The sequence below is a fragment of the Lissotriton helveticus genome, chromosome 1_1 (assembly GCF_964261635.1).
Source record: "Lissotriton helveticus chromosome 1_1, aLisHel1.1, whole genome shotgun sequence".
NCBI classification, from domain to species: domain Eukaryota; kingdom Metazoa; phylum Chordata; class Amphibia; order Caudata; family Salamandridae; genus Lissotriton; species Lissotriton helveticus.
In genome coordinates, this window is record NC_136057.1 from 2,004,699,122 (window position 1) to 2,004,771,210 (window position 72,089).

Sequence of the window (72,089 nt, forward strand, 5' to 3'; positions counted from 1 at the left end):
CTGACCCCAGTGCAACCTGAGGGTTTAGATCCTAGGTTGGGAGAGTAGGAAACTTCCAGGTCAAGAGGAATCTCTCAAAAACACAATAGGAGCACAGAGGGAAGATAGGGCAGGGTCACCCTCCACTCAAACCTAGAACAACAACAAAAGACCCTGTCCAGTGGGCGTCTACTGGTGTCAGCAACTACGGAGATAGAACAGTCTGTATGTACTGCTAACTACTCCAAATCCCTACAGTTATGTAAGGACCATTCACTGCACTCCGCCCTGATTAACGTTTTAAAAGAAGGGAAAACCCTTTATTCCTTGACAGCAACAAAAAACAATGAAAAGTCTAAACCATCTAGGTCAAAGACAGGAATCCGCACCCACAGTGTTGGACCAAGTCCTACTTAGGAAAAAATGTGCGAGACACAAGTGACCCCTCATGGAAACACCACCAACGGGGTAACTGGTATGTAATTTCCAGACAAGCCCCTGTCTCATCATCGGTAGTCACTTGGTTCTCAAAGAAAAAAGAAAAGACAGTGTCCAAAACAAACAAAAAAGTGTAGCGTACAGTGGAAAGCAGAGAACATCTGCTAGTGACAAACACAACACAACATAAATAAGTGCATAAAACACAGCATCCAATCCCCTTAACCAACTTTATTCTTAGGGAAATGTATGTATGATGTACCAATAAAAAGGCAGGTAGCTATTCATGCATACCTTGACCTAATGCCAGTGCCAACATGTTTCACTGCCACAAGCCTGTAGGCAGTTTCATCAGGGCTGCACTCTATGCTGCCACTCCACTTATGGACACTTGTTCAAGAGGAATCTCTGCCAAAGTAGATCAGCTGAAGAGACTGAGGAGGCTGCCCTTGCTGTGCGTTCTGGGGCCCACCTGCAGTCTGTTGTTTCTAGTAAGGTGGAGGAAAGGGGATTTTGCTGTGTGCTGTGTCCCTCGACCTGCTTGAAGAGGGACTGTGCTGTGTGCTTTGTACCTCAGGAGTGAAATGGTTTCCAGATGGTAGACCAGTGATGGAGTGAGGTCCTGAACTGGTAGGAGAGTTGGGTTCTGGTGAGTGCTTCCCTGTGAGGGTGCGCAACCCCAGAAGTAGAGGTAGGGTGGGGCATTCTTGCCCGTGACCTCTGGTCAGCCTGAGGGTGTGGTCCCTAGGTTGAAGGATCAGTGGTAGTTGTAGATACACTGAGAGGGAGAGTGGAGATTGGCTATTGTGTGCCAGGGGTTACTGCCGCCCACTTTGTGGTTTGGACAGGTCCTGTGATGTTTGGATGGCCTAGGGCCTGGTCCTGGCTGTGGACGACTAGTGTGTACCAGTGGGGTACCCTAGTTGGGTCATAGAGTTCTGGTTTGGAGGTAACCAGGTGGGTTCAGAGTGGCGTAGAACCGGAAGGTGTCCCTGCCGTGCGGGCCCGTGTCCGTGTTTTGTCTCCCAAAGCAAGGAAGCCCATCAGTGGAGTGATTGGTCTACCCTGCGTTTTGGCTGGAAGGGGGTTGTGTTGGACCTGGCCCTTTTGGCAGGTTCACCCCGAGCCTTTTTGCTTTTTCCTAGCCTGTTTCTGTGACCTGGTGTTGGTGATTTTAGGCCTCAGCGCACATTTTCACTGTGGTACAGTGTAAAGTGCGTGAGCTCTCTGTGTATGTGTGGTGAGTGACCTGCCCTCCCGTAGGAATGAATGGGGAATATGTGTGCCCATGGTAGTTCTGATGTGTGGGGAGTGCAGGGTCGAGTTTGATATGTGCGAACTCGTGAGATGGAATGCTGCGTAATGGTGTATGCGGCATGATTGTGTCAAGTGTAGAAGTGCCACTTTTAGAAGTTGGCATATTTGTGTAATTTGTGCCTGGCGTGTGATTGGCTGGTGAGCCTGGCCCAGGAGTGCCTGGGCCTGCTTGTGGATTGACTGTCTGGTTTGAGGGTGGCAGGGGCTGGGGAGCCCCAGGAGGTTGTCTGAGTCAGCCCGTGGATGAAAGGCAGCATCTGCTGCCAGGGAAGTGGGAGGAGATAGCACCTGATAGTGAATAGGGCTGTGCCTGCCTGACCACAATGTTGGCTCCACCTCCCTGCTGGGCGACTGTCACCTCTGTCCCTGATACTGAGAGGAAGAAGGAAGCCAGGAAAGCCCCAGTGCTCCAGCAACACCCAGAACTGGTTTAGACCGGGATCAGGGCCCACTTGCACAAAGACTTCAAAGGACTTCAAAGACTTTTAGGGGTATAAGAGAAGGACCCCTGACAACAGAAGTATAGATTCTACAATCAAGAGGAACCTCTGCTGGAAGAAGGACTGCTGGAGAACTGAAGGAAGATTGCCTTGCTGTGTGCTCTAAGGGCTGACCTGTTCTGCTGTTCAACTAAAAGCTGAGAAGAAGAAAGGGACTTTGCTGTGTGCTGTGACCCTGCTTACTTGATCACCAAGAGACTTTGCTGTGTGCTGTGTCTCCTAAACTAAATCTCCAAGGGCCTGGGAAGAGTTGGCCTCCTGTTTGGTAACTCAGGAACAGAAAGGTTACCGAAGACAACAAAACCCTGCTGTGTGCTGCAGAGATCGTGCGCTGTTTACTTAAACTGTCGATCGTCTGCCCGTGTGGAGCGCTGGCTGCCCTCTGTCTGGATTGAGAGCGCCGCGCTGTGTATTTCCTGCCCATCCACTGCTGTGCCGGGATATCGACGTGCTCATCGGCACGAGGGAAGTGGTTGTAGTGCACCCGAAAGCATTTCCAGGACGAAGGAATCCTTGTGGGGGACTTGCGATCCTCAGATCGCCCTTCTGTCCTTGGGCGCATTAAATTCATTTGCCTTCAATTCACCGCTGCGGCCCGGGGGCCTGAACCTGATGCGAGTGGTTCCCGGAGCTGAAGAAACAAACGGGAAGAGGCCACGACCTGATTGGCCGAGCCCCGAGGAGAGCCGCGCTCTGATTGGCCCTTTGCAGTAGGCCTGCCCCGAGAGCCGCGCTCCGATTGGCCGAGTCGTCCTGCCAGTGCCCCGCGTCATAGGGGCCTGTTCCAGGAGCCGCGCTGCGAGTGGCTGACTCCTGAAAGCTGCGTGACGTCATCAGGAGGCTCGTCTGTGGAGCCGCGACAGGATTGGCTGGCGGGACCGAGACCTTCAGGAAGCAGCCGCGAGCCGTGAGAGAAGGGCCGAAGCCGGGAAGACCGACCCGACCTTGCCGAGGGATCCCCTGTGTGTGATCCCTGCCCCCCTGGCCTGCGTCCCTGCGCTGGAGCGCCGAGTCAGCTCCCCGCCGCTCCCCGAGGACCTGAGAGCGGGCGGAGGGCTGCTGGGAACGGCCGGGGCAGAGAGAAAGTCTGCACTGCTGGCGCAAAGATCAACGGTGATGCGCGCTGAGAGTGCCTGGGGCTAATCAGGTTGAGGGACTGTCCCTTGAGGGAGATCACAAGCTGATACTATTTCACAAAGCATATTAAGGGCATTTGTTCAAGTAAATCAGTAGCATTATAATTTTACCACTGATTTTTAGAGACTTGAGACTGATTCGTATGTAAGAACTTCCTATTTACAAGAGCAACCAATTAAGATTAAGTGCAACATATTCCTGAAGAAGTGATTATCATGTATTGTTGATCTTTACTGCTGCAACTAGATAAAGTTATATTTTTTATATATACTTACCTGTGTGGTCTCAGTTTGTGGTGGATGGGGGATTATTGTTGTGTTAAGTGAATTTATTATACACATTGTCTTAGGGATAAGCCTGTCTGCTCGTGCCAAGCTACCTAGAGGGTGAGCAGGGGTTATCTACTGTGTGTAATTCTTCACCCTGACTAGAAGCAAGGGTCCCTACTTGGTCTAAGGTACTTACCTCTGCCAATTAGAGACCCCCAGATCTAACAACGACCGCATGGGTAACTTCGCGGGGTGAACAACCTTTACAACGAAACTTTTACAACGCACTACCATTACAACGCGGTCATTACAACGCAAACTATTACAACGCATTGCTCTGGGGGGCGCTCTAGGATAGGGAATAGGTTAATTTACTATCCAATAACCTTCCCTAGTGTCCACGGGGACTGGAGTTGGAATAGTAAATTAAACTATTCACTATCCAGCACCCCAAAGCGCTATGCGTTGTAATGGACTGCGATGTAAAAACCGCGTTGTAAAGGCAGGCGTTGTAATAGCCTGCGTTGTAACGTCATACATCCACTTCACGGTTGCCGTGGTGAAAAAAATAAATCTCGCGAACTCGCAAAAATAAAAACTCCGCAATCTCACGAAAGTTCGCGTATTTTGCATACCGCGAATTCGCAAAATTCGCCCATACTTAGTCCCAAATGTGTTAGGGGCCACTCTGGGACAGCATACAGAGGCGGGAAAGGACATACTGGTGCGGTAGTCTTAGTACCTCCAGGTACCTCTTTTCTACAAAGTCCCGGAGCAAAACAGGGTCCTCTCCCATAGTGCCCCTCCTGCGCAACCTGTCTAGTTCCGTTTGAATGTCTCTAGGTTGGGTAAAAAGGAAAAGGACTGTGGGGTTGGTCTCATACCTGGTGATGTTTGTAGGAGAGTAGGATCTGCTTCTTATAGTTACCCCCACTTTTTGCTGTATATCACTTAGTCCGGCTGGGATCCTGCTATCCAGGACCCCAGACTAGCTGCTTTCTCTTCTAAAGTGATTGCAGGTACTTTAGGTACACTCCAGATTGGATACTGGGGTACCCTTATCAGTCCCTAGTATATGGTACACCATGTACCCAGGGCATAGGCACCACAGAGGCCTCCCAGGGACTGCAGCATGTAAAATGCCACCCCCGAGAAGCCATTCAAACTGGCACCACAGGTCTGCTACTGCAGCCTGTGTAAGGCTGGGCATGCATCCCTTACTTAGATATAGGTTACCTATATCTATTCTAATCACTGCACATATACAAGTATCAGTCACCCCATATCAATCCTGGGTTTTGTGTGAGAGGGTGCCCCTGCATGAGCAGAGCCACTCTGCAGCCTTTGGATTCTATTCCCCGGGGTTGTCTGTGATGCAGCCAAACCATATATACTTAAGTGCATTATAACCTCGCGGTCAATGCTAACTTTAAAACGGCTGCTTAGAACATGTTGTGTTTGATGTCAAACACCTTGGAATCCTACCTCCACACCAGTAATTGGTGTGGGAGGTATGAGTCTTCCCTTGCAGAACCACAAATGTGAGGCACCGGTCTACCCGGTGCCAGCTTTCTCGAGCTGGCAGCACAAAATGGATGCTGCCAGCCACAGACACGAGTCTGCCTTCCTGCTGCTGAGCTGAGCTCGAGCAGGGGAAGGTTGGACAATAGATTTCCTGTCACAGGGAGGTGTGACCACCTCCAAGTTCAAGTTCAAGTTATAAATTTGTATAGCGCGCTACTCACCCAGAGGGTCTCAAGGCGCTTAAGGGAGAGGGGTTCGCTACTGATCGAATAGCCAGGTTTTGAGTTTCTTTCTGAAGGAGAGGTGGTTCTGTGTAAGGCGAAGGTGGGTGGGCAGGGAGTTCCAGGTCTTGGCCGCTAAGTAGGAGAAGCATCTTCCTCCCATGGTGGCTCTTCGGATGCGTGGGATCGCGGCGAGGGATTGGTTGGACGATCGTAGTTGGCGGGTGGGGGTGTAGAAGGTCAGGCGAGTGTTGAGGTATTTGGGTCCTAGGTCGTGGAGGGCTTTGTGTGCGTGGGTTAGGAGACGGAACGTGATTCTTTTGTTGACGGGGAGCCAGTGCAGGTCTCTTAGGTGACCAGATATGTGGTTGTGGCGAGGTATATCTAGGATGAGCCGAGCGGAGGCGTTCTGAATGCGTTGAAGTCTTTTCTGCAGTTTGGCTGTGGTTCCGCCATAGAGGGTGTTTCCGTAGTCTAGTCAGCTGGTGACGAGTGCTTGGGTGACCTACTTCCTTGTTTCGGTGGGGATCCATCGGAAGATCTTAAGGAGCATGCACAGGATGTTGAAACATGATGAAGAGATGGCGTTGACCTGTCTGGTCATTGAGAGGGAGGAGTCTAGGATGAAACCCAGGTTGCGAGCATGGTCCGTTGGTTCGGGTGCGTTGCCTAGGGCCGGGGGCCACCATGAGTCTTCCCAGGCAGAGAGGGATGATCCTAGGATGAAGACTTCCGTCTTGTCAGAGTTCAGTTTTAGGCGACTGTTCTTCATCCACTCGGCTACGTCTTTCATCCCTTTGTGTAGGTTGGATTTGGCGGTGGTTGTGTCTTTGGTGAGGGAGAGGATCAGCTGGGTGTCGTCTGCGTAGGAGATGATGTTGAGATTGTGTTGGCGTGCGATGGATGCGAGGGGACTCATGTAGACGATGAAGAGGGTGGGGCTGAGCGATGATCCTTGTGGCACGCCGCATATGACTTCAGTGGCCGCTGAACTGAAAGGGGGAGGCTAGCTCTCTGTGTTCTTCCGACGAGGAACGAGATGATCCAATCCAATGCTTTGTATTGTATCCCGACGTCCCTGAGGAGTTGTACAAGTGTGCGGTGGCAGACCGTGTCGAGTGCTGCGGAGAGGTCCAGGAGGATGAGGGCCGATGTTTCCCCGTTGTCGAGCAGTGTTCTGATGTCGTCTGTGGCTGCGATGAGGGCGGTCTCGGTGCTGTGGTTGGCTCGGAAGCCGGACTGTGAGGGGTCAAAGGAACTGTTAGACTCAAGGAAGGCGGCGAGTTGGCTGTTGACGGTCTTCTTGATGACTTTGGCGGGGAACGGGAGGAGCGAGATGGGGCAGTAGTTCTTAAGTTTGGTGGGGTCAGCTGTAGGTTTTTTCAGGAGGGCGCTGAGCTCGGCATGTTTCCAGCTTTCTGGGAAGGCAGCGGTGTTGAAGGGGCAATTGATGATATCCCGGAGTTGGGGTGCTATGACGGAGTCGGCCTTGTTGAAGATGTGATGGGGGCATGGGTCAGTTGGCGACCCGGAGTGGATGGAGTTCATCAAGCGGATGGTGTCTTCGGTGCTGATCGGGGTCCAGGCGCGGAGGGTGGTGGTGGGGGGCTTTGGTTCAGTGGTGAGGGGAGTGGGCTGGTCACCGAAGCTGTTGTGTATGTCTGCGATCTTGCTGTGGAAGAACGAGGCTAGAGAGTCGCAGAGGTCTTGAGAGGGAGTGATGTCGTTGTTGCCGGCGTTGGGATTGGTGAGTTCTTTGACGATGTTGAAGAGTTCCTTGCTGTTGTGTGCGTTGTTGTCAAGTCGATCCTTGAATGCTGATTTCTTGGTGGTGCGGATTAGCTGGTGGTGTTTGCGGGTGGCGTTCTTGAGGGCGGTCATGTTGACTGTGGTTGGGTTTCTTCGCCAGGCTTTCTCGAGGGTGTGGCAGTTCTTTTTGGAGATTTTGAGGTCGTCGTTGAACCAGGAGGCTTTTTTGCTTCCAGTCTTGTTGGGATGGTTTTTCAAGGCTGCTAGTTCGTTAGCGCAGTGGGTGATCCACTGTGTGAGATTGATGGCTGCTTGATTTGGGTCTTTTGATGTGGTGGGAGGGTTTGGTTCAGAGATGTGGTGAGCTGGTCGGTGGTAATTTTGTTCCAGCTTCTGCGGAGAACTTGTTGTGGGTGGTGGTGGGTCGTGGTCTTTCTGAAGCTAAAGTGGACGCAGCTGTGGTCTATCCAGTGGAGTCTCGTGACGTGATTGAAGGAGATGTGCTTGCTGGAGGAGAAGATTGGGCCGAGCGTGTGTCCGGCGTAGTGGGTGGGGGTGTTCACCAGTTGTTTGAGTCTGAGATTGGCGAGGTTACCCAGCAGGGTGGTGGTGTTGTTGTCGTTGTTATTTTCCAGGTGGAAGTTGAGGTCCCCTAGGAGAATGTAGTTATCGGAAGGAAGGGCGTGTGGGCTGACAAAGTCAGCAATGTCTTCGCTGAATTGTGTGCGGGGTCCCGGGGGTCTGTGCATGAGGGTGCCTCTGAGTGTGGTCTTGGGGTCGGTGTGTATCTGGAAGTGAAGGTTTTCGGCGGCAGCGAGGGTGACAGGCTTTAGTGTATTGGGGCTGGGTGGGTGCACTCTGAGAGTGACTGGAAGTCTGCACTTGAGCACATTTGGTCCCAGTGCATAGTCCAGCTCATTCCAGTTGTAGGAGTCATTTGCTCCTGCTCTGGTGCAAAACTGGACAAAGGACATGGGTGTAACCACCCCTCTGTTCTGTCCATCCCATAAGAGGGTCCCCAGAGTTTGTCCAACTCCTTCCTTGGGTGTAAAGTAGTGACCCTGAGTACAGGACTATAGAATTTACCTGGACTAAACTCTGCAAGCAGAAACCAAGTGCTTCAATATTCTACACTATGCTGGATGACTGAAGAATCTCCCTTGGAGTGAAAGAGTTACACCCCTGCAAGGCAGGCACCTTCAATGCATCTGACTGGTTTGCATCTCCCAAGCTCCTGAAGACTCAGAAGATTTCTGCAACACAGGAAGTAGTTTCCTGAGTGTTCCTGAGGTTGATCTGCCATCTCAGCAATTCCGAGACCAGTTTACCTCATGGGGACCATGAAACCCGAACCCCTTGTGCACAGTGCCCTTTTGCAGCAGCAAATGCTTTTTGGCAATACCTGAGGCTGTACTTTGGGATACTTGTAGTCCTTACTCCGAGTTGCAATTCCACGGAAGATTTCCAGCCTACACTCGACGAGTGTCCCGTGGGCTGGTATTTCGTGATTCAGCTTTAGGTCCCATTGTGAGCCATGGTCTGTTGGCCTGTGTGTCCCTGTGAACGTAACTCTGATTTCTCTTGGGATTTCCTGGTTGTTCCAGATGTGCCCTGACTTCCCATAGCTTGGAGAGTCTCCAGGACCTTGCTGATCCTCACCGTGGCTTGTTTTCTCTGCCTGCATGGGTTGCATTTCCCAAGGCTTGTTGGTGTTTGAACCTGACACTGATCCCTCAGCACTCAACATGCTTCATGGGACAGTTCACCTATGGACTTTGGTCATCATTGACATCTCCTGGCTTCCGTGGCTGCAGAGTAAAGCATCCAATCTTCTTACCTGAAGCACCCAACATCAGTGGGCATTCGTCTACCGAGCCCCTGGTCACCCTGAAGTGACCCAGACTCTGTCCCCTCTGCTTTCTGGTTCTTCTCAGCTCAGATCCAGGCTTGAATGCCACCAGACACTTTTCATCTTTCCGGCAGCAGCACTTCTGTGAGTCACGTCATTGAAAACAGCAAAGGTTTCCAACACCACTTGACCCCTATGCAATCGGCTCCATTGGGATAGGTAACACTGGTACTCAGGTACTCACAAGGGTACTGGCCTTAGAACCTTCTATATTTCAAAGGGTTTGCTTGAAGTCTTCTCCGAAGTGTCCTTAAACTCTATTTTTCCAACCAAGACTTTCCCATAGAGTTGCACGGAGCTCGCGTCTGTGTTCTCACACTGCAAGCTGTCCTCCGTGTGTCCCCTGTTTCACTACTTTGGGTGGTTTCTTGGGGGTCCCAGTGATTGTACGTGCTCTAGGCACTGTGTCTAGCCAAGTCGTGGTTGTTATACCACTGTCTTAGTAAATGATTTGGTCTCCCCTGGAGCCCGCTGTGTATTGTGCTATTTACTGTTGTTCGATTGATTAAATATTGTGTGCCTTGTGCTCTAAATCTTGTATAGAGGTTAGTAGAGCGTGTTTAGTAATAAATACATATATTTTATAAATCTCTTGTATAGTTCTTCTTTCATTTGGTTATTCAGGAGGTTCTGATCTGGTAAAACAGGCTGCTTTACATTCCTTCGAGACTTAGCCTGAAGGCTGCTCTTCGCAGCTACCACTAGGATAGCTTTCTATAAAGGTTGTCTTTAACCTAATCATCAATAAGGGTCGTTTGGACTGGTACAAGGTGCCCACTTTAATTAGCGGACAGCATATACACGGCCAACTTCTTACAATGTTTACTACTTTTCTATGGGGTTCTACTCTATTGGGTGGAATCTTGGAACAAATCCTAAATAGGTACAGGTGGATCAGACATTTTGCTTTCTCTGGGGCTATCTCTAAGGATAAATAAAGCCTGTCTGCGCCTACCACATGGTCTATGAGTGAACATATTTAGCATGACCCGTTCAGGGTTTGGTACGGTGGTACAGTGGTCATGAGCTAATACTAGGTGTTGTGTGGGAGTGCGTTGTGTAGAGCGTGAGGAATGCTAGCATTTTGTTCAGCAAAGGTATGTGAGGTGGAAGAGGTCTCTGTGCATGCATTGCAAGAATGATGAAGTCAGTCTCATGAAACTTATCATATTTCTGGCTTTGGAGGGACACAAGAGTACCCATGCTAAACAGAGAGTGTGCAAGAATACACAAATACATAACTTGTAAAACATTCATGGATTTTGGGATGGTCAGTTTGAGTTGGGTAGAGCTATTTTGTTAGTACTTTGGTCCCCCCTCCCCTTCCTGTGGTGGCGAGAGTGTTTCCTCTGTGGGCCACTTCAATTAAATATATGTGTGTGTGTGTCATTTTACCGGTACAGGGTGTCTTTTTGACCTGCATGTGCTGCGTGCGATGTGGAAATGTTCCGTTGCCACATATTTGTCACTCTGTTATCTGCACGTGGTATGTAATGATGTTCTCCCTAATGGAGTTAAGTGTTTTGAATATGCCCTTTTTATGGAAGTTTTATTTTTTTCGGGCTTCTTCTGGCTGGCCATTGGGAGCCTTCTTGAGGTCTTATGTAGGTCTGGTTGTAATGCGCCAGGCCGGTGGGTATTGAGAAGATGCTCTGTTTCCCCTGTGATTCAAGTATCGCAATGACTGGGATTTGGCCTATTGCTCCCTTGGATGATCTTAGTGAGGCCTTGTGCATTTTATTCGAAAAGCTGGGTGTGGTGATGAGCAATGCATCCCCATGCACCTTATGTGGGGAGGGGAGATGGTCATCTATGGTACCCCTCTCTCTCCCGTCACCCCCTCTACCCCCGATCCAGGATGCTTTGGGTCTGCTGTCCTTGGCGGGGAATCTGGAACTTCGACCCAGTGACACATTACTCCTGCTGCTTTGGAGGGGCATGATCTGATGCGAAGACTTTGGATGTGTTTCTGAGCATTAGGGGAGAGGAGGAATCAGAATGCCCTCCTTATGATGAGAGTTAGGTACACAGCTGAGACTTGTCATGCTGTGAATAACAACCTGAAGCAGCGGATTGCACGGATGACTTTTCCTATTGACTTGATGCCAAATTTGTGCATGGACTACAGAGTTCTGTGGGTCATCTCAACAACCTGATTGCACGGAAAACCTGTATTCTAGCACTGGAGCATTGCCTCATATAGGGCCATATGTAGGTAAATATATTTTACCGATTCCTAAATACCGAATTTTACCGATTCGGTATTCCGGAATCGGTAAATGAGATGTAGGAAAAAATTCCATAACATTTACCGATTCGGAAAAATTCGGAAAATTTGTTCTGAATCGGTATTTACCAAATCAGTATTTACCGAATCGGTAAATACCGAATCGGTAAATACCGAATCGGAGATTCAAAATACAAGCAATTGAGAATTCAACCAATCATGTGCATCCACCCCACCCCACAACCAGGAAGTGGCCACACCCATGCAGGTGCAGACAATCAGAACCTTCTGGAGAGCTGGGAGCAACTGAGCTACTGGCTGAACATTGCTGAGCAGAACTGCAGGCTGGCATCCCATGATTCAGAGGGGGAATGAGCAGACAGAAAAAAAAAGGAAGATGAAGTTCAGTGCAAGTGAGCTTCAGGTGCTTGTGAAGGAGGTGGTGAAACACCACACCCAGCTTTTTGGCAAACAGTCCCTGCAGGTAGCAGAGGCTGTGAAAAGGAAGACCTGGCTGACAATCCAGGCAAAGGTGAATGCCATTGGGGTGAGACCACGTGAGATAGATGACCTTAAAATAAGGTGGTATGATCTTCGGATCATTGCCAAGAAGAACCTGGCTGCACAGAGGAAAGAGGTCAGTGTCACAGGGGGAGGAAGGAGCAGGACACCTGCCTTTACTGACCTGGAGCAGCTGGTGGAGTCAACCATGGAGCCCGAGAGTGTGTCAGGGATCAGGGATGCAGACAGCTCAGCCAGAGCTGCCACAAAACAAGATAAGAAGCATGCACAGCAATCCCCCCTTTCCCTATCCCCCTTCCCCAATGTGGCTGTGTGACTCACACTCCAGTACAGGTTTTGGTATACACCAGCAATGCATCATATGAGATGTAGTCAGTGAAACACCAATCATAACAGTCATCACACTAAATAACAAGACATGCCACACACATCAGTCAGAAGCAGTAGAGGACATTGAAATAGTGTGACAGGATTGTAATTTAATACTGAAATGCAGGATTGCAGGACCACTGAGCTAATGTACATATCTGTCCACAGGAGAGTCATCGCTCAGGACTGAGCAGGAGAAGGAGGGAAGGGTACCCCGTATGGGAAGAACTGAGGATGCCAGCACAAGTGCAGGTCACAGCACTCAACCACCACCGGCACCAACACCACAGGCAGCTGCACCACCAGAGCCAGCCACAACAGCAGAGCCAGCATCGACACTGCTGATTGAATCACCACCATAGCAGGCCTCACAAGAACTGTCAGCCTCATCAGCTTCAACATCACCTGTAGTGGTAAGGCCCAGGAGGCATGCTGTAGACACTCTCCATGTCATGGAGTCGTCCTCTGAGGACACAAGGGAGGGTGATACGCCATCTGCTCCACTGGAGGAAACCAATGCTGGGCTGCAGTGCACCTCCGAGGGTATGCACACAGGTGCGAGACACCGCAGGGTCCGGGAGCGCAGCACAACTCGGCAGGGTGACGGGGTCTTTGGAGGGCTGGAGGCCAGTATGGTTAAAGTGCAGCACCTGCAGGGGAAGGCCATACAATCAGTGCAAAGACAAATGCGGCACTTAAACCAAAACATGTGCAATATTGACAGGGGCGTCAGCGCTATGTCGGAGGGCATCAATGAGATGGCAGAGGGAATGCGGGACATGTCCCAGTCCTTGATGATACTCTGTGACAAACTGGATGAAGACAGAGCAAGAAGGCACCGGGAGAGGCAGTACATGGAGCAGCACACCAAGGCGGTGAACCGTCTGGCAACTGACACTTCCCTGCTCTGCAGGCGCTCCGTGGCAATGCAGGAGGGGCTTGTGCACTGCTGCACTGATGTCACCAGGGGGATGGGGAAGGTGACAACCGCCCAGGAAGTGCTGCTGACCAGCCAGTCAGCCAACGCTGGTGCACTAGTTGTGGGGGAGAGTGACGAGACCACCAGCAGGGCAGCATTACCCCCCCTGTCCCAGACACACGGAGTAGAAGCAGGCGGCATGCTGTGAGCCCTGGCTAAGCAGACTGTGAGGAAGGGCAGCTGCAGGCATCCAGCACTGTTGTGCGTGGGCGCAGACGTTAATGCTGCCCACATCTTTATGTACATATTTAGGGAGAAGTAACCCATGACTACCTATTAAGGTTGTCAGCATTTGGATTGGCATGGTGTGCCATTTGTTCTTTGTCGTAGTGGCAAGTTATTAAGCTATGTCATGAACGTGCAACGCCTGGCTGTGTCTCCTTACTTACTTAGAAATAGTTGCGGGTGATCTCTGCCCGTCTCTGTCTCCCATCTGTTGCTGGTGCCACTCCTGCTGTGTTGGGCTCAGGCTGTGCATCTTCATCATCATTGTCCTCAATATCTGTTAATTCTACTGCTATTCCTTTCCTAGTGGCAAGGTTGTTCAGCATTGGGCAAGTTGCAATTATTTTACAGGAGATGAGGGGTGAGTACTGATGTGCGCATCCGCTTTTATGGAGGCAGCGGAACCTGCTTTTTAACAGCCCAAAGGTGCGCTCCACGACATTGCGAGTAGATTTGTGTGCCACGTTGTATCGTCTCTCACTCGGGGTTGATGGGATCAGGTAAGGGTGTCAGGAAGAACAAGCGGACGGCATATGCACTATCTCCTATGTGGAAAAGAGAGAGCCATTAGTGACATGCACAACAACACCTACATCTGCAGTATCTATCAGGGTGTGTCACAGTGTTTTACCTAGCAGGTATCCTTCTCCAAACTCCCCTGTTGCCAGGCGTGTGTAGATCCCACTGTTCTAGAAGATGTAGGAGTCATGGGTGCTTCCTGGGAATTTGGCCGCGATGTCTGTGATTATGTTGGCAGCATCACAGATTACCTGCACATTTATTGAGTGTGTGGACTTTCTGTTCCTGTAGATGTACTCTGTGGCTGCAGGGGGGCAGTTTGGGATGTGTGTGCCATCAATGCAGCCAATCACATGTGGGAACTGTGCCATTTGGTAAAAGTCAGTCTTTGTCTTCAGCAGTTCCGCATGTGTGTCAGGGAAGCTGATGTAAAGATGCATTCTCTGCATCATGGCCTCCAGGAACTTCATGAAGAAACGGGACAGGCAGCTCTGGGATACCCCACCTACTGCAGATATCACCCCCTGATAACTGCCAGATGCAAGCAGGTGTAGGCTACAGAGCACCTGCACATGTGGTGGTATAGCATGTGCCCTTGGTGCTGGGTGCTCCAGGAGTGGGTGCAGGTCCCTTATCAAGTCCAGGATGGTGTGGGGGTGTAGCCTGTACCTTTCATGGATCTTTGCCTCAGTAAATAGGCCTCCCATAGCGCCGGGACACCTCCTAGTTGAGGTAGCTGTACGCGCTATAGAAAACACAGTATTATTATTATAAGTTGGAAGAGCGTGATCCGCTGTCTGTAGACTTGCTCGTCCCGTCTCCAGTGCCTCTCTCCTGCTGCCTGTAGCCGTAGCAGTCTTACTATCACATAGAATGCCGCCATTATGGTCACACTGTTGCATTTTGGGGCCTGTTTTATGGCCTGCACCTGGTTACCACCTGCTTTCAATCCATGGCAATTACCGACTCTTAAATACCGAATTTCATGAAATTCTGTATTTTCGAAATTACCTACATCTCTAATCTCATTTTTACCGTTTCTTATTTACCGATTTGGTAAATAAGGATTCGGTAAATACCGATTCGGTAATTTAGAATTCGGTAATGATGAATCGGTATTTACCGATTCATATTTACTGAATCCTTACTTTAGGCCTCCTACATCTCAAATGCCTAAATACCGGACGGTAACGGCAATTTTACCGAATTTCGTCCGTTACCGACCGGTATTTAGCTACCTACATATATGGCCCTTAGTAACAGGAAAATAGGCCTCCATTGGCTGGAAGCCTAGAAATGTTGAAGAATGGGGTCCTTTTTATCTGGGGCTTGCCCTAGTCACTTGGGCGAAGGGGCCTGGATACCTGCTTGTATGCACTGGCCAGGGGCCACCCTCGCCTATTGTCAGACTGCCCTCCCCGTGGCAGGGCCAGCAAAACCCGTCCGGCGGGACTAGCAGCAGAGTGAGGCTTAGGCCCCTGCAGGCACCCAAAATGGCAGATTTAGTGTGGATTCATGATTGACTGAACACAGGCAGCTCGGAGTTCTGCAGGTAGAGGCTTGAGTTTTCTCCTAATGCTGTGTCACTAGTCTTTATTGTTGTAGTGAGTTTTCTGAAGTGGATGTGTCATATTGGGGGTTTGGATTTACTGCATATTTGGATTGGGCAATTGTGTAATGGTATTACCTCCCCAGACAGATACCCCTCCCTGCCGTGGCTAGGGCCCCAATGCCTCCTGCAGTTGCCATATGGTCAGCCATCCACCCAGCTCCTGTTGCAGCAGGGTGGATTTAGTCTGGTTTCCTTAAGGCTGATTGCATGATGCATTTGCATTGCTCTGGGTCTGGTTTGGGGATGGATATTTTGTCTGGGTTGTCCTGGCACTATCCGTTTCTGCACGTGATATGCTTTTATATTGTGTTGGAACTGGCCCTTCTTGCACGGTCATCCTCAAACTTTTTGCTTCTTCCTCCCCTATTTTTCCTGACCCGTGGCTGTTGGCAATAGGACTCTGCGCACTTTACCACTGCTGATCAGTGCTAAAGTGCGTATGCTCTCTGTGTAAATTGTTATTATGATTGGATATACATGATTGGCATATTTGTATCACCATGAAGTCCCTAGTAAAGTGCACTGGGTGAGCCAGGGCTGGTGATGACAAATGCTACTAGTGGGCCTGCAGCACTGATTGTACATGTATTTATATAGCGCAAATCACCGACACAGTATCTAAGCGCTTGCTTAGGGAACCCGTCCTGGTATTCCCCTGTGAGATACCCCAGCAGGGTATCCACAAGGTGAAAGCCAGGCATCCCGCCGCGAGGGGCCGTAGTGGAGATTAAGCAAGCTATTGCCCAGAGTCGCAGAGTGTGTCCCCATGAGTCGAGTAGGCACCGGAGCGAGAATTATCGAGTCCTTGGAATTTTAGAGCCCGAGACCCGGCGAGGCGGGGAATCGAACCCTGGTCCACGGCCGATCTCAGCTTCCGGGTCTGCCGCCTCTAACCACTGAGCCACACTTCTCCACATCATTGTGCCACCCACATGAGCATCCCTAAAATGGTGTCTCAGGCCTGCCACCGCAGTGCCTGTGTGCAGTCAGTGAACTGCCATGTCTTCCTGGTCAGTGTCCCCACTGACCAGGCCTAACCCTTCCATTTTTGTGCACATTAGTCACCCCTATGGATGGCCCAAGGTACCCCCCTGGGCAGGGTGCAGTGTATGTGAAAGGTAGAGCATGTACTGGTACAAGTGACATGCGCTGGTAGTGAATTACAGCCATTTTCGTTGTTCACTATTGTAAGGCTATCTTGCTCCATAGAGTAACATGGGGGATGCTGGCTACAGTGGCTACCAGCATTTCTTCCCATAGGAACAAGGTAGAACATAAGAGTCTAGTATCCCTGAACTCAGAATTTAATAACACATCTTTTGGGAAAGGTTCTTTTTAAATCCTGTGTTTGAGAACAGCACTTTTAGAAAGTTGCTGATCTCTTGTCTGCCCTTTCTATGTGCCTGGGCCTGTTTGTGTATTGACTGTCTGGTTTGAGAGTGACAGGCGCTGGGGATTCCCCAGGAGGCTGGCTGAGTCAGCCCTAGGCTGAAGGACTGCATTTGCAACTTGAGTGGTGGGAGGAGATAGCACCTGGGCCTGAATAGGGCTGTGCCTGCCTTTCACAATGCTGGCTCCACCTCCTGCTGGGCGGCTGACGACCCTGCCCCTCACTCTGAAAGGAAAGGAGAAGCCAGGAAAACAAAGTGCTCAGGAAACACCCAGAACTAGTTCAGACCAGGCTCAAGGCCCACTTGCACAAATAGAACAAAGACTTTTAGGGGTATAAGTACAGGACCCTTGATCACAGAAAATTAGATCATCCTGGAATCAAAAAGCAACCTCTGTCAAGGAGAAAGCTCAAACTGAAGAAGGAAGATTGTCCAGCTGTTGCTCTGCTGGATTGCCCTGCTGTTGCTTTGCTGCCAAGGAGAGGGGAAGGACTTTGCTTTGTGCTGTGTTCCCTTGCTTGAAGGAATCTCCAAGGGCCTGAGAAGAGCTGGCTCCCTGTTCTGAAGTCCCAGGCACAAAAGGACTTCACCCCCAGCTTCCCCTGAGCTCGACTGAGAGAGTTCTGTCCTTCCTGGAGTGCTTGGCCCATGTGTGTTGCCTCTGAAAGATGTACCTGTGTTGGGAAGCTGGAAACTAAGCTTGAGAGACTTTGCTAAAGAAAAGTTATCGCATCGCTCGCTGCGGAGCGAATCCCCGACAGTGCGAGAAGATTCCCGCCGCTACGAAGGCCCAGATCGTCGCAGCGCCTGTTGCCGCTGTCAGAGCCGTCGCATCCTTCGTTTAAGGGACGCACTCGATCGGTGCGGGAGGTCTAACATCGCTGCGAGTGTTGTCGCAGAGCCTGTCGTCACTGGGTGAGATTGCCGCGCCGCCTGCTTGTGGACTGCATCACGTCGCTGCAAGAGTCATCACCGAAGCCAACGCATCAAGGAGCTGCGAGAGAGAAGATCACCGCTGGTCCGCGCATCGTCGGCCCGGAGATCGTCGCACCTCCAAAGACCGTCGCATCGTGCCTTTGTGAGAACAAACTTCCTACGGAACCTACGCGCCGGAATCCATACAAGTGGCCTTCCTCCCCATACAGACCGGATTCGTCGCAACACGCCCGCTGCTGCAGCGGGGCTGTCGCAAACGCCTCCCCAGGGTCTCAGGAGCAACGCATCCCTTGTTTTCCACTGCACCAGCTTCTGCTTTTGGAACTTTGTCGCAACTAAAGGTACTACGAGCTAAACGTGATGCAACTGTGAACTTTTCACGTAACTGTGGATTATTTTATCGCAACCTGAAGAATTTTTATCGCAACCTTAAGAACTCTTTTGAAACCATATTCTTGAACTGTGTATGTTGGATTTTTGTCGTTTTGGTCTTGTGTAGTTGTTCTGCTCGATTTTTGGGCTCTATTTATGAGTGATGGTGACTTTAAGCTTGCTACCATCCTGAATCTCTATTCTTGCCTTGTGTTGGTCCTTTTAAGGCCTTTTTGCCATACCTAGAAGCATAAACTAGAGGATAGCTGCTTAATATGATGATAGATCCCTTATTGTTGACTCTAATCCATCTATTGCCTATTGGCTTTGACATAATTATGTGTCCTTTCATGATTCTACCTATAGTAGAGGGTGGATCCTGTTGTCTTGACTTCATATTACATATTGGTATGGTTTGTGTAGGTACTCTGGTAGAGCTAAGTGTTATTTCATCCTTCTCAGGCCTACAAGGCCCAGAACTAGAGAGACTCCATTTTGCTTTCTGTCCCTGCAGACTGAGATGCTTGCAGGGTAAAGGTAATGTTTTAGTTATGAGGTGTTGTTCGCTTGGAGAGAACCGGTTCAGGCCGGCCCTTGTCGAAGGATTGTATTTTTCTTCGTGCCGAAGACACAACATCGGGCCGGCCGGCTGGGGATGTGTCCTTGGTACGGGGAGGTGCAAGAATTTGGAGGGCGGCAGGCTGATGCCTGGAACTTTCCATGAGGAGACAGCATTCCATATTAGTGAAGTGTAGAGGCGGAGTCAGGGAGAAAGACTTTGGGTTGGAAGGAGTGCAGTCGATGATTGGAACGGAGAGCGTTAGAGTGCAGAAGGAGAGGAGATGGAGCAGGGGAGAAGAGACAGTGGATGCTTGGAACAGAGGGAAGACAGACAGTCAGTGAGCTGGAACCAGAGAGAGAGAAACTAGAAGCAGTAGTGAGTTGCTGGTGTTCTGAACAGAGAGAGATGAAGCAATGTTTGGAGCTGAAGACAGCAGTCAGAAGTAGTTACTTATCAGGAGGAGTTTTGATCAGCTGGAGTCTGAAGTGATGCCTTTTGGAAGAGACTGAAGTTATATTAATCTGTGAGAGCAGCTGGAGTGAATTGGACATTTGAACAGAGATAATCAGACAGAATGAAGAAGCTAGTGGAGCGAACGGTTATCAGAGCGGCAGAAACAATTAGACTGAAGCTGGAAGTCGGAGACAGTTCGTGGGGGAGAGGTGTCCAGTGCAGAGTGATCAGCACAGATGCATGTCCAGAGTGCAGAGGAGAATCACAGACGAGGGAGGAATCCAGATGACAGCTAGAACAAGACCTCATACTAATCAGGTGATATCTGTCCTGTTACGTTAGTGCCCATGAAACATTAACCTTGTATTACTAATCCTTTTCCTTTCAGCGGTGTGCAGTCTATTTACAGTCCCTGTTAGTTAGACGTGGATGTGGTCTTTACAGAGACCCTGCAGATCTGTGTATGTGTCTATTATGTGTTGCTATTGTTGTTATTGTAATAAAGATACCCCAGTTCTTAGTGAACCATTGTGCAGAGGTTGTTATTATTAAGGAAGCTAACCTTTCTTCTGGTCAGGTGCAGTCAGGTGAACGGATGCATCTCCCGTCCATGTGAATGGTAACTGAGCAAAGGGGGTAGAGGAGAACTTGTATTTGATAATAACCTTTGCATAGTGAACCAGTGTACTTCTTATTCTTGCATGAAAAGGTAACCTGTTCTTCTAGTTGGATGCTACTATGTGAACAGATGCTAACCCTGATCAGGTAAGTGGTAACTGAATAAGGGAGAGAGGAGCCCTTGAATTGAAGGATAAGTTGTACATCATCTAATTTGGCAACTATTGTGTCATCCAGAATATTGTAGTACTATACCCCTGATGAATAGTGAGATTGATCCCTTTATGTAATGGTAATCATAGGATATGCTGCCGTTTGGGTAGGTTGTCTGGGTTCGTCTGGGACCGCGAGATCGCCGCTGATGCTGCCGTCTGGGTAGGTTGTCTGGGTTCGTATGGGACCGCGAGATCGCCGATATTGATGCTGCCGTCTGGGTAGGTTGTCTGGGTTCGTATGGGACCGCGAGATCGCCGATATTGCTGCTGCCGTCTGGGTAGGTTGTCTGGGTTCATCTGGGACCGCGAGATCGCCGATATTGCTGCTGCCGTCTGGGTAGGTTGTCTGGGTTCGTCTGGGACCGCGAGATCGCCGATATTGCTGCTGCCGTCTGGGTAGCTTGTCTGGGTTCGTCTGGGACCGCGAGATCGCCAATATTGCTGCTGCCGTCTGGGTAGGTTGTCTGGGTTCGTCTGGGACCGCGAGAACGCCGATATTGCTGCTGCCGTCTGGGTAGGTTGTCTGGGTTCGTCTGGGACCGCGAGATCGCCGATATTGCTGCTGCCGTCTGGGTAGGTTGTCTGGGTTCGTCTGGGACCGCGAGATCGCCGATATTGCTGCTGCCGTCTGGGTAGGTTGTCTGGGTTCGTCTGGGACCACGAGATCGCCGTTGCTGCTGCCATCTGGGTAGGTTGTCTGGGTTCGTAGGGGACCGTGAGGCCGCCGATTGCTGATATTATAAGAGGTCTGGGTATGTATCTTAGGAATTCCCTGTCCTTAGGTGGTAGATATATGTTGTTACCTATTGTAAATAGGCCCTAGGGAGGGGGAGGTGGTAACGTTCTGGCTGAGTTGGTGATGCTCTGATGAGCTGGTCCTATCTAATCTGAGAAATCAGGCAGAACATTTGGCGTCACGAACCGTTTACGAAGCCTGTGTGCGCTGTGTTTGTTTTTATCTTGTTGGTTTGCACTCGGCACGAAAATTGACCTATGGGCTTGAACAGTTGCACTGTAAGGAGATTGCAGTACATCATGGCATCTGACTTATGCAGTGTAGGAGAAATGCTTTTCATCTTGGTGTTTGAACTGTCAGGCTTGAAGGGTGACTGTGTGTGAGGGAGCCAATTACAGTTTGGTGTTGATGAAATTGTACATATGTGTATGAAAGAGGCTTGTAAATTGCTTACTGAATGGCTTGCTGCATTTGCTTATGCTGTGAAGTGTGAAATGTATTCTGTGATATAACTTGCTGAAAATCTTGTAAATAGCGCCTTATGTGTAAGGCGTGTGGATAATTTGCTTAGTTCCTTGTAGCGCCTTGTAATTAAGGCTTTTGAAACTTTGTAAATAGCGCCTTGTGATTAAGGCTTTTCAAACCCTGTAAATAGCGCCTTGTGATTGAGGGTTTTGAATCTTTTGAATGTGGTCTGTAGCGCTTTGTAAATATGGTCTGAAGCGCCTTGTATATTTGGCTTGTGAATAGCGTGTTATCATTGTGTTTCTTGTGAATAGCGCCTTGTGCTTAAAATGTATGAGTGGCTTCTTAAGACCATGTGCATAGCGCTTTGTGCTTCAGATTTGTGAATAGCTTGTTCAATCCATGTGCATAGCGCCTTGTGAGTAACTAGTTGAATTATTTGGGAATTGCGCTTTGTGATTCGGACTTGTGAGTAGTTTGTTAAATTTTCTTAAGTATAGCGCCTTGTGAGTAGCTGGTAGTTGCTTGTGGATAGCGCCTTGTGAATCTGGCTTGTAGCGCTTGGTGAATCTGGCTTGTAGCGCCTTGTCAATATAACGTGATGAATGACTTTTTCCATTGAGCAGGGAAGGGCTGGATCCTTTCTGTCTGTTCGTGGGGAAAATGTGTTTTGAAATGGAGCTCGACCGTTATGTGAGAACGTGAGAGATAAGTCTTGGAATTTCCCTTGTGTCTGCAGCGCTTGGGGAAGGCTTAGGTTTGAGCTGCCAAAGGGTTAATATCTTGAATTGAGTAGAAGCAGTGTTCATTTAACGTACTGTTTGGCATGGGTCCACGGGTTTCTGTGGGTTTTACCTTTGAACACATGATTTAATGAGTCTGACTCGGAGGTGTAAATCAACCTGTCGGACTGCGAGGGGGTGTTTTGGTGGTTTTCAGCTGTGCACAGATGGTGCAATCTTCGGTTGTGGAAATGAAATTATTTCAATGTAGAATGTGCTTTAATTGGTGAAATGCAACCGTGTGCTTTTAAATAAAATGATGAATCTGGCCCTTTTTATAGGTAGAATGGAAAAGCTTGCACACTTAATTATGCATTCTTGGTTGTGCACTGCAAAATTACATGTTGCCCCTTGTTTAATTTGATAATATTGTCACCTATTATTTAATGAGAAAAATGAAATGTGTCTGCATGCATTGCTTGTTCTAATATTTTTCCCTTTCAGCAAGTAGCAGTACCTTATGACAGAATTATTTTGCGATGCTAGACTATGTTTCTGAGACATTTTGATGTTCGTGTATAAAGTCAAAGGGTGGACATGAGGTTCTATTTTGATTTTGACTTTAATACACTCACATCCCTTACATTAGTTTAAAATTGCTTTAGTGCAGAATGCCGTCTTTTGAATGTTGGTTAACTTTTCACATGGCTATAGAAAAATAAAATGCCAGCTGCATGGAGTTTCATTTAAAAATGTGTGAGAAACTCCACAAAGCAGAAGTTGTTGTTTTAACCTTGAATGAGATAACTCAGGCCCGTCCTCAGACCAGATGGTGGGGGCCATGTGCGAGTGAAGGCTCCCCTTGGCCATAACCCAATTTTAGAGAAGCAGAGAAAAGAGAGAGAGAGCTGTCTCCTATTTTGTTATGATTGAAACCGAGCCAGCTCCTGAGCGCGGATGGCTCTGAAGGGAGGGGTAGGCGAGCAAGGAGTCTAGAGGGAGGGGCTGTTTCTCAAAGGAGTGAGGAGTGACTAGGCCCCAGCCCTTCTGACTTGTGTAAAAAATTTGGGATTTTGCCCAAACAAATTTAAGGACTATGGTATAGGTAGAGTGTCCAAAACATCCCTTGGATTTAGAGAGTTCTTTTCAGGAATTAGGAGGTTTTCTTCTTGCAGAAATGAAAAGCACTTGGGGTGCTTTTTTGAATGGAAAATCTGTTTTTGCAAGATTGATGATACTTATTTTTCGTTCCAGATTGCTGATCTATGGGGGCCCTGTATGAGTGTGACTTTCTTATTTTGGAGTGATGGGCTTTGTTATTTTCAGATGAATGTTGCCCTTCCCAACCCTCCCCCGAGGCTGAATCCAGGATTAGAAGCAGACGTACCAGGCTGACCAGACTGGAGGGTGTGCTTCCTTGGCACCGGATGCAGATGAAGATGGAGAATTATGGCCTACAAGAATGAACTGTTTTCCTAAGGAGAAACCAACGATGGATTCCTACAGAAGAGAACTTGTACATTAACTGAACTTTTGATAATCATGTTTGGATTTCCCCCCTAAATTTTTTTTTTTTTGGTGACAAAGTCAATAGCCCTAGGTGTGAAAAAACAATTTTTTTTTATTGACTTTTGAAAGTGATGATCTAAAAGAACTCATTGGTATTTGGTTATAATGAAAGGAGTCTATAATGTAATTCCTTGGCCTGCATTCTTGAGTCTTGCATTTTTTCCCATGTTTCTATTTCAGATGGACATTATGCCACTTTTTGCAGTTACCACAAACAGACCCCAATGATAATGTTAAATTTTCAGTCCTGTTTATGCTTTTGATTTTCCAGTTTGAAAGATGCAGTGCCACATTCATAATGTGGCCTTTGGTTTAATGATTCCTTTTGATATATGCAAATGATTTTGTTTGGAAGTCATAGGGTGCAGTATATACTTAGTGAGCTGCTTTAATAATCTGATGCCCTGTGATACATGATGTTTTGATTTTAGTATACTATGCTATTACAGATTGCCTTTACACTTGTCTATCTTTCACCTATTGGATAGTTTTCCTGTTTTCTGTAAAACAGTTTTGCCAATAAAGGGAAAGTAGTGTTCTGCATGATGGTGCACACATGTGTTCCACAGATTGATACAGAGGGATTAGGTGCACACTGTTTCCTGAGTTAGATGACTTATGACCTTTGCCTATTGACTTTGGCATGGTCTCCTATCACTTAGTTTTTCAAGTTTAAGTTTCTGATTCAGCTATTTTAGCTATAGGGATTTCTGGACAGACTATGTCTGAATTATCTTTTAGATGAGTATATGCACCACACTTAGATCACTTTTTTTATTTTCTTGCTTGATATGCATAGTGCTACACCAGCTATTTTGTAGGAATGGGGTTATCCTTGTTTTCCTGTTATTACACTTTTACTTTGATCCATCAACTTTTAATTGGAGCAGTGGGATTAGTTCCAAGGGTGGTCACCCTAGACTTTAAGTTGTCCCGGGAGGTGTGTCATTTAGTTAGGTCAGGTCCTAGATTTACTAGTAATAGTTGCCCAGACATTGAGGACCCTTTGGTATGTTTATTTGTCAAGATTTTACCAAATCCTTTCTTAAGTTGACCGAAGTAGGTAGGCCTCGTTTAGGCCCTTTGTTGTTTTTACTTCACAGACATGTCCCTACATTAATAGATTTCATGAGTTATTACTAGAAGTTGAGGCACATTTAGCTCAAGGGTGCTTAGGTTAGTTTCAGATTTACATTCCCTATATCAAGCTTTAGGTGGTATTTCCTTGGTTGTCATTCATTTTAGGGAGTCTTTTTGTTTTTGATTTTGTTGATAGATCATGTCGATGTTTGTTTATTTGGTTGTTGTTGTTTATAGATGTTAGCAAGTTAAAGTCAAGGGTGCAATGTTCTGCTCGATTTTTGGGCTCTATTTATGAGTGATGGTGACTTTAAGCTTGCTACCATCCTGAATCTCTATTCTTGCCTTGTGTTGGTCCTTTTAAGGCCTTTTTGCCATAAACTAGAGGATAGCTGCTTAATATGATGATAGATCCCTTATTGTTGACTCTAATCCATCTATTGCCTATTGGCTTTGACATAATTATGTGTCCTTTCATGATTCTACCTATAGTAGAGGGTGGATCCTGTTGTCTTGACTTCATATTACATATTGGTATGGTTTGTGTAGGTACTCTGGTAGAGCTAAGTGTTATTTCATCCTTCTCAGGCCTACAAGGCCCAGAACTAGAGAGACTCCATTTTGCTTTCTGTCCCTGCAGACTGAGATGCTTGCAGGGTAAAGGTAATGTTTTAGTTATGAGGTGTTGTTCGCTTGGAGAGAACCGGTTCAGGCCGGCCCTTGTCGAAGGATTGTATTTTTCTTCGTGCCGAAGACACAACATCGGGCCGGCCGGCTGGGGATGTGTCCTTTGTACGGGGAGGTGCAAGAATTTGGAGGGCGGCAGGCTGATGCCTGGAACTTTCCATGAGGAGACAGCATTCCATATTAGTGAAGTGCAGAGGCGGAGTCAGGGAGAAAGACTTTGGGTTGGAAGGAGTGCAGTCGATGATGGGAACGGAGAGCGTTAGAGTGCAGAAGGAGAGGAGATGGAGCAGGGGAGAAGAGACAGTGGATGCTTGGAACAGAGGGAAGACAGACAGTCAGTGAGCTGGAACCAGAGAGAGAGAAACTAGAAGCAGTAGTGAGTAGCTGGTGTTCTGAACAGAGAGAGATGAAGCAATGTTTGGAGCTGAAGACAGCAGTCAGAAGTAGTTACTTATCAGGAGGAGTTGTGATCAGCTGGAGTCTGAAGTGATGCCTTTTGGAAGAGACTAAAGTTATATTAATCTGTGAGAGCAGCTGGAGTGAATTGGACATTTGAACAGAGATAATCAGACAGAATGAAGAAGCTAGTGGAGCGAACGGTTATCAGAGCGGCAGAAACAATTAGACTGAAGCTGGAAGTCGGAGACAGTTCGTGGGGGAGAGGTGTCCAGTGCAGAGTGATCAGCACAGATGCATGTCCAGAGTGCAGAGGAGAATCACAGACGAGGGAGGAATCCAGATGACAGCTAGAACAAGACCTCATACTAATCAGGTGATATCTGTCCTGTTACGTTAGTGCCCATGAAACATTAACCTTGTATTACTAATCCTTTTCCTTTCAGCGGTGTGCAGTCTATTTACAGTCCCTGTTAGTTAGACGTGGATGTGGTCTTTACAGAGACCCTGCAGATCTGTGTATGTGTCTATTATGTGTTGCTATTGTTGTTATTGTAATAAAGATACCCCAGTTCTTAGTGAACCATTGTGCAGAGGTTGTTATTATTAAGGAAGCTAACCTTTCTTCTGGTCAGGTGCAGTCAGGTGAACGGATGCATCTCCCGTCCATGTGAATGGTAACTGAGCAAAGGGGGTAGAGGAGAACTTGTATTTGATAATAACCTTTGCATAGTGAACCAGTGTACTTCTTATTCTTGCATGAAAAGGTAACCTGTTCTTCTAGTTGGATGCTACTATGTGAACAGATGCTAACCCTGATCAGGTAAGTGGTAACTGAATAAGGGAGAGAGGAGCCCTTGAATTGAAGGATAAGTTGTACATCATCTAATTTGGCAACTATTGTGTCATCCAGAATATTGTAGTACTATACCCCTGATGAATAGTGAGATTGATCCCTTTATGTAATGGTAATCATAGGATATGCTGCCGTTTGGGTAGGTTGTCTGGGTTCGTCTGGGACCGCGAGATCGCCGCTGATGCTGCCGTCTGGGTAGGTTGTCTGGGTTCGTATGGGACCGCGAGATCGCCGATATTGATGCTGCCGTCTGGGTAGGTTGTCTGGGTTCGTATGGGACCGCGAGATCGCCGATATTGCTGCTGCCGTCTGGGTAGGTTGTCTGGGTTCGTCTGGGACCGCGAGATCGCCGATATTGCTGCTGCCGTCTGGGTAGGTTGTCGGGGTTCGTCTGGGACCGCGAGATCGCCGATATTGCTGCTGCCGTCTGGGTAGGTTGTCTGGGTTCGTCTGGGACCGCGAGATTGCCGATATTGCTGCTGCCATCTGGGTAGGTTGTCTGGGTTCGTCTGGGACCGCGAGATCGCCGATATTGCTGCTGCCGTCTGGGTAGGTTGTCTGGGTTCGTCTGGGACCGCGAGATCGCCGATATTGCTGCTGCCGTCTGGGTAGGTTGTCTGGGTTCGTCTGGGACCGTGAGATCGCCGATATTGCTGCTGCCGTCTGGGTGGGTTGTCTGGGTTCGTCTGGGACCGCGAGATCGCCGTTGCTGCTGCCGTCTGGGTAGGTTGTCTGGGTTCGTAGGGGACCGCGAGGCCGCCGATTGCTGATATTATAAGAGGTCTGGGTATGTATCTTAGGAATTCCCTGTCCTTAGGTAGTAGATATATGTTGTTACCTATTGTAAATAGGCCCTAGGGAGGGGGAGGTGGTAACGTTCTGGCTGAGTTGGTGATGCTCTGATGAGCTGGTCCTATCTAATCTGAGAAATCAGGCAGAACAGTAGTTTAGATTAAATACCTTTATTTTTCTAAACTGTTGTGGAGTCAGTTTGTGGTGTTTTCACTGTGCTACTGTGAGTGTTGGTACAAATACTTTACACATTGCCTCTGGTTAGCCTAGACTGCTCGTGCCAAGCTACCTAGAGGGTAAGCAGTGGTTATCTCAGAGAGTTTCCTCCTTACCCTGACTAGAAGCAAGGGTCCCTACATGGACAGTGGTACCTACCCCTGCCAACTAGAGACCCCCATTTCTAACAGATGACAAAAGAAACTCTGTTGGATCCCTCTGGGGTTCTGTGGCTCAGTTTTCTTCCAGCCAGGTGTAACTTGCACGCTTGTGGCCACCACGTGTCCCAAGGGGCTCACTGTGTGTGGGGGACATGGACGTGGCCTACCTACTTTAGGCCCTGGGATTTTTCCCATGTGACAGGTGGGGACACCTTCTAGGGGTGATGTTCTGCTGCCTGGGTATGCAGTATTTCCTACAGTGGTCAACTCCTGGGTACCGCATTTGGTAATAGTTAGGGGGCCTCTAGTATGGGGAACACACCACTTGGTACAGGGATACCTTGTCTGTGTAGTGTCTTTACTCTGGGGGCCAGGGTGGTGACAGAGGCTTAACCGGGTAACCCCGGGGGTGCACATGGTCCGATTGTCTTTGTCCCTATGTGCCTTGGGCCAACTCCCCATCTAGCCTTAGGGGATTCAGAGGGCATGTGAGCATTGTGGTCCTGAGTCTCCTGCCCCATGTGTCCCTTACCTATTATCCTTTTCGTAATTTCTAAGAAGAGGTGGTATGCATGACCTGCCCACTTCTTAGCTAACTCAGATAAGTCTAAGAGGCTTCCCATGTAATCCAGGACTACCCCCTGAAGGGGGCTCAATGGACTGGGATCACCCTGGCTGGCACCCATATGGTGTGGGAGCAGTTTGCTAGGTTGTGGTCTAGGGGGAGGCTCCAGGGGAGGAGCTGGCTATGGTCTCATTCTCCATTAATTTGATGGACAATCTTAGCTTGGCCAATAGATCCCATCCAAGTATATTGGTCGAGGAGGAAGGATAGTACAACAATTTTTCTCTTAACCTGTTCTCTCCTATTTCCAACTTGAGGGGTTCTGTAGGAGGTCCTTGAATATGGAACTTGGGATTCTCTGTATTTTGGCAGTGGTCTTTGATATGGGGGCTGCTCCTTCCCACAAGCGTGACCTTGCTGCCCCTATATCCACCAGAAAGTGGTGTGGTGTCTTGCCTATTAACATAGTGACCACGGGGTCCTCCTTAGGGCTGTCCGGATATGATAGTAGTGGAAGCACATTTTAAGTACTTTGGTAGCCTCTGGTGTGTGCTCCCAATTGTTCCCCTGTATTGGCAGGCCCTGTCTTATGCTTTCACCCTGGCTGTCGGATCCAAAGGGGCTAGAGCCCTCTTCTCTTATGTCAGTAGGTCTGTGTCCATTCAGGTTGCAAGTTGGGGTCACCCTGCAGTTGAACCATAGTTTTAACAGAGCCATTTTTCCAGCTCTCTATTGGCCCATATGTCTGGTCTGGAGGTGTCCTCATGTGTTCAATGATGTTGGTAATAAACTTTCCCCCTCAGGCCACTCACAGGAGTGCTTCTCTAGTTTCCGAGCCTGTATGGGGAACTAGCTTGCATGTGGTCTAGTGGTGCTTCAATTATGCATTTAGAAACTTGTAGGGGAGTTTATAAACTTATGACTATTTCAAGGTTTTAAATATATACAAATCCTACTCTGATCGGGGTGAAGCTGTGTACACACGGCTGTACCGGCAACAATTTGCTGGTTATGAGCTCTATAAAAATTATGCATCTCGAAAGCGCTTGACAATTGACAAAGATAAATGCTATGAAATAGTAATACCTGTAACAAAGTGCGATGGTTAGTTCAGAACAGTACAATTTGTTTTTTTAGCAGCAAAATAGCAAATGTACAATTCTGATTTGTGGGAAAAAATAGTTTGTATTTCATAAACGCATAAACTTACTTACATGACATAACATTCAAACATGAAGCACAATTGCAACATTTTAACAGCGCCACAACATCAACAATGCATAAATGGAATACCTAAAAGCAATTAGAAGAAAAAAGATCAAAAGAAAAAAATGATTATTTTGTGCTAAAAAAGCCCCCTCCTAGCACCTACAGCCTGAGGAGAGGGGATACTCTGTGTGGTACACAGAGCAAAATGAGCCCCATAGTCTCGGCTCAGGGACAAAAATAGCAATGATTTGTGCGGAGAAAAAGGAACAACGTGACAACTATTGGTCCTCTGTGGCCAGACACAAGCTACACCTTATTCACCAAGGCCTGAATTTTTCCAGAGCACCTGAATACTCCCTATATCACACTCAGGGGTTATGCGTACCTTCTGTTGTACAGCCCGGTGGTGCAAGCAAAGAAATCCACCTCTTCACTTCTTTCAGACACTGTCAGGGTTAACCCCTTCGATGCTGATGACGGAACCGTTCCGTCATCAGTCACGGCTGAGCTGTGCTGATGACGGAATGGTTCCGTCACGACCGCGCCCTGTTCTGGAATGTCCAGCACAGGGCGCGGCTACGGCGCCGCGGTCAAGGTGTTAAGAAACCAACAGTCCCTGAGAAAACTCCTCTAAATAAAAAACAAGATCAAAGTGGTGGCCCTATGCAGCACACCACGGGCCTAGATGTACCAGTTGTGTAAAATTCAATGCTTTAAGCAAACAAATACAAAATACCTTCATCTTCTCTAGCGTGCTGACTGGGTAAAAAGTGATCTACGCGCTTATCCAAGTTTGCCCCGCACCACATGCTGGGATTAAGGATCAGGACCCTCCTATCTGGCTTGCCAAAATGTTGCTCTGAAATGAATTTACCTTGAAAAAATGTAAAGACAAGAGGCATTTGGCAAAACAGGAACAAGTTTGTTTAATTAAACGCAGCGGCCGGGAGAGCATCGACAGAGTCACATCTCAAGATACTCTCAATGTACAGAAGTTTTGGCCAATCATATATACAATTTGTGAGGTACAACAAAATGAGATTGCTTTCTTTAAGAGCAAGTGGGTCCAGGCCTAGTCATAAATTATAAGTATAACTATCTGATAACTGGGACACAGGTGGGTCTCAACCTTAGGGAGGGCTAGTGTGGGCCAATGTGCATGTGTTCGGATGTCCGGTATGTCCATCCCCTGTGTCCTGAGATCACAATTCTGTTCCCATATATTCCAAAATTCATACCTCTTATTTTGATCCCTGCTCTGGTCCAATTTCCATATCCTTTGGACTGAGGTCAACCACTCACTTTTCCTAGGATAATTTCTGAAATACCCACTTAATACATTTTCCTCGTCTAGCTAATAAAATTAACACAAATTTTCTGTTTATTTCTTAATTTAACCCTTAATTCCTCCTCATTTGCAACCCCAAACAAGACTACACTTATGCTTACTCCAGATTGGAAACCAACACTGTCAAAAGAACCTTGCTTATATCTTGCCAAAATACTTGGAGTAGGTGGATTGTCGGAACTGCTACTTTCTTCCCACACTTGGGACAGCACTTCACCATTTGTTTGCTGATTCTTGTCAGTTTTTTTCGGTGTCCATTAAGCCCTGTGTATCATACATAAACGGCTTTTCCTGAGTGGAGGTGCACTGATAACTTACCACAAGGTAGACATCGATTCTTAACAGAGGTTTTGTACTTCCAGTGACGGCAGGTATTTTCCCCAAATCGCAATAGGTAGGGTAAACTTCTTCCCCGGCAAGAATAAGCATCCAGTACCAGCCTGATATCTCCTTTTTTTGTGTTGAGTTACTTAGATATTTTGCTTCAAGATCATCATTCCCTTCGTCTTCCTTCCCCAATGATTTCGCCTAGCTAGCCAGTTGGTAGTATTTAAATCTGGAAATAATCCCATTCATTATTGGTGACATATGTTTCCAAACTACTAAGGCCTTCCCTTCAAGCAGTTGGCCCCATCTCAATATTCCCCCTTCTGCTAACGGGCTTGCAAGTTTGTCCTTCAGATACTCAGGGGTTCCTGGGGACGCCCATATTGGGGCATAGCCACTATAGTATGGGATTTTTAGAGCTTTTCTGATCTGAAACGAAAGTTTACATGTCGCTAATATAATCTTCAATATCACCTTTAACAAAATTTCATATGAACAAACTTGTAAAGGAAAGGTCACCCTCCAATCCATGTCATAGCTTGGAGATACGGAGCATATACTTGATGTTCTCAAAGCAAAGGTCTCATATTTTTAAATTGGAATGCACTGCAATATTGAAATTCATGTCGCTTAGGGCGCCCAAATAAAACTGTTCAGATCGCCTTGTAATTTTTTAACCCAAATGTGTTTAAACTCTAGAGGTATTGAATTAAACAAAAAAGTTAATTTGGTAATATAGTCATTTAAAAAATATTAGCCCTTCCCAAAAATGATAATGGAAGCTCTGCCCATGCGTTTAATAATTTCCTAGATTCCGTTACTGCTTTCTCAAAAGTCAAACGTGCTACATCTTCTATGATCTCTGTTTTCTGCCAGTTTACTTGATAGCTGAGACTTTCCTAAATGTATCTAGGATATCCAATATTATTGGAAATGAGAATGGCAATTTCTTTGTAAATGACATCAAGTCGTCTGCAGATAGGGCAACTTTCTTCTCCCAACCCTGGAACTCGAAAGAGGGGGATTTGTTGACTAGCCCTGATTTTACTTGCTAGAGGTTCGATGTACAAATCGAACAGGAGGGTGGAGCGTGGGCAGCCCTGCCTTGTGCCCCTTGATATGACTATTTTCCATGTGAGATTACCAATTACCAATATCCTTGCTGAGGGGGTTTTATAAATCAATTGTAAAGCCCCCTTAAACACCTCCCCTAGGCCATACTGCTCCATGACTCTATGCAAAAAATGCCAGCTCACCCCGTCAAAGGCCTTTGCACATCAAAAGTAATTATCTGCAAAGTGGATTGCCCTTTGTGCTGCCATGTCTACTGCCACTAACAGTTCATGTGTTAGCTCATACATCTGCCTGCCTTTAATAAATCCTTTTCAGTCTGGATGTATCAACTTATCTGCCACCCTCTCCAATCTCCCAGCTACGATCTGAGTGAAGATCTTGTAATCACTGTTTAGCAGTGATATGGGTCTGTAAGACTCGCAACACCTTGGGTCTATCCCTGCTTTCTGTAAAAGGCAAATAGTTGCCTCTTCCCATGACTTCGGTATATCTATCCCTTTTAAAAAGATAGCATTAAAATGTTTTAGCAAAAATGGGGCAACCTCCTCTTTTAACGTTGTATAAATCTCACTTGGTATTAATCTGGGCCAGCTGCTTTCCCTCTTTTTAATCTCTCTATCACTCCCCTTATCTTCTTGATTGTAATTTCTGAATCTAACACCATACCCTGAAAATACGAGTCAATTTGATCTTTTGTTATGACTATATCCTCACTGTACAGGTCCTGGAAAAAATCCACAAAAGCACTCTCAATCTCTCTATCATCAGAGCTTAGAGTTCCCTGTCCCACCACCCGGATTACCAAAACCTTATTCTTAATTTCCAAGCCAGTAGTATACCACAACCCTTACTCATAATGCAAGAATTTACTTGCTTCCCATTTTTTCCTGACTATTCCCCCAGGATATCGGTCAACTCTCCTTTTCCTCTTTCAATTCGGCCTCGATTTCGCCTGCACCCTGTATCCCGTGTCTTTGATCTCCCAATCTATCCAACTTCTTATAGATTTGTTCTTGAAAGCTGCACTGCTAATCGGCCTCCCCCTAATAAATGCCTTAAAATATTCCTTTATAATCTCTTTCAAATATTGTATTACTTGTTGGTCCAAAAGTACAGTTCTATCCAGGGTCCACCTCGGAGAGGTGCCTATCACATCTGTCTTCGGTTTCAAGCAGACTGCTGAATGGTCCGACAAATGAGCCAGTAGGTGTTCCACTATTCTGACCTTTTTACTTTCTCTTCTCACAACCAAAAAGTAATCAGTAATGGAGGCATGGCCATATTTCTTATTTCTAAATGTAACCTTATGCTCCCTTGCCCCTTTTTCATACCCAAACATACACCAAGACAAACTCTTCCATGCAGCATTTCAGCCCAGCCCTCATTCTAGGTAGTTTAGGCTCTATAGCGCTTTTTCTGCTCACCATCTGTCTTCCATAGGGTCTAATCAAAAGTAAAAATTGCCTGCCAAGATTATAGGTGCTGTAGCATCAAGTAACTGACTATATAAAGACTGCAAAGGGGCATGATCACCTACATCACCTACATTAGGTCCACAATCTCCTGCAATTTCATAGATTTTCTCAACAATTTTTGCATTCACCATAATCCATCTCTCTTTAGGGTCTCTGTATGCTTCTTCTTCTAAAGTTATAACCAACTTCTTAAATAGGATAGCCACACCTTTAACACAGCAAGTCTGATTTGTACAAACATAAGCATCTATCTTCTTTTGCTTCTTTATGATCTCCCCCATTCTGCCTTTAGTAGATGTGTCTCCTGGAGAACGATAATTTCACTATCAACCATTCTTAGATATTCCAGAATCATCTGCCTCCTACACCTAACCCTTAGGCCATTCACATTCCAGGATAGAATGTTACCAACATCCGGCTTGTGTTTGCTGCAACTCTTCATCCCCTGACTCTTACCACATTCGTTCTTCAGTTTACTCCACAAACTCGGACAATCTTTTTTTAAAAATGTTCATCCTATATGCTCTCATAACTCATGTGAGTGTGTCAATAAATTGTGCATTCTCCCCCGACCAACCACCCCTGGAGAACTCTTCCTACCTTCTCCTACCTTCTTCGCGCTTCCCCCCAGCCTACCATATTGCTTGTTTGTTGTAATTTGATCTGCTTTGCGAGTGACTCCACTTCTTTTGGATTTCTTATATTAGGCATTTGGTTCCTCCACATAATCCTCAAAGAGGCTGGGAAACACATTTGTGCTGTTGCCCCCAGTGATCTTAGCTCTTGGATGTGCTGGCCTAACTCCCCTTGGGTGTGAGCGAATCCATAATGATCCATCCCCTTTATTATATGTAACAGCTTTAAGTGCTTCTATTCGAATTCTCTCTTTTAGAACATAGCACTTGAAGTTGATGAGGATTTTTCACAGGTTCTTTCTCATCCTTTCTTTTCTGAACGGTTCCTGGTGAATTCTCTGAATGTCTTCCTCCAGCAATGCTGTCTCCAGCTTAGGGATAACCTTATTTAGAAGACACACCGCAAAACTCTTGAGATTTTGCCCTTCTGTTCCCTCTGGGATATTTAATAATCTTAAATTGGTTCTTCGTGCATTGTTCTCTAGGGATTCAATGTTGTCCCTATGATCCTTCTCATTTGATTTCGTGACCTGTATTTCTACCCAATTCACATCTACTTCTCTGCCTAAATCCTCTAATGTGGCTTCCGTTACAACCACATGATTTATCAGGGTATTCATTTTCTCTTCAAGAGCTTCACATGTCCCTTGGATTCTGCCCTGGTTTTTCTCAGAAGTTTGTTCTCATCTCCAAGAACATAGATTACATTATTTTTTCATACCCCTTGGTGTGCTGCTGTACACATGGTATTTTGTAGCTCCTCCGGAAATCAAGCACCTGGGTCACATTGACTTTGACCAGAATTTTGCTCTCTCTCCCGGAGACTGGTACTTCCTTTGGGTCTTTGATTGATAAAACTTGAAATGTATTACTGACTGTGATCCCTTCCCCTACTATACTGTCCCACCCCTCAACATTTCTATTGTGTCTTTGGGCTTGGGCACTTCGCTCCCAACAAAGTCCTTTGAAGGTAGTTTGGCCTGGACTTTGAAAAAGGATCACAAAGAGGGGGTGATTTTTAATGTAGTACCCATATTGTGTTCTCTAGATGGAAAAACCGGTGGTGGATCAGAGGACTTGCCCAGCCTCCCCTTCTTGTCATGAGACATGAGCACCAACTCTGGATTGTTGTTTGGTACTGATGTAATGTGAACACCTAAGTTCCTATTTCTTAAACAGTAGCGTATGCCGTGCTTCAGATTGCTTTCCTACAATTGTGGTTCCAAAACCTCAGTTTTCTTCCCTTTCACCAAGTTTGAGTCAACCCCCTCCCCTCCCTTGCTCAAGACTCCTCAGGCTTGATCTCTCTTCTGCCACGCTCCTCTGATTTTCCTGTGCCTTGTCAGCACCTTTCTGCTGCTGCCAGCAAGAATCTGAGCCTGGTCCAACCTCTCCTAGTGAAATGAAATGAAATTTGATTTGTAAAGCGCATGGCTGCCCTAGAGCTTCCCAGCGCTACTTAACTGATAACAGAAAACTCTAAAGGATCTGCAATTTTTAAGGGGTTTTAGGAAAGAGAAAAGTTTTAAGTGATTTTCGGAATTTAAGATAGGGAGATTCATAGCTCAGAAAGAAAGCCTGGCCGCAATCCTCCGGCTCTGCTTCACGCTCACGGCTGCTTCTGCCTACAACGAACCCGCAGGGCTACAACGGCTCACTGCGCACCACGACTGTCTCGCCTCCCGATCTCTCACCATATAGCTTTACAGAAGAGTGCAGGAACGTTATTCGAAAGTTTTCAAGGGAATATACTAACACTGCTCTGTGTTCCCTTCAAAATATTATGAGACTCTATAAACTTGTGTAAATGTATGCAAATTGTAGGCACGGGATATTGATGTTTAAATGTAAACATGTCTTGTGAGACTTGTGCTAAATTATGAAAAGTGACAAAGGAACTTTTAATGAAGTGAGTGAAATCTATCTTCGATATGATCGTTTTTGCATTCACAGCAGTTGCCAGACCCTCAATTGCACACTTCACTCCTCTTCCTTTGAGTGAGATGTATAACAAAAACATTAAATAAATTATTGCAACAGAGTTTTCTCTCTTAACGTTTTTTTAGGATCCTTTCTTCCTAATTTCACACTTTTGGTGGACAGTTTTTGATTTATTTGTTTTGTAAATTTCATATGTCCATAAATATTGAAAAGTTTTAAAAAACTGATTTTCTGAAAACCTTTTCTGCTTCACAAGCCTCTTCTTTAAAGCTTCTGAAAATGTTAAAGGTGTATAATTATGCCTAGCGTGAACAAGTACCAAAATATAGGCCCTCTTGATTCTGCCATTTGTTTTCTTATTTTAAATATTTATATAGAACAAAAATGATTCCAAGGTCTGACGAGTAGTTGTACAGCAAGATGCTTTACACAGAACAGTTTTATATGTGGGTCCTGCTAGTACCATATCAAAGAAATAAGGATGGGATGGGGAAAGGGATAATAAAGAAATAGCTGATGATAGTACAGCATATCATACTGTATTACATTTTGCATAAATACAGGTTGAGCTATTCTTAAACTGAAGTAAATGCAGAGCAAGCACACTTGAACTATTCCACAAGTGTGTCGGTGTTCGTGCTAGGCAGGAATGTTTAGCTCCTGCACAAGGGGAAACACAGGGGTGAGCCATATCCTTGGAAATAAGGGGTATCACTACATTTTGGAAATGGCTCAGCACTGCAAAATGTGGCACAGTGCCACGTTACACCATTTACTTGTAAATATATCCCTATGTTCCTCTGGTGTGTTTTGGTCTAGCCTGAGGCTTGAGTGATTCTGCAAACGGCTCTGATTTACACTTTGAAATGTTGCTGCACTTTGAAGAGGAAGAAAATTGGTTGGTAAATAATAGGTTTTATTGATTATATGGTAGTATGACTGGACATCATTCCTTGTCTTCCAGGTAAAAAGTGTATATTAACAAAAACATTCACAGATTCCTCTAGAGGTTCTGTATGAAACTAAGAACTGTAATTTAACACACATTGTACTTGGGCCTCGTTTAAAGGCTGGTGCTGAACAAGGTGTCCATCTTGCACTTTTAACAGGTTAGCTTTGAAATAAATAATAATCTTGTTTTTGTCAGTTTGGTTTCGTAAAATATACTGTTCAGCCATCTTCTTAAGTCAATGCACACCTAGTTATTTACAATCTAATCTTAAATATACCATGCCTGAATTGTTGTATTTGCATAGTTCAGAAACATACCTAAAATGTTTGTAGGTCATTTTCTAATAATTTAATGTGGTATTTTCAGTCATGTTGAATCTATTTCTCGTTTTGATTTGAAGGTGCGCTATTAATACTACCTTTTTAATTTATCACATGCACAGTTTTATTTTTCAACTCATTGACTTATTACTGTTTTTGACACTTTTACGCCTTTTCACGGACTTAATTATCTCTAGAGCTAAGATGAATGTTATGCCTTTTAAATGAACATTTTCTCCTCCAATTTATCTTGCAAAGAACTCTCTCTCGTACTCACTGCTTGACATTAACAGCTCGTGCTGTTCTGAGATAAGACACGTGGGGCCGTGCCACATAAGGTGAGAACTGTGCTCATTTTTTGAAGTCTTTGGGCTGCGTCACACAAAGTGAGCTCTAGAATTGCTCAGTTAAGACTAGGACTAGGAGTAATTCTAATTATGCTGGAGTATTCGGAGTAATTTCAGAAATTCCACGTTATGCTTTGGCAAGAAAATACCATTAAAATTGCAACTGCTTTTCCTTGTGTAATTAAGAGTAATTTTGCTTGAATACACCCACAGAAACTATGGGGTCCATGAGGATGACGGGCGTACTTTGTCCGCCCGTCATCCTAGCGGGGATTGGGACCGCCCGCCATAAGGGCGGGGGTCCCGTGGGGGGCATTAGGATGTGCCCACCACAGTGGCGGGCACATCCTGCATTTCTAGCATTGTGGCGGGCGGTGCTCTCAGCACCGCCCGCCACAATGCTAGAAATGCATTTCAGCATTTGCATAAACAAAGCGGCAGGCACCGCGCGGTGCCTGCCACTTTGTTTATGCAAATGTGGGGGTACCACAGGTACCCCCCGTGTACAGCCCCCACCCCTCCTTCACTCTGGGGGCCCGCAGGGGGCCCCCAGAGTGAAGACTGCATGCCTTTCCGTGGCGGCGGCATTGTAATGAGGCATCCTAATATGGCAGGCGGTGTCTGACAGACACCGCCACCATAGGAACCCTTTTCCGCTCCGGTCGCCTTGCGACCGGGGCGGAAAAGCAGCGGACGGTCTTTCCGTCCGCCGCGGTCCCCCCCCGCCATTCTAATATGGCGGGGGGGAATTCTGGTGAATATGTCGGGCGGATTGCCCCCGCCAGGCTGGCGGTGGCTACCGCCAGCCTGGCGGGGGCAATCCGCCCAACATCCTAATGGGCCCCTATGAATTTAGTGAGTGTGAGTGACTGCTCATCCTGCTGTTCATGTTGTTTTAAATTTACCACTATTTTCTTAGCACAAAATGCATCCTCACGTCCACTTTGGACGTAAGGGTGCATTTTGCCCTAAGAAAATAGTGTAATGTAGTCATTTGTGTGAAAAAAATCACACTGCTCTTCGTGTTCTGTTGCATTTAATTTGATTTCTTAGCACAAAATAAATCCTTGAATCCATTTTCTACACACGGTGCATTTTTCCTCTGAGAAATAACTCTGAATGAGAAGTTACTCTTCTTGCATAATTACACAGAATCTTGCATAATTTTGTGGTAATTCCACGTAAATACGGTACAGCAAATTATGTGAGTTAAACCTGACCCTAGCTAAGCGCCAGGCCCTGATTGCGACTGTCGGGACACCGTTGCGGAATGGAAACTGACCGACCTCAGGTTGGCGCTTCCTACCATCCATTTTTCTACGGGAGCTTGTGTGGCGGTCGTAAAGTACCTGCAGCATAAGTTCGCATAGAAAAATTTATGTTTTCAAACATCCCTGCACCTCAAGGTGCCTGCCACACGGTGCAGGGATGTTTAGGGGGCACAGGGCCAAATGCAGGGGTTATTGGGGGAAGGGGACCTTTCTAGTGGCCCCCAAATGTACTTTCTAACAGCTAATCCATGTTGGAAAGGCTGACATGGATTGGCTATGTAAAACCAACATCATAGTCCAGACGGCGGAAACACGTCCTTAAGGGAATATGAAGACTTTCCGACTGGCCGAAAGGCTCCTTGATCCCATCAGAACCATGTCAGATTCCCTGGCCAGTTTAAACTCTGACCACTATCATCATATTATGGCAGCTGGACTTTAAACCTACAATGAAAGTCGGAAAGCCTCTGACCAGGGGTTGGAGGTTTTTCGACAGACATTGTAATTAGGCCACAGTGTCTTTCACAGTTTTGTCCTGACTGTTGTTTTAAGTAGTTGATAAACTGGAGTAAAGCTATTTAACCAACTCAGACAGTGGTAAATGGTTGCTTGTCAGAACAGTGTTCAAGAGCTGTAAATAAAGCTGTATAGGTTGACATATCAAAAGTAAAGTGATCCAATTCCATACTCAAAACAACATAACAACACAATTAAAATATACCAGGCACATCACAACAGAGCAGTCAACATTAAACAAAACACAGCAAACATAGTACAACACTAAATCACATTGCAATATTGTAGCAAAATCAGATTGGAGCAAACAACAAGAGAACACAGAACAATAACAACGTTTTAAACAAAAAATATGCACAGATCTAACATTACAACCTCCACAAACCTGCTTTCATGATACAGTGGGAAAATGTTATTACATCAAGCACTGCCTTAACTTACCACTGAGGACATGAAATAGCACCAGTCAAAAATGCCCCCTGGCCTAGCCCTTGAAGTCTGATCAGACAAAGCTTTAAATCTTGTGTACCAGAATCGGCATGCCAAGGCAAAAGGCAAAGAATATTCTGCCTTCCAATCAAAGATTAACAAGAAAATATGCTCTAGAAAAAAACGTCAAGGGTGCAAGCAGCCTCACACTCACATACTTCCAAAGTATTGTACACTCGCATTCCAATAGACATTCAGTTAACAGCAACAAACGTGTTATCTGTTCTTCCAACATGTTTCAGAGAAGTTGCCTGGCAAGTGTGCTGTCAACCTGGGCATGTAAGTAATATTAGAGATCCATGGATAATGAGGTTGTAACCATATATTTGAAGGGGTCTTTGTAAAACGTCAACATGGATTGCAGAATTGGGTGCTGGGTTGATCAGTGTGCCGTGTGTGTGTGTGCGTGCGTGCGTGCGTGTGTTCGTGTGTGTGTGTGTGTGTGTGTGTGTGTGCCCGTCAGTTGGTTTTGGTTACAGATACCTGATGTGTACTCTGTTCTTCCATTTTCTCAGCACAGGATTCCATGTATAGTGCTGGCAATTTACAATTTTATTTTTTACCAATGTGAATATATTGTTTTTATTGCAAAATCTCACACACTTCAATAGTATGGCTTGTGTTGGTTGTGTCTTAGAGCTGCCTGCAACTGCACGCAATAGGCACATGCTTATATCGACTTTAAGAAATGTGTAAATGGTGTGTCTGTATTTATGTCATACAGGTGCGGTGGCTTGATTTTGGAGGCATCATTTTGAAAAGTGTGTTTTAATGTAGGGATACCTTCCTGCACAAAACAAGCTTAAATGCATGTTCCTCTTCTAAAAGAAGTAATGAGGAGAAATAAAAATGTTTCACCTCCTTACTCTTCGTTCAGGAAGGCATACCATTTTGGTGCAGTCCATGTTTCCTCACCTTAGCAAATCTTGGATTATGTCACAATCCATGAGTGGATACATGGGAATGCTTCACCCATGGAACACCTCCCTGACTCAAAGTAAAGTGAGGCAGTAATATGCACTATCTTGTGTTACATTTTGGAAAAAAATCCACGCAATGCCATGCAAATTATATTTGCTTGGCTTTGAAAAGCACAAATAACATTTCGCATTGTGGCTATGCCAAAAAGTGGTGCATTCATGATGCTAAATGTTAGTAAATGTGTGCCAGAGTCCTACGATCAGCCTCCTTCAGCAAAATGTTTGAATGAAGCTCTACTTGTTTTGGATCAGCCAGCACGAGTATTAGAGTGCCTAGCGACAGCTTCAGATGTGTGTCTGAACTCATAAAATAAATGCAAAAAATATATGCAGAGGGGGTTTGAGTCAGGGTGGCTTCTTAAGCTATTACTTGAATAAAATGTAATTCATAATTTGGTTCAAACCACAAATATTTTCTTTTTAACATAGTACTTTTAGCTCTTAGTGTATAGTCTGCCTAAAGAGTGCTTGTAATGCAATGTGTGGAAGGTGAGGTATCCATGCACTGCAATGTACATGTATGCCATTGCCTACTCCCAACCTACTCTTACCCTCAGTACTACCAGCACCTACACTCCTAAGAATATCAGCTGCAGACAGCACCTAAATGGTACTGTTCATGACTCCAAGGGCCACTGAAACAGTCACTTTTCATCCAAAACCACTTCCAATTGACACTCTTTTCAATTGAATAGAAATCTTACAGAAAATGTGCTTAAGTGCTAACATATGTTCTAAAAATGGTTAGACAGTAAAATATTTCTCATATGGTAGTACTACATTGTTTGCACCTTAGTGGTAACCAAAAGATGGATAATGCATGTATCCCTCACTGAATCTGCTTTACAAGATCAATCTCCTACACATTTGATGCATTATTTTACTGTGACGATTAACCTTGAGACAATTAGATTGCCTTTATTTTGTTTTTTTACTGTGGGGTGCCCCTTTGTACCCCTGTTGCACTCCCCACTCTGCCCACAGGCATTTTGCCACCTACAATTGCAAAGTAGTTTAATTAAGTGCTGCAGGTCAGGCAGCGAAATGCCAGTTGGCATTAGTAACCCGGGCCAAGTTCTGCATACCCACAAAAAATCCTTATGATTGAAAGCCTACTATCTTTGGCTACGATAAACAGAGATGTGAGCTACACATTTGCCTATATGAAAATAAGCAGGTCATTATTCAATGCACAGAGATGAACTTCTGTACATCCATACTTTCACCACACTATTTGATACTACAAAGGCCCTAAATGTGTCTACCATCGCTGGGTACATCAACAATGATTTCATGCCTACCAGTTGTGCTTACTACAACACCACTAGCTCACCCTTCTTTACTCCTCATGCCCCTTTTACTGCTCACATTTCCCCTCCACTGGGAAATGAGACCAGACACCATATTGGCAAGATACATCCAGGTAGTCCAGACCAATATCCTATGATGTAGCGTTTCTCTGTCAACCGTCTTTCAGTTCCAGTCCAGCTGCTCCAAGCAATAGCATTGAAGCTGACTCTCCACTAAAAGACTCAAAAACCCATGAGAATGATTCACATGAGAGTGCCCCGTAGAAGGGTCTCTGTCCCACATGTAGTGCCCCCCCTCCCGCCCCCCCCCAGGCACCATGATTGTGCAGAGAATGCTTTCTACTAATGTGGCTTGTGCTGCAGCCCCTTTCCTGGGCCACAGTACATGCTACAGTAGTAAAAAACCCTTTCTGACCACTGTACTGGTGGTATTTTCCAAAATGAGCAGGTGGGACCACCACACTCCTGCCTGATGCGATGGCGGTCGATGGTCTTACCGACTGTCATTATGATTAGGCCCTTAGTGTTGCCAGTGTAATGCCTTTTTCTCTCTGCCCACCCCCGCCAGGAAAAACATGATGGTGAGTGACAGGAAAAAATAATCATGACCCCCACACCTTGAGAGAAATCTCCTGTGGTGTGAATGTCATGAATGTTTTGTTTTTAGGAAACAAATTCCCTCTTTGGGACATTTTTTATAAAGACAAAAAGATTTTGACAGTTTGGTGGACGTTCATCAAAATCAATGGCAGCCTTCGACCAAATGTTTAGTAGATTGAAAGGAACTGCAATAATATTGGTCTCGATCAATGTACAGGGATGACCACTGGGCTGGCGGTCATCTCTAAATTAGGTAAGTAGCGTACCACTGAGACATTGGAGGTAATGTTCTCTGCTATCCTGGTGGACACTACTCTGTCTGCCAAATGCTTAATCAGGCCATAATTTATTTTCTCCTTTCTCACCAAGATACACCAAGTTCTGAACAATGGAAAATATGTATGAAGCAAGTATGAAATGTCTCTAGTACCTCACAGGGATTGATTCTGTCTCCTACCATTCATTACATAAGGCCTGTTAGCCGAATTTTAGACGATTTGGGTATTTCTGTGCCCCTATATTCAAGTGACATAAACCTCTGCTTCAAAATATTGACAATTGAGGGCCTGTCCATTCTTTGTACTTTAGCTTGACAGACTGCATGCATTTATGTCAGAAGGATTCCTCAAGACCAACCCACAAAACAAGTTCCTCCTCTTCCCAACATCACACAGTTTAAAATATCAACCCATCAGTAATGACTCATTAGTCAAGTCAAAAGTCAAAAGATCTTTATTCGGATTGTGATGCATCCATAAAAGTACATGTCAAAACACAACGAAAGTAATGACACAAACATAGAAGATGAAATATAGACAGATAGCAGCCTACAAAATTGCAAATTCATAACAATATATAGCTTTGTCATGTAAAAATGAGGCCGCTAGTGCAAAATGTACAATGTGCAAAGGAGCATAGTGCAAATTTCTCAATCAATAAACAGAGAAGCAATAACGCAGTCATGAAAGATGAAATGTAAACAGATAACAGCCTACAAAATTACAAATTCATAGCAATGGATAACTTTATCATGTGCAAAAAAGCAACCGCTTGTGCAAAATGTGCAGTGTGCAAAGAAATGCATAGTGCAAATTTCTCAGTCAATGAGCAGAGAAGCACGAGACCGGACAGCTGCTTTAAGAAAGCAGCTCACTCTAAAAGTTGCTTTGTCCGTCTTTAACATCAATACTCTCTCACTCTCTCTCTCACATACAAGCTCACAAGCACACACACATGCGCAAACACACAAACATTTTATATTCATTCAGCTTCACCATGGATTCTACTTATATCTATAAAGTGCACATCATAGCATGGCCGAGAGAGCAAATTCCTGTCACAGCTCCATGCAATACTCCATTCAAACTCCAGACTGATGTCACCTTGATAGTTTGTGACATCTATTGGATTCTAATAAAAGAAAAGATCCACTTAAAATGATGATGCTGTGCCGTCAAAGTAATTCATAAAAACATTACCCTACATTTTTAGTATCTGCTCTCCATAGCAGATAAGATTCAGAACTTCTTTCACAGTGAAGTACCCCTTTACTGAAGTACCCCTTTACTCTTTTTAATATTTACATGTCTCCCTTGGCTGATTTGGTTGAATCTTATGGAGCCTGGATTGTTTCCTACGCCGACGATATGCAGCTTCTATTCACCTGCGATAAGAACACAGACTTCGCCGGCGACATCATCATGAGCTGCCTCGAGGCTGTTTTCTTGTGGTTCCAACTGAACCAGCTTAAATTCAACTCTGATAAATCAGAGGTCCTTTTTTTCGGCTGCTCCCCTGACGCCAATTGGAAATCTTGGTGACCCGCCGATATGTATCCTCCATCGTCGGCTACTTCTATGGCGAAAAATTTGGTAATGCCCTAACCCTTAAACCCCAGATTCTTAGTGTAGTTGGCCAATGCTTTGGTCTTCTAAGAATTCTTAGGAAATGTCTTCCCTTTTTGTCACATACACTTAGGAGGATTATGGTACAGGCTCTGATCAGTTCACGGTTGGACTATGCCAACATACTCTATCTAGGCCTCCCTGAATATCTCCTTACCCGTCTCCAATCTGTTCAGAATGCGGCAGCAAGGGCCATTTTTGGCCTTAGCCAAAGGTCTCACACCTCTACTCTTCTGAATTCGCTCCACTGGCTGCCGGTGCGTAAACGCATTCATTTCAAGACTCTCATTACGGGGTTTAAATCTCTTCATGGCACCGGCGCTTTCTATCTAAGGAGAAGAGTGCGGTTCTATTTTCCCTCTAGATCTTTACGATCCGCCTCTCAAGCGCTGGCTATTGTTCCTGCAACCAAACGAGGGCGCATTGGAGGACGCTCATTCAGACTGTTGGCACCTCTACTATGGAACAAACTGCCTCTTTCCCTCAGGAAACTAGACAACTTGCTCTCCTTTAGGAAGTGGCTTAAGACCTGGTTGTTTGGACAGTAGTTCGCCTGTTGTCGGCCTAACCTCTGCAGGTCTGTATAGCGCCGAGACACTCTGCCCGAGTAGCCGAGCGCTTTATAAGACCACCATTAACATAACATAACATAACATCTAGAACTTTCTGCTACTTGAAATGCAAAATAACTCATCTTTTCATGTTCAAAAAGTATTGAAAAATAAACATATTTAACATCCAGCTAATACCGCCTGCTCCCATTAAACTTGCTACCGATCGATCAACATGTCATTCTACATGGTGATGTTATTTATAAGTTCCAAACCACAGCAGTATTTCTTTTTAAAAAAAATATATTTATTATTATATCTGGTGCATAAAAAGAAGTATTCAGTCATTACAATACATAGCGTTAAAAAACTTCCATATGATTACAATACAATACATTTGTTTTTAAGCCAATAATAGATTCCTCAAAAGTACTTTACAGCGTTAAAAACACAGGAATATACAGTATAATACCTACAAAATCCTTTTAGAAAACATTTTAAAATCTAGCTTCCCTCCAGTTTTTAAGTGGGGCCCAGATGTTCAAACCTCGCTCTCGCATCCTCCTACCCCTTCAGGAGTATAGTGCTGCTTGCATATTATGGATCCTGAGTAATCTTGACAGCCACATCTGAAATGAGGGAGCCGTAGAGTCTTTCCAGCCCGCAGCCAATATTATTTTAAAAACAGCCACGCAGATAAATACAAAGCTTCCTCCTCCGTTTTCAATCTCAAACTAGAATCACTGCCCAGGATCACAAGGGTAGGGGATAAGGTGACTCTAGTCCCTAGCAGCCCCTCCCAGAATCTTTCAATCTCTGTAACTATATTCCTAAGTGTGCTACAATTATAAAACATATGTATCAGGTCTGCCGGACCCTGGGAGCATCTTGGGCATTTATCATACTCTCTTTTCCCCCACTCAAATAACTTGGCTGGATTATAATATAGATTATATAATGTCATATAATGTTGGGCCCTGAGATTTGAAGAACAGAAGAAATTACCTGCCATCAGTAAGGCTCTATCCAAATCTAAATCAGGGTCATCTAATTTCAGTGCCCAGTAGGCCTCCACCTTCTCCATATCATCCTGTAACTTAGGGATCAGACCAGCATATATCGTACCGATCTTCGTACCTCCTGCCAGGATATATTCTAGGATATCCTTTTTCCCTCCTGGGATAATCCAGGGCCTGATACTGAGAAGAGTTTGAGAGACCTGTAGATATTTAAAACCTTGATTCGATCTTATTCCAAATTTCCGCTGTATATTAATAAATGTCATCGGAGCTGTTCCCTCCCAGATGTGTCCAATACTCCTAATCCCTTGGGCTTCCCACATTGCCCAATAACCATCTCTATCTAAGTGAAGGAACAGATTTGACTTCCACAGGGGTGTATAGTAATTAAACTTAGGGATTTCTAGAATTTTCTGAATCTCCTTCCATATCCTCCAAACACTATCTAATACCTTATACCTTTTCTTGTTGTAATAGCGTTGTTCTGTTTTACGTAATCGCACCCCGACGGCTTCCTTTCCCACTAATAGTTCAAAAATGGAGGGTGGATAGATATTCCCAGGCATACTATGCATTACATCTGTAATGGTATCCAGAAGTATCGCCATCTGGCTGAAAAGGCAGGCCACCAGATAGAATTGGATATTTGGAACCCCTAATCCACCTCTTTCTTGCAGTAGACACAGATATTTAAGCGATCTTCTGGTTTTCCCATAATGCCAAATAAATTTTACAAAAACTGATTCGATAGATTTAATCACACTTTCACCTGCCATAAACGGGATTGCACGGAAAAGATATAATACTTTCGGAAGCATTGTCATTTTAATCACATTTGCTCTCCCGATTATGGACAAATGAATGGAGCATATTATTTGTGTCTTATTTTCATTCAGAAGATACCCCGAATGTTGCCCAAACTCAGTAGTTATTATCCTTAGTACTCGCATAGCCGCTTCCGGTTCCAGAGTCATTATTGCCAGATCATCGGCATATGCGAGCACTTTGGTTTCAAATCCGTTTAACATTACCGGTTTGATACCCTCGTGCCCCAGAATCTTTCTAACTAATGGATCAATATAAAGGGTGAATAAGATTGGAGAGATGGGGCACCCTTGAAGCATCCCCCGAGAGATGTAGATTATATCCGACCCTCCGCCCATTAGCTGGATTCTAGCACAAGGGTCCACGTACATTGCCTTGATTGCCTTTATTATCGCGGGGCCAAAGCCCCGTCGCTCTAATATCCCCCATAAATACATCCAGGTGACCCGGTCGAAGGCCTTTTCGGCATCGAGAAGGATCATGGCCATCCGTTCCCCCGTAACAGCATGCGCATCAAAAAGCGTAATGGCTCGCCGTATATGATATGTTGTTCCTCTACTCGGGATGAACCCATGCTGCCACTGGGAGACCAGACCGCCGATGACCCCTCCCAGCCGATTTGCCAGAACCTTCGCATAGATTTTAGTGTCTGCATTTATGAGTGAAATTGGGCGATATGAGCCTCCTTGAGCTTACCCTTCTTATGAAAGACAGAAATGTTTGTCTCCTTCCAAGAATCTGGGAGATCCCCAGACCAGACTGTACCAAGAAATAGATCCAGTAGAATCAGAGCTAAAGTAGTTTGAAGACATTTATGCGCCTCAAGTGGCTTACTTTGCCTACAGCTAGATCCTCCATTGCCTTTGTTATCTTGATTAATTCCAGTTTTTATCTAGCTCTGCTCTCTCATCATCGGGGAGATTAAGGCCCAGATCTTCATCAACCAAACTAGGGGGATCTACCTTATCCGTTTCCTGATATAATTTTTGGTAAAAATCTTTAAACACCCTTCTAACGTCTTCTGCTTCCGTATATTCCTGATTAGCGAACTGAATTTTATCTATTGTATTCCTGCTAAAACCTTGCCTAATTCTTAATGCTAAAAGCTTTCCTGCCTGTCCCCTTGTCTCGTACATTCTGCCCCTCTGGCTCTGATAATCATCAGCACTTTTCTGAGCTGACCTTTACTTCGGCCTTGAGAGTCAAGATCTTGGATAGACTCTCTCCAGCATCATTCCCACCTAAGATCTCTTTTACATGATGCTCCTCTGCCTTGGCTAGCTGTTTCATTAGTACTTCTTGTTCTTTCCTACTTTTTTCCTCTGAGTGGCAGAAACGCTAATCGTTTCACCCTGTAGTGCTGCCTTAAAGGAGTCCCACACGCAATTCCGAGGGGCGCTATATCTATTCAAATCAAAATAGTTTTGAGCCCAATTCCTGAGATGATCTATGAATTCGGGATCCAATAGCAGCCTTCTTTCAAATGTCCATCTAGATAGTGGAGTAGTAGCCAGATGGTATTCATAATTTAAGATTAGGGGGTTGTGGTCAGATATTGTTTTAGGCATTCTGCTAATCCCAATCTTAGCCACTTCTGAGGATGATATAAAAAAATCATCTAACTTAGTGTACTTTTTAAAGGGGCATGAAAAATAAGTAAACCGGGGTTATGCGGTTCTTTATTTCTCCACACATCCACCAAATCATGTGTATCCATTAAAGCAGACAAACCTCTGAAAACTTTGGGTTTCCGCCCGTATACAATACCCTATTACTACCACCCACAAAGTCTGCTGAGATATTAAAATCCCCGCATACTTTTAGGGGCTGCGGACAATTCAATAATTCCACTTCCAGTCTATCAACCAAATCTGGTTTGTCTTGATTGGAACCGTAAATTGTGCACAAGGTTATCCCTATCTTTAGTTCCACAATCGCCCATCTTCTGTGAGTGTCTTTCAGGGATCGCCTACTACCTCCCAGGTTATTCTTAGCCAGTATTGCAATCCCCCTAATGGTGGAGGTCTGGGTGGAACATACTAATAGGTCAAACCCCTTAACATTTAAGAAATGTCTCTTAGACCAGGGCAGATGGGTCTCTTGTATACAAATTATATCAAGATAATTCATCCCTATAAAATGCCCTAATCTCTGTGTTTTATACCATTCATTCATCCCCCCTATATTCAGCGTACAAATCTTAAGTTTCCTCATCATTAAACATTTGTTCTAAATCTCCCGGAAAACCAGGAACCTGATCTTCAGCAGTTGTAAAAATTGCAAGTTTTCTAACGCACGGAACAATGCGCCAGATACATTTTACTTTTTCTTTTTCCACAGCAGTATTTCTTGTGCTTGACATCCTACTGTTCAAAATGTTCTTCTCTGGTTACACATAAAACACCCGTTGGTGGAAGAACACTGTATAAAACACAAATACATTGATTTCAATTATTTTTATGGTTCCATTTGTTGAGGGTCCATTGTTTTAATTTATACCTGCTGCTACTTTTCATTAAATGAGAGCTACCCCTACTCACCCAGGCTGTCTCCCAGACCCAGAGTACCAGTCCCCTCAGCGAATTATATGGAGCATCTGTCCTTCTGGCTATCAACCATGAGTTTCCCTTCATGGTTGGGAGCCATGTTTGGCATGCTGCAAAATTATATAAAAAGCTTTGAGATCTACTTATACTTTATGCGGTGTACAGTCATAATATCGATTCTTTTATTTCGACTGGACAGAATATCGAGTAAAAAATATAGAATGGACATAATATCGACTAGACATAATATAGACAACAAAAATATCGACTAGAGAAAATTAATATCGAATAGAATGGACATAATATCGAATCAAAAATATAGAATGGACATAATATCGACTAGACATAATATAGACAACAAAAATATCGAATTTAAGGTAAGTTAATAATAATTTTTATTTTTTGTGTAATATAAGTCTGTAGCGGGTTGTGGGTTTATAGGGGAAAAGGGTGGGAAGTAATTTAATTCTAATTAATTAAATATGTTAATTTATTTATTGATATATATTTAGAATTAATTGTTAATTAATTATTAATTCGTAATTAATTAAAATATAATTGGTAATTAATTATAATTGATTAATTGATAAATATTTTAATTTTAGTAATTTATTTTCTGTAGCGGGTTGTGGGTTTATAGGGGAATAGGGTGGGAAGTAATTTAATTATAATTAATTAAATATGTTAATTTATTTATTGATATTTAATTTGAATTAATTGTTAATGAATTATTAATTGGTAATTAATTAAAATATAATTGGTAATTAATTATAATTGATTAATTGATAAATATTTTAATTTTAGTAATTTATTTTCTGTAGCGGGTTGTGGGTTTATAGGGGAATAGGGTGGGAAGTAATTTAATTATAATTAATTAAATATGTTAATTTATTTATTGATATTTATTTATTTAGAATTAATTGTTAATTAATTATTAATTGGTAATTAATTAAAATATAATTGGAAATTAATTAAAATTGATTAATTGATAAATATTATTTAATTTTAGGGTTCAGGGTCAGTTTTCAGTTTTTGGGTAAAGGGGTATTTTTAGGGTTCAGGGTCAGTTTTCAGTTTTTGGGTAAAGGGGTATTTTTAGGGTTCAGGGTCAGTTTTCAGTTTTTGGGGTAAAGGGGTATTTTTAGGGTTCAGGGTCAGTTTTCAGTTTTTGGGGTAAAGGGGTATTTTTAGGGATCAGGGTCAGTTTTCAGTTTTTAGGTAAAGGGGTATTTTTAGGGTTCAGGGTCAGTATTCAGTTTTTGGGTAAAGGGGTATTTTTAGGGTTTAGGGTCAGTTTTCTGTTTTTGGGTAAAGGGGTATTTTTAGGGTTCAGGGTCAGTTTTCAGTTTTTGGGTAAAGGGGTATTTTTAGGGTTCAGGGTCAGTTTTCAGTTTTTGAGGTAAAGGGGTATTTTTAGGGTTCAGGGTCAGTTTTCAGTTTTTGGGGTAAAGGGGTATTTTTAGGGTTCAGGGTCAGTTTTCAGTTTTTGGGGTAAAGGGGTATTTTTAGGGTTCAGGGTCAGTTTTCAGTTTTTGGGTAAAGGGGTATTTTTAGGGTTCAGGGTCAGTTTTCAGTTTTTGGGGTAAAGGGGTATTTTTAGGGTTCAGGGTCAGTTTTCGGGTAAAGGGGTATTTTTAGGGTTCAGGGTCAGTTTTCAGTTTATGGGTAAAGGGGTATTTTTAGGGTTCAGGGTCAGTTTTGGGTTTTTGGGGTACAGGGGTACTTTGTAAAAATAAAGTAAAATTACATTTAAATTAAATTTATTTAATAAAATTAAATTATATTAAATTATATTATAATATTTTTTATTAATTTATATTCAAAAAATTATTATATACTTACCAATACTTACGTTGTAATGGTATGCGTTGTAAAGGTATATGCGTTGTAAAATCTTGCGTTGTAAATGTATGCGTTTTAAAAGTTTTTGCGTTGTAAAAGTTTTGTTGTAATGGTAGGCGTTGTAAAAGTATGCGTTGTAACGTCATACATCCCTGGAGTGGGAATAGTAATTTTAACCTCTACGCTATCCAGCGCTTTCCCTACTGTTGCACCCACTGGAGTGGGAGTAGTACATTTTACCTCTACGCTATCCAACACTTTTGCTAATGTTGAACTCACTATAGTTGTAACAATAAATTTTAAACATTTTCTGAAATTTTATATATGTTTATTTAATAATATGTTTATATATATATATATATAAATATATATATATATATATATATATATATATATATATATATATATATATATATATATATATATATATATATGTGTGTGTGTAATTTTTGGTGATATCATTTTTTTAATTATATAATTTATTTATTAAAATTACATTTTTTTATTAATTATTTCTAAGTTTATATTAAATATATTTATTACTATATTAGTTTTAACTTAATTTTAAGACATTTAAAAAAATCGATATTTTGACAGTCTATATTTTTGTAAGTCGATATTTTGGAGTCGATATTTTGGTACTTACCTGTTTGAAGATAGGGAGTCGATATTTTGTCAATCGATATTTTTGACTCGATATTTGTGTATCTCGATATTTGTGTCGTCGATATTATGTCAGTGATCCACTTTATGCAATTAGCCTTTGTAGGTCTTGCTAAGGGAAAGCCAAAACAAATGAGGTGGCAGTCTTGTAATAGCTTATTTATAGTTTTAATATAGCAATTACGAAAAATAATGGATTCCTAGTGAGCTAATATAGTATTTACGGTTTAAACTTTCAAAATGATCGGGCCAGTGTTCTAGATAAAGATTTAAGAAATATGTCTTATTTCCATATGGCTGAAAAACCATGAAAGGAGACATAATTGTCTTTCACTCTGTACCTGCAATAAATTGAAAAATGATTTATGGCCTTCCTCAGCTGCAGATAATGATGCTCAGTGTTACAACTTATGGATTGTATGGGACCTAAAACGTGTGACAGCTAAATGTCTATAACGTGATTTCAGTACCCATGTATATCTTGTGGCTGAATCTCAGGCTTTTGATGGGGGGGTCAGGAAGGCTCATGCTATGAGGCAATAAAAGCAAATGCTCCAACTGGGGAGGGGGAGGCACTAACTGGGGAGTGGTAGCCAAGGACCAGAGACAGAATGCGGCATAGGCAATTGTAGCATGAACATTGAATGCCATCTTACAAAGCCAAATTCTGTCACTACTAAACATTTGAAATTCTTCTAAATCTTGTGCTCTCATGGGCGATTAAAGAGGAGTTAATGAACTGTGAGGAGGCATGAGTGGGACAGAACTCCACTTTTGTCCCATTTGTGCATCCCCTGGAGAATGGTCTAACTGTCTTTGGGGAACTTTCAACTTCCTTCTGAGGGACACAAATGTGTCTGGCTATCTGATCCTGTGTGCAGTGCCACCCTGTTTCCTTCCCTATCAGGTTATGAAAGCATTGCCATTTGCTCTAATATGCATCAGGTTCAGAGAACAAAAAGTGAAAGTTGATCTCAGACTTTTTCTGTGCTACAGACAGTCACAACTTTAATATTATCTTTTTTTGCTCATCTCATCCAACTACAGGTAGCATAAGGTCAGGGGTGTGGACTTTATCAAATAAACTGCGTGTCCTAGGGACGAAATGCAACTCAAATCTACTTGTCCTAAAAAAACTAAATCTACTTGTCCCACCTATCGATAACATCAATCACAAGGGCCAACACAAAAACCTTTGCGCAGTATATAGCTTTACTAGCCTATCTGTATTTGGGTGTGGTAAGTTTAAGTTAATGTTTTCAGTATGGTTTATATGTAGATCGGTAAGTGGATATAGATGCAGCATAGATTGAATGGATGAACCATTAAGGTGGTACATTACAAAGCTGCGTTGTGGGCATGATTGGGCCAGGTTCAAACATGACCTACAAGTTGATGTACTCGCGTAGCTCACTCTGGATGTGCTGCAGAAGAGAAAATACTGAAACAACTGAATGGCCTGGTACCAGACAATGCCCTGATGGTGCTTGGAGGTATGTCTAATATTTACTGCTGATATAATGAGGGGGATATGTTTTCGAAGATTGGTGTATGTAGGGATGTTATTTGTAACCAGGCACAGATAGGAGAATGTAACCTCCACTGTAGTGTAGTTCCTATCTTCCCAATAGGCTCTGCGCATTGGAATAATACCTACAGCAGTAAAGGCCTAGGCCAGACGTTAACTAGGTCTACTACTGTCGATACTAGACTTAAGTTTTGGGTTTGCCAGCGTAGCTCAGAGTTCGCTAGAAACTTTCTCGAATGTTCAAGGAGGAATTAACTTCCCTGATTAGACAAGAAGGGATTTAGTTTCTGACAACCATAGAACATGACAACTTTGCTCTCCCCTAATCAAGAGTCAATCTCGAGAGTCGTGTGAACAAAGGGCAAATTATTTTACTCAGTCAGTACGTGCATTCTTAGTCTCATCAGAATGTAGAGAAAAGGAAGAGACGGGCGTGTTCAATAAAAAGGTGTTATTTATTGATCAGTCTCTTTTCTCGTACAAGAGAAATGGATCGATATTATTGCAATACTTATAGTTAAGTAAAGTGCATACATTAAAAGCAATAGTATAAAGTAATACTGTAAAAACATTGATATGGTTTCTAAGCCATATGATGTTTTAAAATGAATAAAATATATTTACATACACATATACATTTGACTAAACGTACTCAACTGGTGTTTCTAGATACGCCTACCCCGTGTACCTGACCTAAGTCTAATACGTGGGCGGGAATAGAAAGTTACAGTTTAAGTTAAGTTTGTTTTTGCCAAGTGAATAACTAAAGAATTCTCTGTGAGGGGTTATTCAGTTCTGTACCTGGAAGTTAGGATGAATGAGGAATGGTATCTCTCTCTCTGGTCTCGATATTCCAGGCTGCCTGCGAGGGCTGCCCAGAAACGCCGGTGCTGGATTCTCGGCAGGAGAAAGCAGCGCGTCTCTCAGCGCGTCAGGAAGGCGGGGCTGCTGCCAGCGGGGTCTGCTCTGCTCTCGGCTTCGGCAAGTATGGCTGCTCCGTCTCGTCACCACGCGTGTGTTTGCATATGGCAAGATCGGTAATATTTATACCTTTAAGGTGCCGAGATTGACGTAAGGATGGACATAGATACGTCAATAAAGATGTCATACGATTTGCTCGTTAGCACATTCTTTACTAAAGTTCTCGGTGAAATCAAAACAATGGCCGCAGGGTTTTGCCCAGGTTGTCATAGGTTTGATTTGTTATGAGAACTCCGTATGCCTTATCAGGGGCTGGAGGAATATCGCTTGTCTAATTAGATCGCAAGCGTTATGACCTAATCAGATAACACGTTCCTGTGCCGTAGTGTGACTGCGTCAGATAACGGTATCTGCATCATGGGGATTTTCTGCCTCATGGGCTGACTGCTAGTTAACTTGTTGGTTTGTTTAACTAGAATAGGGTCAGGAATAGGGGGATCGATTCAGAACCGATAGGAATACATGACACCCACTCCACGCTAACTATGGACATATTTACTAATCTAGGCATAGTATAACATAGTACAACATACTATAGAGTAGTGTGTATACCTTACCACCCCAAAATACATAAATGCATTTTGAAATTTTTCAAATATACGGAAAAATTGCAGACATATATATTGTATGCACTCAAGCTGTAGAAAAATGCCAAAGTAATCGCATTTGTATACATTATTGCTTATTTGGTATATGAGAATTACACATGAAATGGTTTCTGACAGAAAAAAGTTTCGAGACCATTCCATCACATAATAAAATATCTTTATGAACATGCCAGCGGGCAGCTAATGTCTATAAGCTATCTAAAATTTAGAAACCTTAGTTCTCTAAGAATAGTTCTTACTTTAAGCAGAAGATAGTGTCCCGAAAAATATGCAAAAATATTTGGGGCTGCTGGAAAAACTGCTGTCCGTGAACTGGAGCGAAATCGTTCATGTGACTTTATTTTTAAAGTTGAAGGCCGAATTCAGGGAACGCCGTGTGCGAGCTTGTTCAAAAGTCTCTATTTCTGCTCTGGAGAGAACATCATATCATTTAGGCTTTCGAAAAAACTGTCAACAGCTTCCTGGGAAATTTCCACTAACTCGGAAATAGGTGTAATCATGCATTCATGCGCATGATTGTCTCCATTGACATTCTGATTTGTATTACTGACAGAAGGTCGTACCTGTTCGATGCTGCTTTCATCTTGAACTTCACTACCCATCAATCGTAGTGGTGAAGCTTCCACGAATGCCGTCATCAGGATTGGTAGCCTTTGAGGGCAGCACAAAGCATGAACCTTGATCGGGCTCAACAATGTTTCTGCATCCATCGGCGCATCCGATTGTAGCGTCAGACAGGTGTCTAACACGCATTCTTCTCCGCATAGCAGACACCTCAATACAGGTAAAACACATCTTTGCCACATTGGTCGAAATGATAGAAACCAAGTCATGTTCAGGTCTCTAAGCCGGGAGAGTCCCAGGATTTTTGATATCCGGTCCCGGTATCCAATGGCTAGGATTGTTTCTTCCCTTGTCGCAAGAGTTTTGTCTGTGACATGGGTTGCCATAACGAAAAATAAGGACTAAGAATAGGATTCCTGCAATTAGTCCCAGGATCAGGGGAAGTCCGCCAAAAATCGAATGGACGAAATCTGGAAAAATACCCAGTATGGCTTTGAATGGTGTTAATGCCATCAAAAATACTGTCTTAAATACCTTTGAGACCCCATTGGTATCAGAAATATTTGAGATTTCACTTAGGATTTCCGCGAAATGTACGGGGGAATTAGTTGATAATAATGTATGTATCTCTGCAGTCGTCCTTGCGACTTGTAGATCATACGTTTCTTTTGATGACGAGAGCCTGGTAGGCGTCTGAAGAAGGACTGTTTTCATTCTGCTTAAAGTATCTATTCGAATAGAAGTAATTTTCAAATCGGGCCATGCCCTTGCCTCCCTGTCTGGGAAGGAGCTGGGGAACAATGAGCGTCCACAGCACTTGACCTTCGCAGTCGTAGTGACTAGATAAGGAGTCCCGGGCATAAGACTACAACATCTGTGGTCTACAATAAGAATGTAACTCCCATTATAGAGTCTTTGAAAGAATGGTTCTATTTCAGTTGCAGGTGCGCCTTGCTGGTGACATGAAAGGTTATATGAATTCCCTTCACAGGCTCCATGCAAACTAATTCCGTTACACAGAAGCGTGCCGCTTAGTGACATCGCACAATTGTTGCCACTAAGAAACACTTTCTGGCCTTTATTACTGACACATGCATGTGAATAGGGCAGGTTCCAAGTTGTTTTAAGGTACCCCTTTCCCAATTTCTCGTACATGCCAGCCTGTATATATTTTTGGCAGTATTGAAACCTGAAGGTTGAGATTGGAATATTTATGATTCCGTGTATTATCCATTCACTGACAGGTCGTTCTGACATTGTCATTGGTAATCTTTCTAGTTTTTCAATGCACAAGATTGTATAATCAGCACCCTTTTGCGCCATACCGATTTGTCTATCAGTAAGGTTAAAGATTTGGAATAGTGACGTTGTGTTGATTAAACGCCAAGGCACATAGCCTGAACGCAGATTTTGTAACGTCCAGCCAAGCTGTACAATAGAACGCAATTGTGACTGACCATGTTGTAATAACAGTAAGTCTTGCGATAATATATCGATTGCTGAAGACACAATGCTGTCCAATGAAAAAATTCTGGAGGACAGAGTCATTAACCCATTGTCCACTACAGAAAGTGATTTTTCCAAATTAATACGGTCAATTTCCCGTATTCTCTCTGCTGTTTCAATTTGAGTAACCTTCCAGGCCTCATTGTATGCTGCATATACAGAGACTGCTATGAAACGCTTTTGACGCTGTTTGCGTGGTCCCAAAGTGAAATCACGCAAGTCAGCACCATCAGTAAGTAAAGTTAGGTGTTGCTTAATTTCAGGCAGTGTGGAAGTTTGTAGCCATTGAAGGCATAATTTGCCCACACTGTAGGTGGTTATTATCCCTGGGTGATGTCTTTGAGGATATCTAGGGTCTGGCCTGGTCATTTTGAACCCCTGTGTTTTGTTCAGGAATCTGTCTTGACAGTTATTAGTATATGTGGGCCAGATCAACCACTGTTTCCAATCAGGATGTGTTCTGTTTTGGTTTAATATATGGTTTACGTCTATCTCTTCATCAGTATCAGAGTTATTGCTAAACATTATTGGCTTTGGAATAGACGGTTTATTTAAATCTTTGATTTTGGCTAAGCCAAGACAGGTGGTCTGTTGAACAGTGTCATTTAAAAATATCATTTGTTCTGGGATCATGCAGGCTCTAAACAAAGCTTCTATACCCTGTACTTGCCATTCTTTTGTACCCCAAACACTTTTCAATTCAACATTTTTGTCCCAATAATCAAATCCAAAAGTATTCATTTTTTCAAAGAATGAGTCTGAATATAACAATTTTGTGTTGGTTATCATAGTTTTGGTTCCTGTCTTGTTTGACAATTTAAAATAGAATGTTTCAGCATTACTTGTATTAAAACCTGAAAAATATGAATATTTGTCGTAAACGGTTCTTGAGCTCCCTTTTGGAGGTGTTGCACAATGTTCCCATTGATTATAATTTAAAACATTTCTAGGTTGTGCAGATCTATGTAAAAAGTGATTACCATAGTGGTTATAGCAATACATACTGTCATAATTTGTAGAACCCTGCAAATAATCATGTTTGGTAAATTTAGCAGACATTACTAAGTCAGACATCATATTATTAATGCTTTCGAAGTCCCAATCATCAGCAAATGAGCTTGGTTTTGCAAAGTCACTCAATGAGATCTTAATTTGGTGTGGATATTTCAGGATCTCGACCGGACCATAAATTTCATAGTCAGTGTTGTCCCAGGCTACCCCACCAGGTATCGGATTGGCTGTGAAGTTGGCTGAAGAAAGTTCTCTTTTCTCGACGTGTGAAGATGTGTGTGGTTTGAGGATCAAGTTGATGTTCTGACTTGCTGTGTCCATTTTAGCATATTTTCCCTCAATGAAGCGTCCCAAAGTAAGTACCATGATTATTATTATTATTATTAGGGAGTTTTATAAAGCGCCTGGTTTATGCCCAAGGCGTGTCCCCGCGCTGTGGTAAGTAGGGTGGCCGTGTAACAACCCGACAGTATTTAGCGTCTGAACAGATGGGTCTTAAGTTTTCGCCTAAACAGGGTTTCCGAAAGCTCCATGCGTAGTTCTATCGGCAGATCATTCCACCGCTTCGCGGCCAGGTATCTGAATGATCTACCCCCCATGCGCGTTTTCTTTATTTTAGGGATTTTCAGAAGACCTGTACATGACGATCGCAAGCTCCTGGTGGGCTCATACCAGGTGACCAGACTTTGTAGTGGGACAGGGGCTTTTCCTCTCAGAATACGGTGGCATGTGGCCAAAGCCCTGAATTCCACCCTGCTTCTAACCGGAAGCCAGTGCAACTCCTGGAGCGCTGCCCTGGAGGGAGATCTTCTAGGAAGCCTCAAAACAAGGCGAGCGGTAGCATTCTGCAACACCTGGAGGCGGTTTAAAACCTTTTCCTTTGCCCCCAGATACAACAGATTGCTGTAATCCATGCGAGATGTAACTAACGCATGCACCAGCGTCCGGCGAGCAGTAATGGGTAGGAAATCTAAGATCTTCCTCATGGTTTTTAAAATGCCGAAGCATGTTCCCACCACTCGACTGACCTGGGAGTCAAAAGCAAGATCATCATCTAGCCACACACCCAGGTTCTTTGCTTCGTGACATGGAACAGGTACCTCTCCCAGGCAGGGTGGCCACCATGCTGACGACCAGACAGGTGGACCCCCCCCCACCACGAGCACCTCGGTCTTGCTGCCATTAAGTTTTAGGCAGTTGGCGGACATCCAGGCTGCCAGTTCTTGCATGCAAGCTCTGAACTTGTCCGCCATTAGACCAGGTGCGCGTGAGAGGGATACCACCAGCTGAGTGTCGTCAGCATAGGACACAAGACGTAGTCCGTGGCCTTCAACAATGGTCGCCAGCGGGGAGACATAAAGATTGAACAGGGTGGGGCTCAGGGACGAGCCCTGTGGCACGCCCTGGCCCAACCCGATCTCCCTGGAGTAACACTCTCCCTGGCGAACTTGGAAACACCTGCCTGTCAAGAAGGACCGGATCCATCTAAGCGCAGTTCCTGATACCCCTCCCTCATTCAGACACTGTAGCAAGGTGGAGTGAGCTACAGTGTCGAATGCTGCGCTTAGGTCCAAGAGGATCAGGGCCATAGTTTGGCCCTCATCCACTCCCTGCCGCAGAGCCTCTACTGCCATGAGCAGTGCTGACTCCGTCGAATGTCGGAAACGGAAGCCAAATTGAGAGTCATGGAGTAGAGAAGCTTCCTCAACAAAACCCATCAGCTGGAGATTTACAATTTTTTCGGCAATCTTCGCCATGTATGGCAGAAGGGAGATAGGGCGAAGATTGTCTAGCCTATCATAGCTAACATTGGGCTTCTTTTGAAGGGGGAGAACCACCGCTCGTTTCCAGGCATCCGGGACAGTGTGAGTCTCGAACGAGAGGTCCATAAGCCGGCGGATATGAGGCTCCAAGACATGCAGACTGCCCATCAGGCGTCCAGGAGTAGTGGGATCACGGGGGGAGCCTGATTTAATTGACCCACAGATCTGAACGAGTTTTTCAGTGGGTGGGGTTACGAATGTCGCTAGCACTCGTCGTTCACCTCTTGCCTTGGGTACCTCTACCACCTCAGGGTCCATGTCAGCCCTACTGGGGAAGGTTGAGTATATAGTGGCGACTTTATTGGCAAAGAACTCCGCTACTCGGTTGCAATGGTCAACTGTGCAGAGTTCCTCTGGGACTGCTGCAGGCTTTCCCACTGAGAGGGATTTATATATTAAAAACAATTCTTTTGAGGAATTTTCTGCTTCCCCAATCCTGGTGCCATAATAGATTTTTTTGGCCTTTTTAATTAGTCCATGGTAATTTCGCCTACTAGAAACATAGTCCAATCTGGCCTGTGTGGCAAAATCTATTCTCCAGCGCCTTTCTGCCCGCTTGCACTTAGATTTGGCCATCCGGACTTCTTCATTAAACCAAGGTGCATTTTTCTGTGTGCGTCCCCCTGTTTTAGTCTGGGCAAGCGGGGCTACTTGGTCCAAGGCGACTAAAATGCGTTGGTCTAAGCTATTGTTAGCAGTTTCCACATCCATTCCCCCTAATTCATCCCCCACCATAAGAGCTTTATTAAACCTGGCCAGTGAAAAATTGGCCCATCTCCGTCCAGGACGGTGAAGTGCTACCTTTTCTAAAACTTTAGCTCCCGGAATAGAGATCAAGAAGGGCACCAAGTGGTGATCAGACCATGGGATAGATACAGGGGCTAGAGCTTCCACTTGCCCCCAGTTGGCAAAAATAGGGTCCAGCAAGTGGCCCCGTTGATGGGTAGGGGATTCACCTACCAGCTCGAGCTGAAGGGCCCTCAGCTCCTTGCGAAGATCCCCTGCCCCCTTATCAGTGGGATCATCCAAGTGTATATTGAGGTCACCCAGCAACAAAAACTTATCTGTACGTAAGGCTGCCTCTGTAGCACTTTCGATCAGACTTTCTGTAAATCTGGTTGAAGGGCCCGGTGGCCTATATATCAGGAGGCCCTTAACAGTGTATCCCCCGTTGACTTGGATGGAGAATGCGCCCGCCTCACTATCTGTAATTTCAATCTGCTCCAGAAGGCAACATAAGCCCTCCCTTACAACAATAGCTATTCCCCCACCTCTGCCTTTGGGTCTATCTAGCCGTACTAGGGTATAGCCCTCCGGAATGGCTTCCAGGACCTCTGGGGCGGAGTCACAGTCCAGCCACGTCTCGGTGAGAAAGACTAGATCCCATTGTTGTTCTCTAAGGAGATCAAAGATATCTAGGCGATGCTTACGTAACGACCGAACATTCAACAAGCCGCAAATCAATTTGCGGTGCTCTGTGATAGTGTGTATGGACAGGTCGAACTTGAACTGGCAGTGGCTACATCCCGTGTTCCCTTCCACACTCATGCCATGTAGACACAGATTACTGGCACACATCTTGCGGTAGGATAACAAGTCCGCTCTGCTCCAATGAATGTGTCCTGTAGAAAGGACAGGGGGCATGGCCCTGGGCCGAGTTCGGCCGCGGACGGGCGCAGACGGGCTTGACTTGAGCGCGACTTCGGCGCGCCTACGTCGCGCCCGCTGCGCTCGTCCGCTGCGCTGCCGAGAGTGCATCCGCCTTTTATGCCCCCCAGCGAGTGCCTCAGGAGCACTAGACCGCTGACCGGTCTCCCCGCTCACCGGAAGTCGCCGTCTCGACCTTCCTCGCCCTCCGCACAATCGGTGCTAATCACCGCGTCGGACCGAGGCGGGAAGGAGGGGAGAGATCAGCCCAGGTGTCGGTGACAGCAGGTAAGCCAGCAACTAACGTGGCACAAAGTTAAAATTTACATCCGGGAAGCCTAAATCGCTATCCCGTCAAGCAAGTGCAAATTGCAGTTTCCAAAGTTAAAAGCGCATTAAAAGCTGCCTCAACGCCGAGCACAGTGGCTGCAGACACTGCCACTGCCCACTCACCACCACGCGAGCCGGCTCCTTCAGTGCCTTTTATGCCCCCCAGCGAGTGCCTCAGGAGCACTAGACCGCTGACCGGTCTCCCCGCTCACCGGAAGTCGCCGTCTCGACCTTCCTCGCCCTCCGCACAATCGGGGCTAATCACCGCGTCGGACCGAGGCGGGAAGGAGGGGAGAGATCAGCCCAGGTGTCGGTGACAGCAGGTAAGCCAGCAACTAACGTGGCACAAAGTTAAAATTTACATCCGGGAAGCCTAAATCGCTATCCCGTCAAGCAAGTGCAAATTGCAGTTTCCAAAGTTAAAAGCGCATTAAAAGCTGCCTCAGCGCCGAGCACAGTGGCTGCAGACACTGCCACTGCCCACTCACCACCACGCGAGCCGGCTCCTTCAGTGCCTTTTATGCCCCCCAGCGAGTGCCTCAGGAGCACTAGACCGCTGACCGGTCTCCCCGCTCACCGGAAGTCGCCGTCTCGACCTTCCTCGCCCTCCGCACAATCGGTGCTAATCACCGCGTCGGACCCAGGCGGGAAGGAGGGGAGAGATCAGCCCAGGTGTCGGTGACAGCAGGTAAGCCAGCAACTAACGTGGCACAAAGTTAAAATTTACATCCGGGAAGCCTAAATCGCTATCCCGTCAAGCAAGTGCAAATTGCAGTTTCCAAAGTTAAAAGCGCATTAAAAGCTGCCTCAGCGCCAAGCACAGTGGCTGCAGACACTGCCACTACCCACTCACCACCACGCGAGCCGGCTCCTTCAGTGCCTTTTATGCCCCCCAGCGAGTGCCTCAGGAGCACTAGACCGCTGACCGGTCTCCCCGCTCACCGGAAGTCGCCGTCTCGACCTTCCTCGCCCTCCGCACAATCGGTGCTAATCACCGCGTCGGACCGAGGCGGGAAGGAGGGGAGAGATCAGCCCAGGTGTCGGTGACAGCAGGTAAGCCAGCAACTAACGTGGCACAAAGTTAAAATTTACATCCGTGAAGCCTAAATCGCTATCCCGTCAAGCAAGTGCAAATTGCAGTTTCCAAAGTTAAAAGCGCATTAAAAGCTGCCTCAGCGCCGAGCACAGTATGAGCCAAAGTATGAGGATAAATGCACCAAAACCCACCCAAAATTCAATCCATGGAGAAATCAGATATGTTTCTTTCAGTTGTTTCAAAAGTTCCTTAGCTTTGTCTTTAAAGGATTTTGATGATGGCTGTGTCTTTGATTCACTGAAGTCTTCAGAGGAATCATCGAAGTTTATGAAGTAGCCGGATGCAGTTCTGTCAATAGTTCCAATTGCTTCAGGATTTCTGTTTCTTGCATTTTCACTTGGTACTTCATTATAGATTGGTGTGTCTCTGCTAAATGTTTTTATTTGGGTTTTCAGAGGTCTGAGTTCTATTGCATTGTTGCATAGTCCTTGTTGTTCTTCTGTAGGCGTTTCGAATGTGATGAGCCTCTTCGTTAGGACCTCTGTACTGGTAGCAAACCTTGGTGTTCTGCTACTTATTGGGAGTCCACTTGGCCTACTGTTTGTTATCGGCCACATGTTGTGGTTTTACCAGGTCGATGGATACAACTCGGTTCTCCTTTTTACCAGCAAGTGGCGGTAGTACAACTGATCTTGTCCCGTTGACAGACAAGACAGGAACTGCTTTTCTGTAAGAAGGCCCAAATTCCTTCTTTACCGCGATCTTTTCCCTGACTAGATCCCCGACTTTTGGAATCCAGACAGGTCTTGCTGGGACAGGTGGTGGTTCTTCAGTGGTTGTTGGCTGTTGTTTCAACTTTATGTTGCTCAGGTCATTTCTTGTTTTGTTTAAGTCCTGCAAAATAGCCAAACGGTCTTTGATATCAAAGCTTTTTTCTTTCACCACTGAAGTCTGACTATCAATGTCAGAGATCATCATCCTAGTTCCAAATAATAATTCGTACGCACTGAATCCCTTCAGAGAATTTCTTGGCAAGTTATTGAGACTACGTTGGACACTTATTAGATGTTTGACCCACCCAGCTCCCGAACCTAATATCCTTTCCGCTATAGATTGCTTTATGCCTTGGTTTTTTCTTTACACCATCCCGTACCCTCAGGAAGGAAGTGAGAAGATTCCCGCTGGACTGTGCTCATTCGGCCATGTTTCCCCTCAGGCTGGTGGGCTTGAGTGAAAACAATGGTCGAACGTAGCATGCTCTTAGCGTATATGCCATTTAGACTCGCAAATCTTTGTATAACAGTCCGGACGTCAGCCGAGTGCTGGTGATCTACATTATAAGTGGAAACTAGCCTGTATATGTTAATCGCAAGCCATTCTTTTTACTGGTAATATTATCAGCCGTAATACGACGAGGTATCAAACTCTTTCTCTCCCCACTGCGATCTCTATTGCAGTTTGGGCAGCGTTTTACAAACATGGTGTGACGCAGGCTCATGCCTGGCCACCAGTACCGTGATTGTAATTCTTCCAGAGAATCTTTTAGTTTAAGGTGTCTGAGACCCTCGCCCATGTGTGCGTCTGCGATTAACAAGTTTCTCCTGTCCATGTTTGGAATCACTCTATCCCCCACTCCAGGGATTCGAGCAAAAGGGACGGAGTTTGCATCGATTATGTATGTATAATTGAGTGGATAGTTGATCGGTAACGCTGAGCAGTCGCCTTTTGATGACGTTTTCACTGCCAGCACTGTTTCACCGTCAATATATTTTAATGTACGCTTTTTTCGAACTACGGGAGCCGATTTAGTGGCTGCCGCTGCGGCTGTTTCAGCCAATGAATTCCCTACAACGTGAACGCCATCACGCTGATGACTCAGTGAGTGAGTCACGTGAGTCTTTGGTAGTTCTTTTTGTAAAAGAGCTATTTGTTCCCAGAGCAGTTTCTGCTTTATTGGTGCATCTGTGTCATCTTTGTACCCGTTTTGAATCCATGTCTGCAAATCGCTGTTATATGATTTGACGCAGTAATATGAATCTGACACTATAAGTGTCGGGAATTCGCGATCCGCATTATCTAGCGCCATTTTCAATGCGATTATTTCAGTTTGTTTTTCTGAATTAGTTTCTACTGAGTGTGATTTTGTTAATAGAGGTTTTAATTTACCTCCGCGCCACACTTCTTTTGTAATCTCACATGTGGGGTTGTATGCCTGTTCTCCCCAAACGGAGGGTTGAGCATGTCCGTCTGTATAGATTACACAGGCGTAATGTCGTAGAGGCAGAATGTCGATTGGCAGAGGATATGTTTCTTCATATTCTAGATTTTTTAATTCTTCTAGTTCTAGAAGATTGTAAACCAGGCTACACTTGATAATTCATATCCTACGAACAGGACCGTCAGATGGGCAATTCTGGATTTTCTTAAGTTGAATTTGTAACCCTCTGCTGCGAACTCAAGTATTATGGTGTTCACTCTTTTCAAGTGAGTCTCCAAGTCATCATCTGTTAAGTAAATGTCATCGACATAAGATAATGCTTCATCATCATATAGTTGTAGTAATTCTGTTACTCTCGCTGAGAATACCCCCGGGCTGTTCTTGTACCCCTGGGCTAACCGACAGAATTGTTTTTGAGTGCCATTTACTGAGAATGCAGTTAAATATCTGCTCTCTGGTGCTATGTTTTGACAAAAGAATCCATTGGAGATGTCCAAGGTTGTTTTGTATTTTTTGCGCACTATGTTATTCATTAGTGCAGCACTGTGTGAGTTTTGCACTGCAAAAGTTTTGCAACATGTGTTAAGGTGTCGGTAATCCAAAACTAGACGATATGAATTGTCTGGTTTGGAGACCGGAAACAAAGGGTTATTCATTTGTGAGGTGCAAGTTTCAATCACCCCCTGGTATTCTAGCTGATCTAGTATTTCATTTACCTGTTTTTTAGCTTCTTGCTTAATTGGGTACTGCCTTTGTGCAGTAGGTTGTGATTTTAACTGGATTTTGTGAGGAGGAGAATCCTCATCCCATCCTACGTGATTTTTATATAAAGCAGGTGCTAGAGCCACTGCCCACTTTCTAGCAAGTGTGTATTTTTTATGAATTGGAATTTGATTTGAGAAGGCAGGCATAATTACTTCTTCGCCATGAGGGCACTCCCTGACAAACTCTGGTGGCCAGTCTTTTTCAGCTAGAAGGATATCATAGCCCTTGGAGAGATTATCCCAAAATAGTCCCCTTATTTTCCTAGTCTTATCTCCCTCTATACGTAATGTTATCTCGTATATCTTGTGAGGTTTGCTAACCCTGGTGTCTGCAGTTTCCACTTGAAGATATTCATTCGTGTCCACTGTCTCCAGATGATTCATAAGGACTTTGCGAGCTATGCTCACTTCTGCTGCGCTGTCTAGCATTGTCTGAGCCCACTCTCCGTTTTTCAGTTGTGTCCTCAGTATTCTCGGCATTGTTAACTACCTTGATACTGGCTACCTTCTTTTTTGGAAATTGTAATTTCTTTTTTAGCTGAGCAGGTTCCTTGTCTTTGGACTTGGTGTGCTCTTCTCTTTGTTCTGATCGTCCTCTTCTTTCCGATTTCTGCGAGGAATTCTGAAAAGATTGAGAGGGACGTGTATCAATGTCTTGATATCTATCAGGTTTTTTACATTATCCCTATTTCTAAGGTTATATCTATTCCCAGAGGGGTCACTCTGCGGTGACCTCTGTCTTCGGTTTGGAGATTTTTCTCTTCCCCTAGGAGACCTTCCTCTGGACTGGAATTTCTTTTCTTTAGGATTGGATTGCTTGTTTCCATCCCAGTTCTTTTTTGGTGATGTATTATTAAAAAATATTTTTTCTAGACTTTCAGTCAGTTGCGGTTTTACTGGTATTCCACCTAAACTATCTCTACCTAGTTCCTCATAGGATTTTTCTATGATTCTGGCAATTTCAGCTGGTTGGTCTGCTATATCTGTCTCTTTTAACCTCTGGCGGATCGCCACGTTTGCTGCTTCACCTTTTATGTTGGCTAATAATATAGCCGAGACCTGCTTGAAGTCTTTCAGTAATTTCATACCAAGAGTTAAAGCAGGTTCTGGACCGTATTCGTCTTGAATTTGTTTTAGCACATCTGGTATCACCGAAATGGATGGAACACCGTGCGTTTTTGTGTAGATGGAAGCAAAGACTGTACCCCAAGTGTCACAGTCCTCAATGTGTGGTGCGATTCCCATAGGAAGACATATAGTCAGAATCCTGTGTTTTTCTAGCGGGGTGGTGTCAGGAAACACCGCCTCTATTTGGGTAATTTTCTGTGCCAACCAGAATGGTATTTGTTCCCGTTTAGCCGGTACTTTACCTAGGCAGGATTGGATGTTCTGTGGTGTAATTTTATTTGTATTCCCCTGGTGAGGGGTCAGCTGTGGAAGTTTAATCGCTGGCTGAATTGTTGAAGTCCGCATTACATATTGGACTAATTGTCTATGAATTTTTAGTAATTGTTTTAGCTGTATTAACAGCTCTCCTGTAGACATCCCTTCGATGTCTGGGTGTGGTGTGTATCCGGCTAAGACCGGCCACGTTGCTCCTGGTCTACCTAAAGGACCGAGCCTGGTGATGTGATTATTATGTTTTAGGGCGCCATCAAATAAGAGCAAATGCTCTTGGAATTTGAGTGGTACTTCCACCTCCTCGAAAGGAGTGTACTCATTAGGAGGTTCCTCTATTTTGTAATAGTGGAAGTACTTTGTTACAGCATTAGCTGCTGGAAAATGTATCCATGAATAATATACCTCTGTCTGCCGATATTCGTGTGCCTCAATTACGAATATGACTGTGCCACCTCTAGGTGTCAGTCCATTTTCTATAAGTTTTAGAGTTATAGATCTCCTTTTGATGACCGGAATGAGTATTATATCCGCGTCTGTTGCTTGCATGGTAGCATCAGCATCTGCGAGTTCAGTTGCTAATCTAACTGCCTCTCTTTCTTCATCACTGTCTGTCATTTTACTGACCGGATGGTTATTTTGTTTGTTTGCAGATCAGGTTTCTTATGGAAACAAAGATTAGATGCACAATATTTTGGAACTGTTTATCCTTCAACGTTGACTTAAACCAAGAACCATACATAGGAGTTCCCTCCTGCGAGGTTTTGGAGGATATAACCTTTCACCCACTCCAGACGTCTTTGGAGTATTTGGGAAAAGGGGTCTGAGTGAGAAAGCACGACTGAGTTACTCTAAATGTCTTACGTTAGTTTTATCGCCCTTTCCAAACGCGTTGGGCGCCATGTAGTGTAGTTCCTATCTTCCCAATAGGCTCTGCGCATTGGAATAATACCTACAGCAGTAAAGGCCTAGGCCAGACGTTAACTAGGTCTACTACTGTCGATACTAGACTTAAGTTTTGGGTTTGCCAGCGTAGCTCAGAGTTCGCTAGAAACTTTCTCGAATGTTCAAGGAGGAATTAACTTCCCTGATTAGACAAGAAGGGATTTAGTTTCTGACAACCATAGAACATGACAACTTTGCTCTCCCCTAATCAAGAGTCAATCTCGAGAGTCGTGTGAACAAAAGGCAAATTATTTTACTCAGTCAGTACGTGCATTCTTAGTCTCATCAGAATGTAGAGAAAAGGAAGAGACGGGCGTGTTCAATAAAAAGGTGTTATTTATTGATCAGTCTCTTTTCTCGTGCAAGAGAAATGGATCGATATTATTGCAATACTTATAGTTAAGTAAAGTGCATACATTAAAAGCAATAGTATAAAGTAATACTGTAAAAACATTGATATGGTTTCTAAGCCATATGATGTTTTAAAATGAATAAAATATATTTACATACACATATACATTTGACTAAACGTACTCAACTGGTGTTTCTAGATACGCCTACCCCGTGTACCTGACCTAAGTCTAATACGTGGGCGGGAATAGAAAGTTACAGTTTAAGTTAAGTTTGTTTTTGCCAAGTGAATAACTAAAGAATTCTCTGTGAGGGGTTATTCAGTTCTGTACCTGGAAGTTAGGATGAATGAGGAATGGTATCTCTCTCTCTGGTCTCGATATTCCAGGCTGCCTGCGAGGGCTGCCCAGAAACGCCGGTGCTGGATTCTCGGCAGGAGAAAGCAGCGCGTCTCTCAGCGCGTCAGGAAGGCGGGGCTGCTGCCAGCGGGGTCTGCTCTGCTCTCGGCTTCGGCAAGTATGGCTGCTCCGTCTCGTCACCACGCGTGTGTTTGCATATGGCAAGATCGGTAATATTTATACCTTTAAGGTGCCGAGATTGACGTAAGGATGGACATAGATACGTCAATAAAGATGTCATACGATTTGCTCGTTAGCACATTCTTTACTAAAGTTCTCGGTGAAATCAAAACAATGGCCGCAGGGTTTTGCCCAGGTTGTCATAGGTTTTATTTGTTATGAGAACTCCGTATGCCTTATCAGGGGCTGGAGGAATATCGCTTGTCTAATTAGATCGCAAGCGTTATGACCTAATCAGATAACACGTTCCTGTGCCGTAGTGTGACTGCGTCAGATAACGGTATCTGCATCATGGGGATTTTCTGCCTCATGGGCTGACTGCTAGTTAACTTGTTGGTTTGTTTAACTAGAATAGGGTCAGGAATAGGGGGATCGATTCAGAACCGATAGGAATACATGACACCACGGTCAGATGACCAGATCCCACAGCTGTTTTCTGATTGGGCCTGCGACATCCACAGAAGTAGGACAAGGAAATGCATTGATGATAGTGAGTAAGGAAGCATGACATGCAGGACCTCCCTGCTGAGGAGGGGTAACTAGGCCCCATGCCCTCTCGAACCTAAGATACAAAGCAACTGTCCATCTCTCTCATCACTTAAGTTTCATTAGTGATTTCACAAAAAGGACATGCTGATACGGAAAGTAACCTGCATAAATACTTTGACTTATCGTGGCCCTTTGAAACTGCATTAGGAAGACGAGGAGGAGGAACCAATAATTATTTAATTATCTCTCTCAGAGGGACTAGAAAATGTCCCTCACATGCATACGTTATGTCGGGATCTCTCTAAGAGAAATGGAAGGTTCTCCTTTAAAGCCACCTAGAGAAACGGATGGCTAATAGGGGAGGATTCATCACTTCGCAGTCACTCTTTACTGTAGGGGGAGCTGCAAAAAGCTCCCTTACCCCCGAGGAGCTTAAGGGCAAAGTTGAAGGTCTCTCACACCTTGACTACATAGATGAATTCCCTCTCCCGGAGCTGAAAAATGTTTCATCCCCATCGCTAGGAGAAAATTCTCTGAAAGATGGCTATAACACTCACAGCTGTGAGAAAAGCACGTGGAGATTCTATAAAGGACAAAAATAATCCCTCTCGTAGTCACTATTACGACTGAGGGAGGTCACATACAGGGTAGCTAAAACATTTTATTAATATAGAATTTTTCAGTAACATTTTGCCATAGTAGAACACATATTATAAATAAATTATGTAGGCGAGGACAAGTCAAAGCAAAAAAAAAAAGCCTGAAGATAGCTCAAAGCACTTAATGCTTTTTAAACTATGATCTCTGCAATATGCTTTTGAAGCAATTATTTTCCAATTTATGAGTTTTTTCCCCTTTTCTCACAGCAGCATATTTGGGTACATTGAAGCCATTTTGCTTCAGAGTAATATTTCGCGCCAAAATGTGAAGAGCTTGATTATGGGTGAATTTTATTCACAAGGCCTAAGGAACATTGGTAAGTCATGTCTGCAATGAAGTCAAAGGCCATTCGTAGTCGTGCCTTAGACCAGTAGTAGCACTGTGACTCAGTATCCCTCGGATTGCACACAAAAACCCACTGCTCAGACACACAAGTCCACTAAACATACACACACTGCCACTGCACAGGTGCACGACCCCGTCAGAGACATACACATTAGTGCAGACACACATGAAATCCCACACACACAACACTGCAGAGACAAACTTCTTGAGACACACACACACTCCTTAAGACACAGTATCCCTACTACAAACACAGTTTTCCTGGCAGACACACAAACCCACTCTGGCAGTGACACCCACACAGACTGGCTCTGACACACACACCCTGAAACAGAGCACACATTACTGAAAAGAAACACAAACCTCCTTGCACAGACACACAGAGTTTGCAGAGAAAGTTCCTGCAGACACATAGTCTGGCACAGAGAGACGGATCTTGAGGTACAAACACACGCACACCTTCCCCCTTTGGTACACACAACCCAATGCAGAGACACATGCACCTCCGCACACATACACTCAGCCCTGCAATGACAAACACAGACACCTTCCAAACGCGCACAATTCCACCCTACACAATCTGCCGATAGCACATACCTTACAGATATGCGAACCATGTAAACAAACACATGCATACTCACACACAACCTGCAGACACACAGGCACACTGCAGCAAACACATTCAGCAGGTATTCCGCCCAGAAAAACACTTCCCAAATGGTTTATCCTGTTGCCTGGTTGGTGCATGATATCAAGCAGTTGCACTAAGTGCCATTAAGAAGGCGGACTTGCCTTCTGGAATCAACATATGGTTGAAAAAACAGACAGGTTCGACACGCTCTCTGTTCAGGGATGGAGCAATGTAGCCTATATTG